We start from the raw sequence: 70,000 nt of genomic DNA, 5'->3' as shown, positions 1-70,000 counted from the left end.
TGATGGAGTCTGGAGACGCTGTGATACCTGGGAATGAACGAGGGATAAGACCATAAACAACAATAAAGGAAACACAATGGATTACCATTTAACTCATGACCACTCTTCCTTTTCTCCACTCCCCTTAATGTAGTAAACTCCCCCCCCCCCTCCTCTCTCACCGTCCTGAGGGGGAGTACCTGGACTCAGAAGCAGGGGGCGCTCAGGAGTGGCTTCTCTCCTAAACTCTCCACCCAGCTGACAGACAAGAAGAGGAACAAGAGATTAAAGACAAGATGTGTCAATAGAACACACACACACACACACACACACACACACACACACACACACACACACACACACACACACACACACACACACACATACACACACACACACACACACACACACACACACACACACACACACACACACACACACACACACACACACACACACAGTCTGATGTACCTGTATTAGTGTGTTGGGGCTGGGCATGGTGTACCCAGAATGTATTTCTCCAAAGAAGGGGTTCGCGGCCCACTCACTTTCCTCCAGGAGAGACAACACGTCAGGGAGAGAAAGGGCGTGTCTAAGTAAGAGAGAGCGAGAGATCCTAATTCATGGCAGCCATTTGTGTCAGTGCACTCGCCAGACGCCTCTCTCTCCACCAGGAAGAACATGAGACTTGAGAAACTGGCTTTGTTGTACCCACCTATCAGACTCATCCACGTCGATCTTCTGGACGGTTCTGGTCTTGGCTAGTCTGTCCAGAATGTGCTGGATCTCCTCTGGAAACACACACACTATAGGTCAGAGGTCATAACTGTTCTGTCACACTACAGGTCCGAGGTCATAACTCTTCTGTCAAACTACAGGTCAGAGGTCATAACTCTCCTGTCACCCAACAGGTCCGAGGTCATAACTCTCCTGTCACACTACAGGTTTGAGGTCATAACTCTCCTGTCACCCTACAGGTCCGAGGTCATAACTCTCCTGTCACCCTACAGGTCCGAGGTCATAACTCTCCTGTCACCCTACAGGTCCGAGGTCATAACTCTCCTGTCACCCTACAGGTCCGAGGTCATAACTCTCCTGTCACCCTACAGGTCCGAGGTCATAACTCTCCTGTCACCCTACAGGTCCGAGGTCATAACTCTCCTGTCACCCTACAGGTCCGAGGTCATAACCCTTCTGTCCCCCTACAGGTCAGAGGTCACAACTCTCCTGTCACCCTACAGGTCCGAGGTCATAACTCTTCTGTCACCCTACAGGTCAGAGGTCATAACTCTCCTGTCACACTACAGGTTTGAGGTCATAACTCTCCTGTCACACTACAGGTCCGAGGTCATAACTCTCCTGTCACCCTACAGGTCCGAGGTCATAACTCTCCTGTCACCCTACAGGTCCGAGGTCATAACTCTCCTGTCACCCTACAGGTCCGAGGTCATAACTCTCCTGTCACCCTACAGGTCCGAGGTCATAACCCTTCTGTCCCCCTACAGGTCAGAGGTCACAACTCTCCTGTCACCCTACAGGTCCGAGGTCATAACTCTTCTGTCACCCTACAGGTCAGAGGTCATAACTCTCCTGTCACACTACAGGTCCGAGGTCATAACTCTTCTGTCACCCTACAGGTCAGAGGTCATAACTCTCCTGTCACACTACAGGTCCGAGGTCATAACTCTCCTGTCACCCTACAGGTCCGAGGTCATAACCCTTCTGTCCCCCTACAGGTCCGAGGTCATAACTCTCCTGTCACCCTACAGGTCCGAGGTCATAACTCTTCTGTCACCCTACAGGTCCGAGGTCATAACTCTACTGTCACACTACTGTCTTTTCCACACCTTCTATTCTTCCCTACATGTATAATCCCTCTCTCCAACCTTCTCTTTTCCTACTCACTTCCCTTTCCCCTCCCTCTTACCCAGGAGCATCCCACACTGGCGGTGGTAGACGATGATGACACCATATTGGAGCTGGGAGGAGAGGTAGAGGGAGAAACGGGGGCGGGGCAATCCCGGCAGAGGGGGCGGGACTCGCACCAGCACATAGTCCATGATGTCATTACTGTAGATGCACAACAAATGGGAAATGGCATGATGGCATCAGTGTATACTGCTATAGCACAGGGCTCAGAAAGGAATGATTAAAAACAAAATGTAACCGTAGCCTATATTTATATACAGTGGGGCAAAAAAGTATTTAGTCCGCCACCAATTGTGCAAGTTCTCCCACTTAAAAAGATGAGAGAGGCCTGTAATTTTCATCATAGGTACACTTCAACTATGACAGACAAAATGAGAAAAAAAAAATCCAGAAAATCACATTGTAGGATTTTTTATTAATTTATTAGCAAATTATGGTGGAAAATAAGTATTTGGTCAATAACAAAAGCTTATCTCAATACTTTGTTATATACCCTTTGTTGGCAATGACAGAGGTCAAACGTTTTCTGTAAGTCTTCACAAGGTTTTCACACACTGTTGCTGGTATTTTGGCCCATTCCTCCATGCAGATCTCCTCTAGAGCAGTGATGTTTTGGGGCTGTTGCTGGGCAACACGGACTTTTAACTCCCTCCAAAGATTTTCTATGGGGTTGAGATCTGAAGACTGGCTAGGCCACTCCAGGACCTTGAAATGCTTCTTACGAAGCCACTCCTTCGTTGCCCGCGGTGTGTTTGGGATCATTGTCATGCTGAAAGACCCAGCCACGTTTCATCTTCAATACCCTTGCTGATGGAAGGAGGTTTTCACTCAAAATCTCACGATACATGGCCCCATTCATTCTTTCCTTTACACGGATCAGTCGTCCTGGTCCCTTTGCAGAAAAACAGCCCCAAAGCATGATGTTTCCACCCCCATGCTTCACAGTAGGTATGGGGTTCTTTGGATGCAACTCAGCATTCTTTGTCCTCCAAACACGACGAGTTGAGTTTTTACCAAAAAGTTATATTTTGGTTTCATCTGACCATATGACATTCTCCCAATCTTCTTCTGGATCATCCAAATGCTCTCTAGCAAACTTCAGACGGGCCTGGACATGTACTGGCTTAAGCAGGGGGACACGTCTGGCACTGCAGGATTTGAGTCCCTGGCGGCGTAGTGTGTTACTGATGGTAGGCTTTGTTACTTTGGTCCCAGCTCTCTGCAGGTCATTCACTAGGTCCCCCCGTGTGGTTCTGGGATTTTTGCTCACCGTTCTTGTGATCATTTTGACCCCACGGGGTGAGATCTTGCGTGGAGCCCCAGATCGAGGGAGATTATCAGTAGTCTTGTATGTCTTCCATTTCCTAATAATTGCTCCCACAGTTGATTTCTTCAAACCAAGCTGCTTACCTATTGCAGATTCAGTCTTCCCAGCCTGGTGCAGGTCTACAATTTTGTTTCTGGTGTCCTTTGACAGCTCTTTGGTCTTGGCCATAGTGGAGTTTGGAGTGTGACTGTTTGAGGTTGTGGACAGGTGTCTTTTATACTGATAACAAGTTCAAACAGGTGCCATTAATACAGGTAACGAGTGGAGGACAGAGGAGCCTCTTAAAGAAGAAGTTACAGGTCTTCATGTGAGAGACAGAAATCTTGCTTGTTTGTAGGTGACCAAATACTTATTTTCCACCATAATTTGCAAATAAATTCATTAAAAAATTCATTAAAAATCCTACAATGTGATTTTCTGGATTTTTCCCCCTCATTTTGTCTGTCATAGTTGAAGTGTACCTATGATGAAAATTACAGGCCTCTCATCTTTTTAAGTGGGAGAACTTGCACAATTGGTGGCTGACTAAATACTTTTTTGCCTCACTGTATGTTTTCAATTGTAGAACACTAATGATAGCTTTACACGAAAGCAAACGTTTTTCAATGACAAACAGGTAAAGGCAAACCCTCTCTTACCATGTTCGTTGGACATTGACTTTCAGGAAATCTTTTCGTGGGATCTTTATCCCTTTGGTGGCAGCCAACCTAAAATCACCACACAACAGATGGACATTCCCATCATTACAGACAAATGGATAACAGCAATCAGATAGCTGGCCTGCCTTGCTTCTACTCTGTTTCACTGCACTGATATGGAAAAAACACTGGAAGCGGTATGATTGGACAATAATGTCGACCGGAAACCTCTGAAGGGCTCTGATTGGACAAAAGTTGCAGAGCGAGCGCTAGCGGACTGCGAGGCTGGCGTGGAAATCAAACTTCTCTTTCAAGCTTTCAGACTGAAAATCTCTCCCTTCTTCTCTAATAATTTCCGAGACGTTTAAACGTTTTTCATTTTATGCGTCTCAGTTTAATTCTAGAGCGGCATTCATTGATGTGTATCTGTTGTCAATGAGAAGAGCACAAATGTTTTCTTTATGTTTCCTATGTGTTTACCTGGTCTATCATTGTTATGTCTGGTTGTTGCACCTGTTCTCCTTTACATGACCCCAGACACTATCAGCTAGATTTAACAAAATTAGAAATATCAGAAAACCATTTTAGATAAATAGGATAGGCCTAACTAATATTATAATAGTGTTGCATTATTATAATATAGTTATGCAAGGTAGGCCTACTACATTCGTCTTTCATGAAGTAGTCTAGGCTGATTTAGCTATTGATCATACACTAGGCTAGGTAGGCATGATAAGCAGGTAATAGTCTAAATAGGCAATGCAGTGGAGCTCGTGTAGGATTATGAAAAAGTTACAAAAACATAATGAGAATCGAATGATCTATTATCCCCATACGTCATTAAAATTGCTCCTTCATCCAAATGAAACGGTTCTAGCCGACATATCAAATATCAACCGCCATCTTATAGCAACTTGGCCTACTCACCATATTGTGGAGAAGCACCCTGTGTGACGATTCAAAACGCTTGGGGAGAAAAACATGACTTGTTCCTTACAAATTAACGAGCTAAATAAATCTAACTTTTAATTGAAATATTGAATTTAAACCGTTAGGCCTATGTCTAAAATAGCATTTCTCGTACCGACTGACCTGACCAAGTGGATTTAGGAAAATAATGTATCTGATGCATATACACTATCACAACTGCCAATGAGAATCGCTGCAAAGAACTGACAGAAATTGGGCGTGTTCGTTTTGCATGGCCCGGTATCCTGGGTTGGCGGATTTTGCATATTTTAGACAATTTTAGACAATCCATTGGTCCTAAAGTGAAATATCCTATCACCAAGTGCACCGGGCCATGCAAAACGAATACGCCCTTTTACAGACACGGTTTACCATCGTCTGGCTCTTAACCAATAGACTGGTCGGACACCTGTTGACCTATTGAAGTGATGGGCATAGGGGAATCAATCACATTTTACTCATCAGAAAATCTTCTTGATCTTTTAATAACTGAAAATCATTTTTTGAGCATTATCTCATTCAACGATGGTAAGCAGCATTTTTTTTTCACTTGTCAATGAATGCTGACCCAGTCATCTATAGGCCTAGATCTAGGTGACCAAAAACAAAAAATGCAATAAACTGAAAATAGACCTAAGACCATGACAAGCCTATTATAATACATTCTCATTAAAACAAATGATCATGATCTTGAATTTTGTTAAATAGAAAGCTTAATCATGGTCTTTGAAACCCATCAGAAATGTTTTAACGATTTATAAACTACCATGGACTACAGTGGAGGCTGGTTGGACGAGCTTTAGGAGGACGGGCTCATTGTAATGTCTGGAATGGAATTTATGGAACAGTATCAAACATATGAATCCACACGTTCCATTTATTCCATTCCAGCCATTGCAATGAGCCCGTCCTCCTATAGCTTCTCCCACCAGCCTCCTCTGATGAGCTATATCTGAAGAGTTTGTCACGTTAACGTGCTAGTCGGAATAGGAAACTCTGACATTTCCGACTTGCTAACTGGTTGTAGTTATACACATGCCGCGTTCAACCAGTTAGCAAGACGGAAATGTCAGTTTCCTAGTTCCGACTAACACATGAATACGCCATAAATCCCCCCAAAATTTACATCCGAGTTTTTTTTATCAGAAATTATTGCTTATGGGTGGGTACCTTCATGGGTGTGTAAAATATAAATGTTCTAAGATTTTAGATGTGTATGAAAATGAGTTTTTTTGCAAAACGCTACATATCCATTGTTTAGCTGTAATGAAATGTTTGAATCCTGCATTTTTTTAAATTACATTTTATTTAACCTTTATTTAACCAGGCAAAGCCCATTGAGACCAATAGTCTCTTTTTCAAGGGAGACCTGGCCAAGAATGCAGCAACAATCCATACATTGCAGAATTAAAACATACAACAATACAATACAATTCAACAACATGTGTACACAGGCAGGGACGTTCCACTCAGCGCCCCTTCGATCTGACATAGAGCAAGTCTTATCTTAAGCCACTCCCATGCGAAACGCAGGAGAAAAACTCCAGTTTTGGGGCAGAAAAGGGGTGATTAGGCAGCTGTGTGTGAAAATCTTCACTGTTGAATCGTCCAGTTGGAAAATGTAACCCACATGGCTGTCACTCATATCTATCACACCATTAAAATAATCAGGTGCATCACGAAGAATGGCATCAATGGTTTTGTCATTGTGACCCAGACATGAAGGACACAATACACATAGTATTGGTCTGGGAAATAGGGCTGGGCTATATGGCCAAAATATTATATCACGATATTTTTTTTAAATTGGACGGTATGATGGTATTTGACGGTATTTTTAGTTTTTGAATAATAAAAGTTCTACATTAGCTTTATGAGTAGTGAGTGTTCCTAGGGTGGCAACACATACATTCTAAGTGATTTCAATGAGTCTTTCTCCATTCTGATTGTTTTATACTGTTCAATTCAACTTCAACCAAAACAAATTTCAGCACTTTTATAATTTCTGCATTTCCTGCACTCAATTGCAGTAGTGGAAAAAGTTCCCAATTGTCATACTTGAGTCAAAGTAAAGATAGGTTTTAATAGAAAATGACTCAAGTAAAAGTGAAAGTCACCCAGTCAAATACTACTTGAGTAAAAGTCTAAAAGTATTTGGTTTGAAATATACTTAAGTATCAAATGTACATGTAATTAATAAAATGTACTTATTAAGTATCAAAAGTAAAAGTATAAATAATTTCGAATTCCTTATATTAAGCAAACTAGATGGCACCATTTTCTTGTTTTTCTTTCAAATTTATGGGTAGCCAGGGGCACACAAATTTAACGAGTTCAAAATGTAACGAGTACTTTTAGGTGTCAGGGAAAATGTATGGAGTAAAAAGTAGTCTTTTCTTTAGGAATGTAGTGAAGTAAAAGTAAAAGTTGTAAAAAATAAAAATAGAAAAAGTAAAGTACAGATACAAAAAAAAACGACTTAATCATTGAGATCATTTCCACACTGCCACGTAGGGCTGCACGATATGAGCAAATAATCTAGGACTTATTTTTATTGTGGCAATTGCGATTTGACTTGCGAATTAGAGCAAAACTGTTGGAATCATGGAAATAGAATGACTATTTTAATTCTATAGTTAGAATATAATAGTGGGCACTTTGAATACAGTGTTGTTTGAGATGAAAACTAATTAAAATGCCAGGGAGGAGTTATTGTGACAGGGTAAGTGCTGAAGTGCACTAAAGTGCTGATAAGTGTTTCCTAGTGGACCGTATATAAACTTTGGCTACATTGCATGTTTTCTTTTAGCTACTTCATGTAGCTTACATATTCTTTCTTTGCATAATTCCTCTTTGATTTAGAAGATATTGTTGCACAAACAAAATGCTGATTTAGGTCTACACCATCACTGGTATTATCAGGCTGTAATAGCTACCTACGTTTTCTCTTAGTACATTCATTTGCTAGCTAGCTATTAGCATTAGCGGCTAACAATTAGCGTTTCACAAGATTTAGGGTAACTTGCTAAGAAAATACAAACTTGTTGTATGCTGATGTAAGAAACACAAACTAATATTGTCATCAACATTGTTGCATGTGCTGCACTGATAATGCAGACTGAACGCAAGTGTCTCGTGGTTGAAGAACGTCAAATGCGCTCCTTGAGTGACAGGGGGCGTGGCTAGGTCTGTGTGGAAAGTGACACAGAGAGAAAGAGCGGAGAGAGATGACTCAAGTAGCGAAGTAAACTATATACATTGACATTACACCTGGCGTATCATATTTAACAAACCAAACATTCAAATACCGGTATAGAAGGTAAAGTAAAAACCCAACCAGTCCCTGCATTAATAGCGGTATATCATAAAATACGGTATATTACGCCCAGCCCTGCTAGGAAACATGTTTTCTGTGGTTTGACTCTCTTGAGGTTTCTTCTTACTCGTAGTGTCCACAGAACAAGCCTAAGACTTACTTATACTCGGGCAGACCTACCCGGAAATACGTTTTTCCTGTTCATTCTACAAGGGCTCACAAGCTCACTACAAAACTTAACAACTGTTTGAACTGTACAAAAGTTCAAACTAAGACCACCCCGGAAATTACTTTTCACTTCAAACCATATTTTACTTCAAACACATTTTTAAAGTTCAACAAGTTCAAACTCCTAATGTATATGTGCCTCACTCTCAAATAAATAAGTAGTACTGGTTTTAAGAGGTCAACAAGTACAAACTCCAAACACATTTTTACTTCTAAAAAACATTTGCTCTATCAAATCAAATTGTATTAGTCACATGCGCCGAATACAACATCTGTAGACCTTCCAGTGAAATGCTTACTTACGAGCCCCTAACCGACAGTGCAGTTTCAAAAAATATGGATAAGAATAAGAGATAAAAGTAACAAGTAATTAAAGAGGAGCAGTAAACAGTAAAAAAATATATATATATACAGGGGGGTGCGGTACAGAGTCAATGTGGAGGCAATATACAGGGGGGTGTGGTACAGAGTCAATGTGGAGGCTATATACAGGGGGGTGCGGTACAGAGTCAATGTGGAGGCTATATACAGGGGGGTGCGGTACAGAGTCAATGTGGAGGCTATATACAGGGGGGTGCGGTACAGAGTCAATGTGGAGGCTATATACAGGGGGGTGCCGGTACAGAGTGAGTGTGCGGGGGCACCGGTTAGTTGAGGTAGTAGGTAAATGTAGGTAGAGTTAATTAAAGTGACTATGCATAGATGACACCAGAGAGTAGCAGTGGTGTAGAGAGGGGAGGGGGGGGCAATGTGAATAGTCTGGGTAGCCATTTGACTAGATGTTCAGGAGTCATGGCTTGGGGGTAGAAGCTGTTTAGAAGCCTCTTGGACCTAGACTTGGCGCTCCGGTACCGCTTGCCGTGTGGTAGCAGAGAGAACAGTCTATGACTAGGGTGGCTGGAGTCTTTGACAGTTTTCAGGCCCTTCCTCTGACACCGCCTGGTATAGAGGTCCTAGATGGCAGGAAGCTTGGCCCCAGTGATGTACTGGGCCGTTCGCACTACCCTCTGTAGTGCCTTGCGGTCGGAGCCCGAGCAGTTGCCATACCAGGCAGTGATGCATCCAGTCAGGATGCTCTCGATGGTGCAGCTGTAGAACCTTTTGAGGGTCTGAGGAACCATGCCAAATCTTTTCAGTCTCCTGAGGGGGATTTAGGGTTTGTCATGCCCACTTCACAACTGTCATGGTGTGCTTGGACCATGTTAATTTGTTGGTGATGTGGACACCAAGGAACTTGAGGCTCTCAACCTGCTCCACTACAGCCCCATCGATGAGAATGGGGGCGTGCTCGGTCCTCTTTTTCCTGTAGTCCACAATCATCTCCTTTGTCTTGATCACGTTGAGGGAGAGGTTGTTGTCCTGGCACCACACGGACAGGTCTCTGACCTCCTCCCTATAGGCTGTCTCGTTGTTGTCGGTGATCAGGCCTACCACTGTTGTGTCATCGTCAAATTTAATGATGGGGTTGGAGTCGTGCCTGGCCGTGCAGTCATGAGTGAACAGGGAGTACAGGAGGGGGCTGAGCACGCACCATTGAGAGGCCCCTGTGTTAAGAATCAGCTTGGCGATGTGTTGTTACCTAACCTTACCACCTGGGGTAAGGTTACCTAATGACACAGTAAATATCCTGAGAACATCCAGAGATCAACCAAAGGACACAGAAAAACACATACATCACTTTTTGACAGCAACCGTCTACTATATTCTCTCTCTTGTATTGAATCTGTCACACCCTGACCTTAGAGATCCTTTTTATGTCTCTATTTGGTTTGGTCAGGGTGTGATTTGGGGTTGGTATTCTATGTTCTTTCGTTCTATTATTTTTATTTCTATGTTTTGGCCGGGTAGGGTTCTCAATCAGGGACAGCTGTCTATCGTTGTCTCTGATTGAGAACCATACTTAGGTAGCCTTTTTTCCCACCTGTCTTCGTGGGAAGTTGACTTTGTTTGTGACACATAGCCTTAAGCTTTACGGTTTGTTTTGTAGTGTTTATTGTTTTGTTCGGTGTCATCACATAATAAATAAAGGGAAAATGTACGCTACCACGCTGCACCTTGGTCCACTTCATTCAACGGCCGTGACAGAATCATAAAAAAAATTATAATAATATTGATGTCACAAATGTATGCTTTTTACATTTCTTCATAAAGTCTACAAGTCTCTGCTAGGTAAAGCACCGCCTTATCTCAGCTCACTGTTCACCATAGCAACACCCACCCGTAGCACGCGCTGCAGAAGGTATATCTCACTGGTCACCCCCAAAGCCAATTCCTGTTTTGGCCGCCTTTCCTTCCAGTTCTCTGCTGCCAATGACTGGAACGAACTGCAAAAATCACTGACGCTGGAGACCCATATCTTCCTCACTAGCTTAAGCACCAGCTGTCAGAGCAGCTCACAGATCACTGCACCTGTACATACACCATCTGTAAACAGCCAATCCAACTACCTCATCCCCATACTGTACTTATTTATTTATCTTGCTTCTTTGCACCCCAGTATGTCTACTTGCACATTAATCTTCTGCACATCTACCATTCCAGTATCTAATTGGTATATTGTAATTACTTCGCCACCATGACCTATTTATTGCCTTACCTCCCTTATCTTACCTCATTTGCACATGCTGTATATATATTTCTATTTTTTCTACTGTATTATTGACTGTATGTCTGTTTATTCCATGTGTAACTCTGTGTTGTTGTATGTGTCGAACTGCTGTGCTTTATCTTGGCCAGGTCGCAGTTGTGAATGAGAACTTGTTCTCAACTAGCCTACCTGGTTAAATAAAGGTGAAATAAATAAATAAAATAAAATAAAAATATATATGTATTTGTTACATTTGACTGTGTAAAACCAGTACTACTTATTTCTATGAGAATGAGGTGGATATACAGTACTGTATAGCATTTAGCAAAAAAACAATTACTTGCCTCTCTCAAATGAAACCATCAAGTGATAGATTTTAAACAATTACATGTCTGTCATTGAACAACCCCATGCCCCGATAAGAGAGTGAAAAAACACACCAACCTCTTGCATAATCTCTTTAAACAATAAAAGCTGATTTACCAACATTTCCTAAAATGGATATATAGCGTTTAGTAATAAAACTCTTAATCTCATCATGCTCACTCATTATGTTTCTACCTCTACCTGCATGTGGTGCTTAGAAGCAACCTGGGTCTAGCCCTGACATCTGGCCTGAGCTGAAGCGGCTGAGAGACATGGCGGTGAAACAGAGAGTGGAGCTGGGAAACATGGCGGCCAGAGTGACAGCTAATGAGAGCCACGTGGAGGATCACTGGAGAGTGAAAATACAGGTAATGCATTATTTGCAGTACTGAAAAGGATCTAGTTACTATAAATGGATTTGTATCAGATCAAAATCTGTACACATTTTCCTTAGAATTCCAGTCCAAGCAGCAGAACTGTCAATCATGGGGGTAAGAGTGACAGCCAGTGAGAGAGAGGTGGAGGGGCTGAAGAGAGAGAAAACAGGTGATATTAATTTGAATTTCAGTGTATGTTTGCAGTGGATTGGATTGCACATGTTTTATTCAGTATGGATTAAAAAGCCTCTCTTCATGTTATTGCAATTTTGGAGGCCAGACTGAGTGCCAGTGAGAGGCCAGGTGGAGGAGCTGAAAGGAGAGGTGGAGGAGCTGCAGAAAGAGGTGGTGAACCAGAGAGTGGAACTGAGTGTCACTAAGACTGAACTGCACTTCCACAAGAACAAGGTGGAGGAACTGGAGAGAGAAAATGCAGGTAACCTGAGACATCTGTAACTTATGTTATTTGATTACTGTAATTAACAAATAACTAAGTGGTGTTTTTTCATCAACAGTTTATTTGTATCTTTTTACATCATTCTAGGAATGGAGGCCAGAGTGACAGCCAGTGAGAGCCAGGTGGAGGAGCTGAAGACAGAGAATGCACGTACTCTAGAGATAGGAAAATATCAAACTGGTCTCATAGACTACAATCGTGGCCAAAAGTTTTGAGAATGACACAAATATTACTTTCCACAAAGTTTGCTGCTTCAGTGTCTTTAGATATTTTTGTCAGATGTTACTATGGAATACTGAAGTATAATTACAAGCATTTCATAAGTGTCAAAGGCTTTTGTTGACAATTACATGAAATTGATGCAAAGAGTCAATATTTGCAGTGTTGACCTTTCTTTTTCAAGGCCCCTGCAATCCACCCTGGCATGCTGTCAATTAACTTCTGGGCCACATCCTGACTGATGGCAGCTCATTCTTGCATAATCAATGCTTGGAGTTTGTCAGAATTTGTGGGTTTTTGTTTGTCCACCCGCCTCTTGAGGATTGACCACAAGTTCTCAGTGGGATTAAGGTCTGGGGAGTTTCCTGGTCATGGACCCAAAATATCGATGTTTTGTTCCCCGAGCCACTTAGTTATCACTGTTGCCTTATGGCAAGGTGCTCCATCATGCTGGAAAAGGCATTGTTCATCACCAAACTGTTCCTGGATGGTTGGGAGAAGTTGCCCTCGGAGGATGTGTTGGTACCATTCTTTATTCATGGCTGTGTTCTTAGGCAAAATTGTGAGTGAGCCCACACCCTTGGCTGAGAAGCAACCCCACACATGAATGGTATCAGGATGCTTTACTGTTGGCATGACACAGGACTGATGGTAGCGCTCACCTTGTCTTCTCCGGACAAGCTTTTTTCCGGATGCCCCAAACAATCAGAAAGGGGATTCATCAGAGAAAATAACTTTACCCCAGTCCTCAGCAGTCCAATCCCTGTACCTTTTGCAGAATATCAGTCTGTCCCTGATGTTTTTCCTGGAGAGAAGTGGCTTCTTTGCTGCCCTTCTTGACACCAGGCCATCTTCCAAAAGTCTTCGCCTCACTGTGCGTGCAGATACACTCACACCTGCCTGCTGCCATTCCTGAGCAAGCTCTGTACTGGTGGTGCCCTGATCCCGCAGCTGAATCAACTTTAGGAGACGGTCCTGGCGCTTTCTGGACTTTCTTGGGCGCCCTGAAGCCTTCGTCACAACAATTGAACCACTCTCCTTGAAGTTCTTGATGATCCGATAAATGGTTGATTTAGGTGCAATCTTACTGGCAGCAATATCCTTGCCTGTGAAGCCCTTTTTGTGCAAAGCAATGATGACGGCATGTGTTTCCTTGCAGGTAACATGGTTGACAGAGGAAGAACAATGATTCCAAGCACCACCCTCCTTTTGAAGCTTCCAGTCTGTTATTCGAATTCAATCAGCATGACAGAGTGATCTCCAGCCTTGTCCTCGTCAGCACTTACACGTGTTAACGAGAGAATCACTGACATGATGTCAGCTGGTCCTTTTGTGGCAGAGCTGAAATGCAGCGGAAATGTTTTTGGGGGATTCAGTTAATTTGCATGGCAAAGAGGGACTTTGCAATTAATTGCAATTCATCTGATCACTCTTTATAACATTCTGGAGTATATGCAAATTGCCATCATACAAACTGAAGCAGCAGACTTTGTGAAAATTAATATTTGTGTCATTCTCAAAACTTTTGGCCACGACTGTAGATGCAACACAGTAAATGTAAATCTGGGACACTCAAATTAGTATATGTTACGTTTGGTATGGTTACATAAGATAGGTTACTTAAGGCAACAACTGTAAGGTTTCGGTTTGAATCCCATCACGGACAACTTTAGCATTTTAGCTAATTAGCAACTTTGCAACTACTTACTACTTTGTAGCTACTTTGCAACTACTTAGCATGTTAGCCAAATCTTCCCCTAATCCTAACCTTTTTAGCTAATCCCACCTCTAACCCTAACCCATCTCCTAACCTTAACCATAAACGTAACCCGTAAACCTAACCCCTAGAGCTAGCTAATGTTAGCTTTAGCCACCTACCCACCTAGCTAACGTTAGCAACAACAAATTGGAATTAGTAACATTTCATAAGTTTTACAATTTCGTATGTTTTGCAAATTTGTGACAAATTGTATGATTTGCAATTCGGAACATATTGTATGATTTGCAATTCGGAACATATTGTATGATTTGCAATTCGGAACATATTGTATGAATTGCAATTTGGAACATATCTTACGGATTGTAATTCATAACATATATGAAATGGATGATGGATTAACACATATCATATTAAATGGAGCGTTTCGGATATACGTACAGAATAATACAAAGTGCTCCGAGACCACGCCGGAAAATATCTACAGAATTGTGTTTTCATTATTCTCTATCAGATTGAACACTGTATATATTTCCTGTAATTCTAGTCCAAGCAGAACTGTCAGCCATGGGGGCCAGAGTGACAGCCAGTGAGACAGAGGTGGAGGATCTGAAGACAGATAATGCAGGTAATGGAGGCTGTTCAATTGATCCCACTGATTACAACAATTTGGATCATTTGTTTTTTTATTCAGTATGGATCAGAAAGTATTTTCATATGATTTTGTCTTTAGAGGATAGAGTGACAGCCAGTTGAAGGAGCTGAATAGAATATATATATTATTTAGCATATTACATTATTACGGCACTCCTGTGTTCAGACAGACCAAAAGTAGCATTCCATGCTGGTTTAGAAAGAACAATGGGATCTTTTTCTGATAGTGAAATAGCTCTGGACTGCACTAATGTCACCACAAATACAGCCCTGTTACAGGTACTGCTTACACACCTGTACATGCATTAACTCACATGTCCACATTGGGTAGCTACAGACATCCACCCAGATGTTCCTCTCACAACCTGTCATTAAACATGATGTAAAATTACTCACCTCTTCTCTTCTTTTGATGTTTGTAGATTATAAAAGTATAGAGTAGGCTACAGAAAACAACAAAATCAAGACCAGATTGATTGAACTTTATTAGTGTGTGCACTTTCCTTGTATATTCAGGTCATCTGAAGTACATACATGAAATGAATAAATACATGAACACAATAACAAACATGCATAAAAACAAACAAAGTGAGTCAGTATTGAATAGGTGCTAGGTTCATTAACATACAGTAAATATGCAATAAAACAGAAGCAGTCATTGAGCAATGGAAATGATTTGAAGTGAGGAGTGATAAGATCAGCATGTTAGGAGCAGGGAGTTTAGTCTCAGTCTGATATCTGTCTCAGCTCAGATCATCTCAATGTCAGTCTCCCTGGCAGGGTTCTTCTTGTGGTACTCCGAGATGCGGCTCTCCATGACCGGACGGAAGTGGCAAACCAGACCCTAAACAAGGAAGAGAAGGGTGGAGTGACGGAGGAGGAGGAGGGAGAGGAGGTCAGGGTGTTACTTCAACAGTTTCTCCAACTCCAATAGTCTCACCTAGCTATCCTTTGATCCCAGTAGTCTTACCTGTCTAACCTCTGACCCCAGTAGTCTCACCTGTTCCTAACTAACCTGACCCTAGTAGTCTCACTTGTTTCTATCTAACCTCTGACCCAAGTAGTCACAGGCCATGCAGCCCCATCCCCCAGTAGTCTCACCTGTACAGGCCATGCAGCCCCGTCCCCCAGTAGTCTCACCTGTACAGACCATGCGGCTCCGTCCCCCAGTAGTCTCACCTGTACAGGCCATGCAGCTCCGTCCCCCAGTAGTCTCACCTGTACAGGCCATGCAGCCCCGTCCCCCAGTAGTCTCACCTGTACAGGCCATGCGGCTCCGTCCCCCAGTAGTCTCACCTGTACAGGCCATGCAGCTCCGTCCCCCAGTAGTCTCACCTGTACAGGCCATGCGGCTCCGTCCCCCAGTAGTCTCACCTGTACAGGCCATGCGGCTCCGTCCCCCAGTAGTCTCACCTGTACAGGCCATGCAGCTCCGTCCCCCAGTAGTCTCACCTGTACAGGCCATGCAGCCCCGTCCCCCAGTAGTCTCACCTGTACAGGCCATGCGGCTCCGTCCCCCAGTAGTCTCACCTGTACAGGCCATGCAGCCCCGTCCCCCAGTAGTCTCACCTGTACAGGCCATGCAGCCCCGTCCCCCAGTAGTCTCACCTGTACAGGCCATGCGGCTCCGTCCCCCAGTAGTCTCACCTGTACAGGCCATGCAGCTCCGTCCCCCAGTAGTCTCACCTGTACAGGCCATGCAGCTCCATCCCCCAGTAGTCTCACCTGTACAGGGCATGCGGCTCCGTCCCCCAGTAGTCTCACCTGTACAGGCCATGCAGCTCCGTCCCCCAGTAGTCTCACCTGTACAGGCCATGCGGCTCCGTCCCCCAGTAGTCTCACCTGTACAGGCCATGCAGCCCCGTCCCCCAGTAGTCTCACCTGTACAGGCCATGCAGCTCCATCCCCCAGTAGTCTCACCTGTACAGGCCATGCAGCTCCGTCCCCCAGTAGTCTCACCTGTACAGGCCATGCGGCTCCATCCCCCAGTAGTCTCACCTGTACAGGCCATGCAGCTCCGTCCCCCAGTAGTCTCATCTGTATAGGCCATGCAGCTCCGTCCCCCAGTAGTCTCACCTGTACAGGCCATGCGGCTCCGTCCCCCAGTAGTCTCACCTGTACAGGCCATGCGGCTCCGTCCCCCAGTAGTCTCACCTGTACAGGCCATGCAGCTCCGTCCCCCAGTAGTCTCACCTGTACAGGCCATGCAGCCCCGTCCCCCAGTAGTCTCACCTGTACAGGCCATGCGGCTCCGTCCCCCAGTAGTCTCACCTGTACAGGCCATGCAGCCCCGTCCCCCAGTAGTCTCACCTGTACAGGCCATGCAGCCCCGTCCCCCAGTAGTCTCACCTGTACAGGCCATGCGGCTCCGTCCCCCAGTAGTCTCACCTGTACAGGCCATGCAGCTCCGTCCCCCAGTAGTCTCACCTGTACAGGCCATGCAGCTCCATCCCCCAGTAGTCTCACCTGTACAGGGCATGCGGCTCCGTCCCCCAGTAGTCTCACCTGTACAGGCCATGCAGCTCCGTCCCCCAGTAGTCTCACCTGTACAGGCCATGCGGCTCCGTCCCCCAGTAGTCTCACCTGTACAGGCCATGCAGCCCCGTCCCCCAGTAGTCTCACCTGTACAGGCCATGCAGCTCCATCCCCCAGTAGTCTCACCTGTACAGGCCATGCAGCTCCGTCCCCCAGTAGTCTCATCTGTATAGGCCATGCAGCTCCGTCCCCCAGTAGTCTCACCTGTACAGGCCATGCAGCTCCGTCCCCCAGTAGTCTCACCTGTACAGGCCATGCAGCTCCGTCCCCCAGTAGTCTCACCTGTACAGGCCATGCAGCTCCGTCCCCCAGTAGTCTCACCTGTACAGGCCATGCAGCCCCGTCCCCCAGGGCACAGATGGTATGGCCCTCGATCTGTTTACTCAGCTCCCAGATCATATCAATCTCTGAGTTGGCTGCGTCGCCACGCACAAACCGCCACATCATCTTATCCATCCAGTCCACTCCTGGTGGGGGGCGCGGGGGGGTAGAACGAAATAGGGAGAGAGAGAGATGAGATCAACTTATCCACCCAGTCATTTTTGTGGCACTCAGATATCAGATTATCAGAAGTGGGATGGGGTTTTATGTTGGAGCAATAAGCTATGTCGGAGCAAAACCTGTGGACATTCAATTATCAAGACTGAGTGTATAGTTCCTTACCTTCCCTGCAGGGGGTGCACTGGCCTCAGCTCTCATGTTTATAGAACTCAACCAGACGGGCGATGGCTCTGATTACATCAGTCTGGAGGAATAGATGAAACTATTTGTTTAGTTTGATTTGTCTTAAATATAATGTTCATCAATATAAAGTAAATAGAGTGTGTGAGTGCGTTCTTACAGATTTGTCGATGACGATGGCGGTGCCCAGAGCGGACTCTGCGCGGACGAGGTCATCAAAATCCATCATGACATCATCACACACAGAGCGAGGGATAATGGGTGTGGAGGAGCCTCCAGGGATCACTCCCAGTAGGTTGTCCCAGCCGCCTCTCACACTTCCTGAACCAATCAGAGACGAGGGAAGGGTCAGGCGCACAAATATCAGAAGCACCAATAATATACACACTCATACACAAACCCACTCTGGGATACACACACAGTAACACAAATACAGACAGTACTAGAAAACTTGTCACACTAACACTTGCACGAACACACACACCTGCGTGTCTGTCTATGAGTTCTCTGAGAGGAATGGACATCTCTTCCTCTACTGTGCACGGAGTGTTTACGTGACCAGAGATGTTGAACAGCTTTGTCCCAGCATTCCTCTCTCTCCCGAAGCTCGCAAACCACGCTCCACCTCGACGACAGATAGCAGGCGCCACGGCAACCGTCTCCACATTAGCAACTGTTGTTGGGCATCCGAACACCCCTGGAGACCCAAAGACAAGGTGGTACATTGAGAGAAAGTCAATAAGAAGAGCATTTATTTTCACAGTATAATCTACAGAAACTGTCAGAAATGCAATGTACACTTCCCTTACGGAAAAAAACACATGAACCAAGTTAATGTGATAACGTGACAACATGTAAAGCAACATGTGATAACATGAAACTACACATTTTCCACATGTGAAATCATGTGGTTTTTCCATTAGGGTTTTGGTAGACTATATTATCATTATTTTGGAAGTTTCTTTTTTGGCGAGATTAAGGTCAATCCAAAGGTGGTAGGTAATTTCCTCACCTATGTCAGCGGGGAAGGGTGGTTTGAGTCTGGGTTTCCCCTGCTTGCCCTCCAGGGACTCGATGAGGGCCGTCTCCTCCCCACAGATGTAGGCTCCCGCCCCCCGCATCACAAACACATCAAAGTCGTACCCAGAGCCACACGCGTTCTTGCCAATCAACCCTGCTGCATACGCCTCGTTTATCGCCACCTGGTGGACAGGACAGGACATACTGTAAGTGTGTGTGTGTGCTCATTTGTGGAGGAGACAGGAGAGGACAGGACTCCAACCAGTCTAAGCAGGTAGTCTGACCTGTGTATTGGTTAACTCGTTGTAGGACTCTGACCTGTGTATTGGAGAACTCGTTGTAGAACTCTGACCTGTGTATTGGAGGACTCGTTGTAGAACTCTGACCTGTGTAATGGAGGACTCGTTGTAGGACTCTGACCTGTGTATTGGAGAACTCGTTGTAAAACTCTGACCTGTGTATTGGAGAACTCGTTGTAAAACTCTGACCTGTGTATTGGAGGACTCGTTGTAGGACTCTGACCTGTGTATTGGAGGACTCGTTGTAGGACTCTGACCTGTGTATTGGAGGACTCGTTGTAGGACTCTGACCTGTGTATTGGAGGACTCGTTGTAGGACTCTGACCTGTGTATTGGAGGACTCGTTGTAGGACTCTGACCTGTGTATTGGAGGACTCGTTGTAGGACTCTGACCTGTGTATTGGAGGACTCGTTGTAGGACTCTGACCTGTGTATTGGAGGACTCGTTGTAGGACTCTGACCTGTGTATTGGAGGACTCGTTGTAGGACTCTGACCTGTGTATTGGAGGACTCGTTGTAGGACTCTGACCTGTGTACTGGAGGACTCGTTGTAGGACTCTGACCTGTGTACTGGAGGACTCGTTGTAGAACTCTGACCTGTGTATTGGAGGACTCGTTGTAGGACTCTGACCTGTGTACTGGAGGACTCGTTGTAGAACTCTGACCTGTGTACTGGAGGACTCGTTGTAGGACTCTGACCTGTGTATTGGAGGACTCGTTGTAGGACTCTGACCTGTGTATTGGAGGACTCGTTGTAGAACTCTGATCTGTGTATTGGAGGACTCGTTGTAGGACTCTGACCTGTGTATTGGAGGACTCGTTGTAGGACTCTGACCTGTGTATTGGATGACTCGTTGTAGAACTCTGACCTGTGTATTGGAGGACTCGTTGTAGGACTCTGACCTGTGTATTGGAGGACTCGTTGTAGGACTCTGACCTGTGTATTGGAGGACTCGTTGTAGGACTCTGACCTGTGTATTGGAGGACTCGTTGTAGGACTCTGACCTGTGTATTGGAGGACTCGTTGTAGGACTCTGACCTGTGTGTTGGAGGACTCGTTGTAGAACTCTGACCTGTGTATTGGAGGACTCGTTGTAGAACTCTGACCTGTGTATTGGAGGACTCGTTGTAGGACTCTGACCTGTGTATTGGAGGACTCGTTGTAGGACTCTGACCTGTGTATTGGAGGACTCGTTGTAGGACTCTGACCTGTGTATTGGATGACTCGTTGTAGGACTCTGACCTGTGTATTGGAGGACTCGTTGTAGAACTCTGACCTGTGTATTGGAGGACTCGTTGTAGGACTCTGACCTGTGTATTGGAGGACTCGTTGTAGGACTCTGACCTGTGTATTGGAGGACTCGTTGTAGGACTCTGACCTGTGTATTGGAGGACTCGTTGTAGAACTCTGACCTGTGTATTGGAGGACTCGTTGTAGGACTCTGACCTGTGTATTGGAGGACTCGTTGTAGGACTCTGACCTGTGTATTGGAGGACTCGTTGTAGGACTCTGACCTGTGTATTGGAGGACTCGTTGTAGAACTCTGACCTGTGTATTGGAGGACTCGTTGTAGGACTCTGACCTGTGTATTGGAGGACTCGTTGTAGGACTCTGACCTGTGTATTGGAGGACTCGTTGTAGGACTCTGACCTGTGTATTGGAGGACTCGTTGTAGGACTCTGACCTGTGTATTGGAGGACTCGTTGTAGGACTCTGACCTGTGTATTGGAGGACTCGTTGTAGAACTCTGACCTGTGTATTGGAGGACTCGTTGTAGGACTCTGACCTGTGTATTGGAGGACTCGTTGTAGGACTCTGACCTGTGTATTGGAGGACTCGTTGTAGAACTCTGATCTGTGTATTGGAGGACTCGTTGTAGAACTCTCCTCTGATGTAGATGTAAGCGGCGTGGGCTCCCATGGCCCTCCCAGCCACCAGGCAGCCCTCCACCAGCTTGTGAGGGTCGTGACGCATGATCTCTCTGTCCTTACACGTCCCTGGCTCTCCTTCATCTGCATTCACTACCAGGTACTTAGGTCTGAGATACACAGATACTGTATGTTACACACCAGTGGAGGCTCCTCAGGGGAGGAAGGAGAGGACCATCGTCCTCAGTGAATTTCAGAAAAATGTAAATAGTTAGACATTTAAAAAGTTGTCCTTTTTAGATACAACTATACTAAATATATTCACCTCACCAAATAATTGATTAAAACACAATGTTTTGCAATGAAGGTCTACTGTAGCCTCAAGAGTACTCTGTAGAGTAGAGCCAAAGGCATACCTGGAGGACAGCTAGTTTCTGTCATCCTCTGGGCACATTGACTTCAATACAAAATCTAGGAGGCTCGTGGTTCTCACCCCCTTCCATAGACTTACACAGTAATTATGACAACTTCCGGAGGATGTCCTCCAACCTATAAGAGCTCTTGCAGCATGAATTGACATGTTGTCCACCCAATCAAAGGATCAGAGAATGAATCTAGTACTGAAAGCATAAACTACACCTACACACCCACACATAATCTCTCTCTTTCGTACCTGCCGTCGCTGGGTTTGTTCATGAAGCCCCACTTCATGCCGGTGGGGAAGCCAGCTCCTCCTCTCCCTCTCAGACCAGACACCTTGACCTCATTCAGGATCCAGTCTATCCCCTTCAGGAGGATCTCTTTAGTCTTATACCAGTCCCCCCGACGCAAAGCACCCTTCAGACTGGGGACACAATGGGAAATATAGATCCTGTTTTAAATAGACCCCTATCACCTAATAATTCCTATGTACCTGATGTATGTATTGTTTTCACATATCATGTATTCTCGGGTAGGTTGAGGGAAGGGGACAAAGAGAAAAGGACACTTTATGGATGGTGAAGAAGAGGGCAAGAGTGTGTATGTGCATAGATGTGATGGTATCCAGAGTGTGTATGTACACAGTGATGTTAAGTTTGGGATGTTACTACCTCCAGTCATGGCGGCCATACAAGTTTGTGAAAATCCGGTCTTGATCACTCAAGGGCCCAAATTTAGTCTTCTTTGGATTCTCCTAGCAACCCAGATAAACACACAGACATATACTAATTTATGTAACGATAATAGGCTAGATGGAGACCTAGGCAGCTGTAGCCTAGTCTCGAAAACAGAAATTGTTTAAACTACACTAGGTTACCTGAAGGCTACCTGTTGCTTTGCTGCGGTGCCGTAGCGCTGGGCCAGATGAGGCGAGACGCACTGCTGCGCCGCGGCCGAGTGCGCACCTGTGCTCCCTAGCATCCGGCGTAGCGTCAGCATCCTGGAACAGAGAACGAAGGGAACTTTGTTTTGGAGCAAACTAGCTAGTCCAGTTAGCCAGCTACAGAGTTATTGCCCTAGTGCTCATTTAACAATCTATACTTGAATAAAGTTGTAAGATATCTTAAGCAGCAAATGGCATCTTATTATATGTACATTTGGCAAAAAAAAAGAAAAAAAAGCGCACTTGCTGTTGCTGGTCCAGATAAATTAGCCTAGTTGAGCTAATTTAGCTGCTATTTTGTGCTGCTAAGAATGTTCTAGCGCACTAATCTCCATTCACCTTCCTGACGCTGCCATTAGATGACCAATTATGTTGTTGATAACCTGCAAGGTTTCCCTCTTTGGGTTGTTGCTTCACTCCTTGACTTGTTCACTGCTGTCTCAAAAATGACATAACACTCACACGTTCAGTTTAGTTAGCAGTGCAGTCGGTTGTTGGCCAGGCTAGCTAGTTGGGTTAGCGAACTCAACTAGTGCTGCTAATTGGATTATGACGTTCCGTCTGCCTGCGACAACCCAAAGCCACCGGTGTCGAGGCTGGTTGACATTCCTCCCTGCATCATTGGCAGAAGTGAATCTGGGTACAGTGTGTGAAAGACGGCAGCTGAGAAGTTAGGCCTACTCAGTACATACACTTTTGTTGTGAATAATAATCTACTATAATTTAATACTTTTTTGCTGTGGGAAATCTATTGCATTGGGAATTTGAATTAGGTATTGGATGAATAAATGCACTAAATAAACGTTCAGAGACCAAATGACAGATCAAAGTTACAACTCATTTTCTACAATGTAATATAGTAGGAAACAGGCTGTAGACTAACAGGCTGTAGACATTAGGCCTACCTAGGCTACCATCTATGGATATGGAACCATGCATTAGTGTCAAACAAATAAATAACAAACAGACAGAGATAGATATCTTTGTTTATTTATTTGTTTTCTTTACATTATCTGAAACAAATGATGGGGAAATTAATTCATATCTCTGACAGAAGGTCCACTAAAAACGGAAAGACAAAAATGTATCCCTGATAGTGGGGTCTCTATTCAAAACAGACCCCAGATCCCTTCACCAAAGCCAAATAAAACGACATAAAGTTCCATAGAAACACCACGCTTCACAGCTGGCATAATGTTTCCCTCTCATTCACTCACCAAGCTCTCTAAATGCTGGTAGCAACACCCCTCAGCACAAAAAACCTTTCAGCACAATGTGTGTGACTGGCTGGTTTCAATTGATGTACACCACATTGTACATGTTTTACCATACAAATGGATATCTACTATTTCTCGATTAGCTTTTATCCTATTTCCTCATAGTCATGTGGTACAAGGTGTTATATTGGAACCGTACTTTTGAGTGAAAGGTGTCACTACCTCTTCAGACACATGTATGAACATACATAGGCTACATATATACACAGCATATCTCCCCCACAATTTTGCATAATTACTTAGTGCATTGCTCAAGATTTCCTGAGAATAGTTGGAGCACAAAAACAAAACAAAAGTCCAAGGCAGCTTCACCCCTTTACATAGCAATCTCTTATTATTATTATTATTATTACACTATGCAGTAGAAAGAATATAGACTAATGTTATTGTCAAGAATTGAAGGAACAATATATTGATATCTTCTCTTACAATCATAAACGATACTGAGTGACGTCATGGAATGGATAAGGAGGTGAAACAAAAAAACATAAAAGCTCTCAATATTTTAGTGCAAATAAATCAGAAACAAGGAAAGTTCTTCTACATAGCGTGGAATGGATAGCACACACAGGTCCAGTCTGCTAGAGCTACATAAGCTTCAGGCTAGAGTTACAGCCCTCGTAAATAGTTGTAAATAAAGAACATAACTCACTATCACCTAAAGAGTGACAGACTTTGAAGAAATAGTTGATTATCTGTAAGCAAAGTAGCCTTACTCCTGCAATGGGCCACCCAAGATGGCCGCTGGTCTCCTAGAGACAGGCCCCCTAAGGGCCTATCTGTGACTTATACACACAGCTTTGACAGATTACACAATAACATACAGTACATGTTGAATCAACAACACAGTTCTCTCCCTAAGTGCAGTTGATGCTTATCTCTTTAACTGAAAGTGTGAAACGGCTACGGGTGGTGCGACAGTTGTCTTGTGCTCTAAAGAGAGAGAGAAAGGCTCGGTCTGTCTCTTTTCCCTCTCTCTTTTCTGATCCCTTCTTTCTACCCCAGAGGATGGAATGTGCCAGTATTATTGCAGTACCTTTTCAGGGTGTGATGTGTTGTGCAAAACAAATGCAAAAGGAGAAAGAATAGCCAACAGAGGACCTATCACCCAACATGGCACTGGGTGTACGGGTCTTTGTTAGCCGTCACTTTAAGCACAATGCAGTTTCTCTTAAGACTCAAAAGGAAGCAGGTACGAAGCACTTCAACTGTGCTAGAAGGGGACCGAGCCGAGTGGTATTGCGGGTCACTGTGTCAAACCCAGGGTCAGGTCACTGTGGACACCCTGGGTCAGGTCACTGTGGACACCCTGGGTCAGGTCACTGTGGACACCCTGGGTCAGGTCACTGTGGACACCCTGGGTCAGGTCACACACACAGTTTCAACTGGAAAGCCACAATAAATAACAATAAATAAATAAATAAATACAGAGCAATCAAGAGATCAAGGTCTCTCCCTCACTCCCTCCTTTTCTCTCCCTCACTCCTTCCCTCTTGGTCTCTCCTTTTCTCTCGCTCTTTTTGCAATCAACAAAAAACAAGGAGTGCATGATCAGAAGACATTCTAAAGAAGGAAACTTTGAAAAGGAATTGTCCCCTGTCGATGTCAAAAAGTAAACGCTAAAGCAACAAACACACACCTCTCATTAACAATCATCCAATGACCCTGCAGATGTAGTCTAGTTTTGGTCAGGCATTTTTCACAGAGCACTAGAGCTCCACAGAGAATCTAACCTATGGAAGCAGTCTCCAACCCTTCTATCACTCTGCAGCGGAGAACCGGGCAAATGAAGACAGGTCTTTTAACCAAACCTTGGCTCTAAAATCCCAGGATACCTTTAGAGCCATCCCACTGGGCACAGACATCAATTCAATGTCTATTCCACGTTGGTTTAATGTAATTTTATTGAAATGACGTGGAACCAACAATGATTCAACCAGTGCGTGCCCATTGGGATCTCAATCTATAGCTCTGGTGCTCCTGTGCTTGATCAAACTGATTGATTAGGAAGAAATAAACTGAAATCTTTGGTATCATCAGTGCCTCATAAAAGGGCATGAAAATCTTCTTACAACAGACAGCAAAATAATAAGCCTTAAAATAAGAGTGTTACTGTTAGATAATGGCTATCTTCAATAGGAAACCTGTGTGACTTGTTGCCCTTGGCGACTAGCTCCACCAATAACCACTAGAGGGTAGTACAGTACACCCAAAGTGAAACAGCAGATTCCACACCTACTACTATACTTACCTAACTTAGCAGGCGTAAAACAAACGCCTGAGTGGGTCGGAAGGAACCGGAAGCTACCGGTTTTCAGGCTTTGTGTCTTCTCTGCTTTTCCACTGAAAACCGGATGATTCCGGTTTCTTACTACCCCGCTGAGAGTGCTAGTATAGTGACAAGAAGAGTGATAGGGTTTAGTAGGCCCAGATGGATGTTGTACATACGTTGTTTGAACTTCAATAACATTTGATCGTTATATTACTCTAACAGAACTCTGCTCAAAAATACATGCTTTGTTTTATCTTCTTTTTTACATCTGGACACCTCATGTTTCTCAGCTCCTGACTTCAGTTTGCATAGTGCGAGAAAAGAACCCCATATCCCCATCAGCACATCTATGCGCAAAACATTCCCTCAATAAAGCCCCTTTTTATGTACAGCTAATAAGAATAACCACAGCATGAAATAAAATAGAAATAATGGAAAATATAAATAAAAGACAACTGAAATAAAAACAGAGAGCCATGGAACAACAATAACAAAATCAGAAAACCCGTTTTCCATTATTCTTTTTGTATCGTTTAGTCTTTCTCTATCGTTTAGTCTTTCTCTAAGCGCTTTGTAAGAAGGAGCAGGTCCAGTCACTTGAGTGAGATCCCCATCCATACTGTGGGTGCCACACACACACACACACACACACACACACACACACACACACACACACACACACACACACACACACACACACACACACACACACACACACACACACACACACACACACACTTATGCATATGCAAATGCATATACGCGCACACAAACACATGCACACGCATACACATCCATGCACGCTCTTCTCTTCCTCTCTTCTCACTCGTCTTCCTCATCCTCCTCTGCCTCCCCCTCCACCCCTCTCACCCCCAGCTCCAGGCCTCTCCACAGCAGACCAGGGTAAGGTAACCTGTGAGGCCCTAGGAGGGCTATAGCTTGCTCCCTGTCAGCCTCCTCCTGGAACACCATTTGACCTCCAGCCCCAGCCTCAGCCCCATCCCCTAGGCCAACCATTCCAACACGGGGGTGGAATGCTGAGGCGTGGGGCTGCAGGGCCAGATTCTCCAGCGGGTCGAGTTGGTCTGGAGAATACCCTCTTCCTCCTCCTCTAGCCCTTCTGCCCTCTTCCCCGTGGTCAGCCCCAGGCCCGCGCCTCGGCCGTGCCCGGGTACGGACCTCCAGGCAGCTGAGGCCCTTGCGGTGGCGCTGGAGGTGGTCCTCGCGGGCGAAGGCCTTGTGGCAGAGCGGGCACTCGAAGGGGCGTGCCCCACTATGGAGAGACAGGTGGTTCTTCAGGTCGTAGGAATGCAGGAAGCGGGCGGGGCAGTGGGGGCAAGGGTACGGACGCTCCCCTGTGTGTTTACGCATGTGGATCTTCAACTTGTCATTCCTGAGAGAGAAAGGAAAGAGGATAATGGCTCAGCATCATATGTAGAACAATGCTAGCCCTGTAATCTGTTATAGATAATAGTGTTAAAACACACAGGTACATACCTGGTGATAATAGTGTTAAAACACACAGGTACATACCTGGTGATAATAGTGTTAAAACACACAGGTACATACCTGGTGATAATAGTGTTAAAACACACAGGTACATACCTGGTGATAATAGTGTTAAAACACACAGGTACATACCTGGTGATAATAGTGTTAAAACACACAGGTACATACCTGGTGATAATAGTGTTAAAACACACAGGTACATACCTGGTGATAATAGTGTTAAAACACACAGGTACATACCTGGTGATAATAGTGTTAAAACACACAGGTACATACCTGGTGATAATAGTGTTAAAACACACAGGTACATACCTGGTGATAATAGTGTTAAAACACACAGGTACATACCTGGTGATAATAGTGTTAAAACACACAGGTACATACCTGGTGATAATAGTGTTAAAACACACAGGTACATACCTGGTGATAATAGTGTTAAAACACACAGGTACATACCTGGTGATAATAGTGTTAAAACACACAGGTACATACCTGGTGATAATAGTGTTAAAACACACAGGTACATACCTGGTGATAATAGTGTTAAAACACACAGGTACATACCTGGTAAAGCGGACCCCGCAGGTAGAGCACTCGAATGGTTTCTCCCCGGTGTGTGTTCTCATGTGTCTGGGCAGCTTCCCTGCTCCGTGGATGATCTTCTGACAGACAGGACACTGCTGGGGGGTCTGAGACTTCCTCTTCCTACCCCCTCCTCCTGCCCCCGTGGCCACCCCTTGCTCTGCCAGGGGGGCGGAAGTAAAGCTGGGCACCCCATCGTTCCCCACTCCCTCCATCTCCTCCTCGTCTTCTGACAGCCTGTCGTCTGAGAGGGGGAGAGGGGGGTGGGGGGCGAGGAGTTGCTCCTGAGGCCAGTGCACCCCTCCGTTGACTGCTGTACTCCCTCTCCCTGCATCCCTGCCCTGCTTCCGCTCCCCGTTCTGTCCCGTGGTGGGGGGATGTTCATCCTGCTCAGGGCTGGGGGGTCGGGTGGAGGGATGAGAGTGGGCCCCGTCTTGAACAGGTGAGGGGTGTGGAGGAGGAGTGGAGGGGTGCTGGTGTGTGTTGATGTTCGGGCGATGAGGCAGTGGTTGGTGGTGCAATGACTCCACCTTGGTGACTCTCCGTCTGTCTATCTTCCTCCGGGAGCCTTTCTTCATCCCCCTCTCCACCCTTCTCTCCCTCTCCGCCTGTACCCTCTCCTCCCCCGTCTCCCACTCCACCTCTCCCGCCGTCTCCCCCAGTATGTCTCTACAGGCATCAACCACACACTGGATCCCCAGTAACTGAGCTCCTCTCAACACGTCTCTCATGCCAGAGCTGCGGATGGTCAGGGTGGCCGTGTAGGCAAACTCCAGCAGGGCATCCAGGGCATCGGGCGCTACACAGTCCAGCTGGCACACACTGAACCCTCCTCCTCCCCCCGCCTCACCCCCTGCCTCGGCCCCCTCCTCCGCCCCAAACAGCCCGCGGAAGTAGAGGCTGACGGCAGCCATGACGGAGCGGTGGGTGGGGTAGCGGGCACCCCGCGAGGTCAGGGTGAGGTCACAGAGTAGCCCCGCCCTGCGCTGGGCGTTAAGCCGGAACAGGATCTCGCTGCTGTGCTCTGGGAAGGGGATCCCGATCAGACCGTCCTCTCCTGGAGACATCGCCACCTGCAGGAGGGAACAGTTGGTTAGAATAACACAGACATTGAAGTTCAGGCTGAATCAAAATAATTCGGTGGCCACAGATGGGTTTTTTTACATGAAAAGAAAAAGAATCAGACAAAGTTTTTTTTACATTTCTTCTGGTGTGGTGAATGTCAAGCAATGACATCAGAACAATATTGTGTATGCTTTTGATATAGATCACATTTCATGGCTTTGAATACCAGGAAACAAATGCTGACATACCTAGAATACCTCAGTGCATGGACGCGTCCTTTGTCAAGTAAAACTGTGTTAGTTAATGCAGTCACAGTACAGAGATATTTTGGTTGATACTGTAGCCTTTCATTACTAGCGTGACTTCCACAAGGAGCTCTCCTTCACGTGAGGGACCATATTAAACAAGAGCTTACTGCTACCCCTCCTTCAATCACTCCTCCCTTCCACCTCGAACTTCCACCCTCTCAACCCCAGATTACGACATCAGGAAAAAGTGATTTTGGCAGAGGGGGTGGGAAGGGGGGACAACTGGGAGGATCAGAGGGGGTAGAGGAGAAGGGGATGCCAGAGAGAGAGTGTGTGTGTGTGTGTGTGTGTGTGTGTGTGTGTGTGTGTGTGTGTATGTGTGTGTGTGTGTGACAGTGCTTGATAGTATTAGCTCCTTGATTAAAAAGAGAGAGAGACGAAGGAAAGGAAGAGACAGAAAGAGGAAGGAGAAAGAGAGGAGTCAGACTGTACTGGGGACGACGTCCACACACACAAGGTGCTAGAGCTTTTGCATATGTCACATCGTCAAAGGAAGATTCAAGTTATATGGATGCATTTCAAGTCAGGATTCTGCTCACTGAGTCTAACCTTAACAGTGAGTGGTATGGTATTTCCTGAAACAAAACTTTTACTTTAGGAAAGTCAAAAAAGAGAAGGGTTAATGTTGGGTAAAACAAGACGTGTCTAGAAGTGTTTATGTGAGGATAACAGAAGCTTGTTCTTCTCCTCCCTTCTTTTCAAGACCTCATCACCCACTCCGTGTCCTTCCTTTCACACATGCCCTCCAGGGGAGGTGTATAATGGAGGAAGAGAGTGAGAGAGTGTGAAACAGAGAGAGCATTTAGGCCTACAGCGGAAGTTTGTGTCTTACTCCATTTTACTAATCTATAGACTACTTTCTAGGTAGGTTACCAGGTCTATAGAAGTCTATACTGTCTATGTATCTATATGATGAGGTTTATTTATAACACCCAAGGGCTCTCCTCTCCTGTTCCCCTGGCTCTTACCTAACCCCCTCTCCTGTTCACCTGGCTCTCACCTAACCCCCTCTCCTGTTCCCCTGGCTCTTACCTAACCCCCTCTCCTGTTCACCTGGCTCTCACCTAACCCCCTCTCCTGTTCCACAGTACCACTCACACCTGAGCAGACTACATTTTCCACAAACAACACTAACTCCCCCCTCCTCCCCCACCTTTGTCTCCCTTCCATAGCAACCACCAACAGCCCCCTAACCATCCTATAATACTGTCCACATAGCACCCTGGAGGGGCTCTCCTCGACGACAGTACATTCTGTTTCACCTGACTAACCTGCTCCAAGACACACCCCATTAAATACACACACACGTTGCGTGTCTCTCTCTTGGCTCCCCGAGTCCCCATTGTTCAGTTTGTGGTCTGTTGATCTTCATGCAATGTCAAAAACACACACACCCCACCCATACAGTCCACACTAACGTTCATATCATCGCTCTTCAACAGAAACCCCAATCCCACCTGTACCAACAGAACCTTACCCAGACTTAACCCTCCCAAACTCAACCCATCAGCTGAGTCTGAACCCAAAAGGCACCCCTACCTTTCCTGCCTTCATGGCTGATAGAGGGACCGTCGACTGGAGGCGATGCTGTGTCTGTGTCATGGCATAAGTGTTTTTGTACTTCAGTCTTCCTCGCTCTTACTTGCTTCTTCCTTTCTATATTACAGCCTTCTATTCTCCCTCTCTCTCCTTAAACCTTTAACTCTCGAAGTTCAGAGAAGTTGGGGTTACGCGTTCATCCTTGGGGATTTCTACCTCTTTCTCTCTCTCGCTCGCTCTCTCTCTTCCTGTTTTATGAAAAGAAGGTGTTTGGCGGCGGAGAGAGAGATTGAGAGATACCCCTCCCCCCTTCTCGCCCACGCGCCCCTCTCTCTAAAATACAGCGGGTCCATTTTCTGAAACGAGCGATTGTAAGTTTCCGAAATACACAACTTCCTGGCCTGCCCCTCCCCGACCACAGATCTGACCTCTGACCTTGGCTGATGGACAGGTAGGAGGGATGTTTGTCCATCTGTCTAGACAGGTGGTGGGAACTTGGGTACAATAGTCTAAAGTGGCTTCTTCTCCTCGAAGAAAGAAGAGGAAGGAAGCCATGCGGGACTATTGAGACGCAGCCCGTGGTCTCATCGTTCAGCCATCAGCCACTTACGCACACAATTAAGGATCTCTATGCACCTACATTACTGATGAGGGACCTTGAACGAAGCACAAAAATACCCTACAACATTGTCAAATATGTGCAAATTTAGCCAACTCAACCAACATCAAAATTGTCAAAGAAGAAGTAACGTAAGAACCAAAATGATATTGGTGCTGTGAGTCATAACAGACCCAGCCACAGACGTCAAGGTAGGTATTAGATGAAACAACCAACCAACATGCCATATTACAGACGGTCTGTGATGATGATAAAGTCACATTAGAACAACCCATAAGGCAACTCTGACTGACTCTGTGAAGTCTTCTCCAAATGGAAGATTGTTCACTAAAACAACTCTTAACATGTAACATTCTCGGTTTGATGCATCAAGCTATCGATGCTGGCATGGGTTTGTGCCACCGCCGCTCTCAGAGCAGGTAGGAAGTGATTTCAGGGAGATTTGTTCGAGGTGTCTCCTACGCTCGTAAGCACATCTAAAACAACGCCCTGGAAAAAGCTGTAGACGAGGAGGACATCGACGGTGCTGCCAGAAAGGTCAAAATCCCCACCGAAAACACTGTGTGTGTGTGTGTGTGTGTGTGTGTGTGTGTGTGTGTGTGTGTGTGTGAACCTGTCATGAGGCACAAAACAATAAGCCAATAGAAAAGACGACTGTCCCAGCTGAGACGAGGTTTTTTTAAGAGAAAACTCAATGTTAACAGAATCCACCTCCTAGAAATCAGAGGAGATAAAAAGAGAGATTAAGTTGGTGAAAAGAGAAAAAGAGTGAGAGATAAAGGCATATGAAGAGCATACTAGTGTTTAGTTTCCGGCGTAAAATTGAAAAAAGCTGTAAGGGGTGGTTTTCCATTCCTCAGAAGGGGGATGTAAGTGTTGTTCGGAAGGGTATACGTGTTGTTCGGAAAAAGGGAAGAGATTCCTGTTAATCGAACAACTGTGAGTCACTTAATAACGAGACACCCTGAAATACACACACACACACACAATTGCACACAGTTAAAAAGTAGGAATGATCTTTGTTTGACGGTAAGACATAACGGTAAGACATTTTCTCTTTCTCTGTCTTCTCTCTTTCTCCCCTCGTCCCCTGTCCTTTCTCGCTCTCTCTTAGTCACCCTGTTTCTAGTTTCTAGTTGTTCAGCAGCCCCTGTTCTAACAGTCAGGGACAGACGTCTCTGGCTGCTGATCCCTCTAACATATAGCACTATAGATTACACAGCCACCTAAACATACACTGACGTGTGTTTAATAAACACCTTCAATGAGAACAAATCATTTGAAACACAGCTCCTTTTCCCACAAGAATGGAAGGTAAAAACGAAGAAACAACAAGCCGAGTGGAAAGTATGTGGAAAAACATGTCAGACTGTTATGTTGAAAAAAACATAACGGTACACCACTTTACAAAACACTTAGTGGAAATGTGAAAGACATTAGGAAGCAGTGAAGACAAACGAATGTGACAAATCAATATAATAGTAACTAAAACCCATATTAAGAATTATCGTTGAAATATGCTGTACAATTGGTATAAACTGTAGGCTATATTACACTGAAAGACTCACTCCTCATGCTTCAAGTGAATTAAAACCAACAAATTAAACCAAAACTATAACAATGGAACCAGTTGAAAACTGTTTATGCAGTAAATAAGTTAGTTTTATTTTCAAAAAATAAAACACTTTGTCATCCCCTTTTCTTTAATGATTGGTGGCCAACTTATCTCTCCGTTTCAGAGCGGATTCTCAACTCCCACTCCTCTGTCGACAGTTGACTACCTTTCCTCCCCTCCGACAATACGGCTTCCTCTTCCCTCGCTTTCGTTATGTACGTCACTCACTCTCTAAAAGCTCTTAGAATGGTTCATTGCCCCATTCTAACTCAAAAGGTATTGGATGAATATAGATATTTCTGGACAGGAAATAACAACACTTTAAATGGGGTCCTGATAGAATGAATAAGTAAAAAACTATTGGACCATCAAAATAATGGTTAAACGTATTGTCCTTTTGACTGCAACTTGAACGGAGTTCACCAAGTGAGAGATCAATAGTAGTTGACACAAACAAGACATTAGACTGTTATTACACTGGTGCTTATTTTCCCTTACAGCCTGTAACTTCTCCCAGTCCACATCAGTTTTATCAGCTCTGCTCGGCTCTGAACGGCTCAGGGGGAAAATATGACTCTATTCACAGAAATGTGTTTAAATGAATTCTGATGCCAGACGCTTTCTGTGTGTGTGTGTGTTCATTCATAATATGTTTAAATGCGTGTCACTCGCAGTGTTTTTAGCAAACTTCTAATGCTCTAATGTATTTCACATCCACGTTTCACAGGCCCTAACAATCCACAGCTTACCAGAAATACTGTACAAATATAAAATGCAATGTAAGTTTACAAAATATAGCTACTTCTTCATTTAGTTTAATTTAGAAAATAACAAAAAAATAATAATTGAAGGCTTAAATAAATTACTATAAGGAAAACAAGGAAACAAAGTTTTTGGAAATAATTACACAATGTACGAACATAAACTCAATAAACTAGGATATTTGTAAACAACATTTGTAACCCTGAAAAATGTATTTAAATTGTGTGTGATAAAATATTACTTTTTTTTGTTCTGATACAATAAAACGATTTATGAATTTCTTAATATGTTATAAAGATTATTATGCAAAGCTAAAGAGAGGGGTGGGTGGCAGTGAAATGTATTATTCCATGATGGCTGAATAAACACACACAACAGACCTACGGAGATGTGTCATACACACAACATGAAAAATACTCATGGGAGGATAACACACCAGGTCATTTCAGTCCATCAGAACTACACAAACCAAACGAGAACTCAATTAAACCAAGAATAAGTCTAAATATGTATAATTTACATGAGACAACCAGAACAGCACAGGTGGAACCAAACAACTGCTGTTCCCAAACAAAACACAACACAGCAAGGCCTGAGAGAAGGAAATTAGGAGTCATGATTCTCTGTTCATACCGTTTCTCCTCCTCCACGTGCTCCTCTTGCTCTCAGTGCTTCTCTTTCTCCTTCTCTCACACACTCGTTTTAGCCTCTCTCCCCTCTTAAACATAGGAGGCTGGGAGAGAGGTGTTGGGTTAGGTGCATCTTCTCAAGAGGAGGTGTGAAATAGGGGATGATGAGAAGAGTTCCTGCCCACACAGAACCTTATTCAGCCCAACACAAGTTGGCAACACTTTATGTACCGCCTGTATGTAATGAATTATGAATAGATTAACAGGCATTCATAAAGCAGCTATAAAGCATTCACAAGATGTCATGAAGGCTTATTGCAAGTATGCATTGTTATTAAATGTGAGACACATCCCCATTCTCCATCTCTTCCTCCATCATCATCTTCATCATTTACAGTATATCTTGACCCTGCACCGTTTCTGAAGTATAATAAAACCCAGACCCTCTCCACTCCCTCCACTGATAACTCTCCCTAAACCGGCTATTTGCATCTTACAAAGAGATATAAAAACAGACCCAGCCAGAGAGAATTTGAATCTTCATTTGAATTCGTTAAAAGGCTGGATAACGAGAATAAAGACAACATTATGGTAATTACCGGTACATCCATTTCCTCCAAGACGTGGCTAAAGCAATTCTATAAAGATGAAAACTATGTGATTATATAGGGAATAATAATTGCACTCAACCTCAACCATGCAATAAAGACCTGCCAGGATGGAGCACATTCTTTATAGTGGCAAAGTGCATTTGAGTAACAAAAACACACAAATCATATCCAGGAAAAGGTTCCAATCTTACGATCCTTTTGTACCTGCATCCAGCCCCTCTGCTTAGCTAAACTGGGGCAGTGTGTGTGTGTGTGTGTGTGTGTGTTGAGGTCTTAGTTCCAAGAACACATTACATTATTCATTTGGCTGGCAGAGCAGTACAGAGCGGAGGCCCCTAACCCAGCCCTCCCATGCCCCACCACACCGAGGACATTTTGCATGTTATCCCAATTTACCGATGGGAATCAAGGGTTTTATTCAGGAGGGACGAACGGTACAGAACCTTCACATAGAAATGTATTGTATAGAGCAGACACGCCTCTCTGCCAAAAACAGGATTGAGGAGAGAAGAGAGAGAAAAAAAGAGAGAGAAATGTGAGGTTGGAAAGAGGAAAGGGGGTCTGAGATTTGAGGGGAGATCAAGGAGATGAGAAGAACACGGCTGAGGTTTGTTTGACTTCAAAATAGACGTGTTCCTAGAGAACATACCAGGAAAGCAGAGAGTGGGAGAGGAGAGGTGGTAAAAGACTGTCAGACAACGAGTGAGTGAGGGGTGGGGGTAAAAAAAGATGTAAAGATAGGTATAGAATGAGGTAGGGTGGGGGTAAATCTCACAGGGATATCAAGCCTTTACCAACAACCTGTGTCAGAGAGAAGAAATAAGAGAAGAGTTCTGTTACAAAGAGAGGGGAGAGGAGGGGGAGAATGGGGGACAGAAAGGCAGAGAGGTAAGAGGGAGTGGAACAGTGACGTGAACAGAGGTTAGAGAAACAGAGAGAATGTTAGAAGAGAGAAAGAAAGGGGAAGGGAGCGAGAGACTGTGACAGGAAGTAGCTGCAGTGAGTCCTTGCAGGTGTGTGTGTGTGTCTGCAGATGTCTGAGGGGAGATGTGGTAGCAATCGCTATCATTAGCAATCAGTGAAAGGGAGTTTCACAAAGATGGGGAACACACACACACAGGCCTGAGAAAGGATTATTTGTGTTCGTGTGTGTGTCAATGCATATGTGCGTGTGCGTGTGTGTGTGTGTGTGTGTGTGTGCGTGCGTGCATGGGAGGGCTTTACTAGTTCTAACACATGCTGACAAAGTGGTTTCACACCTTCTATCTGTATCTGGTCAGCAGTTTCCAACCCCCAAGACTACATGTGTGAACAGCGGAGTGTGTGAATGAGTGGTCCATTTATGTGCAGAACTTGTGTGAGTTTGTGTGTTTTTACAAAAAGGTGAAAAAAGCTTGTGTGTCTTTCAGTGTGATAGTGTGTGTGTCTGTGTGTGACTTGTGTATTTGATGCACTGTCTGTGTGTCTGCTTGCTGGGTGAAGTTGCCACATCATTAGGGAGGGTCTCGACAGCTGTTCCTCTGTCTTACACATTACCTCCCTTTTCAGAGAATGATGTCGCAAAACACACGCTAGGACGGGGATACACACACACACAGACACACACACACACACCCATACACAGAGATACATGCTCATAGACACCCTTACAAACACACACGGACACATACACACCCACACGCACATAGACACAAACCCCTACAAACACACACTAGGACGGACACACACACACACACAGACACACACCCATACACAGAGATACATGCTCATAGACACCCCTACAAACACACACGGACACATACACACCCACAGACAGACACACACGCACATAGACACAAACCCCTACAAACACACACACACACACACCGATGTCGCAAAACTAACTGATCCTGATCGGCTTCCTCTTCCTCTGCAGTGAGGACTGACAACCACGAGGTGAGATGGAGAGATAAATGGATGACAAAACAGACAGAAAAGTAAAGGAGGAACAACCATGTCAGCTATTAGAAAGAGACCGTATATAACTGATACGGTATATGCCTACAGGAAGAAAGAGAGGGAGACTATATGCGGTAGGGGACAGGGAGAAAGAGAGATATTGATAGCGGTAGGGGACAGGGAGAAAGAGAGATATTGATAGCGGTAGGGGACAGGGAGAAAGAGAGATATTGATAGCGGTAGGGGACAGGGAGAAAGAGAGATATTGATAGTGGTAGGGGACAGGGAGAAAGAGAGATATTGATAGTGGTAGGGAACAGGGAAATGGAAACTAGAGTATAAAAAAACAATGACAGTTAGTCTGATATCCTCTCCAGACCATGTCAACATGTGACGAACAGTGTGTGTTTACTTTAACAGTCCCAATCAGAGGTTGTAAAGCTCAAAAGGCGGAACACTTCATTGACATCATCAGGACGATACTGTAGTAGTGTTTTCTGGGCTTTGTCAACAGGGGGGAGAGCGGTTGCTTTTACTGTAATTCGTGGCTGAAAGGGTTGATACATAGAATATGCAGTTATTTCAGCTGTCTTTCGAGAAACACAACAGAATGTCTGCCTTACTGTCACTGGTCTGAACACCCACCCATCTCTCGTCCAATTACAGCAGTACAGCACTTTGACAAAAGATTCAAACGTTGACGGGGAAAATTCTACTGGTGCTTAGCGAATTAGAGCTCATCGAATACCGCACTCTCAATGTCTGGAATACTGCCTTCTCATGGTACTGTACTTACAACAGCTACAACATCAAGCTGTCATTTCTCATCAAAATTGATCTAAAAGGTTAGGGGTCATTTTCACAACAAGATACAGGAGATGATTCTCTGCGGTGTGTGTCATTGTCTCGCTTTCCCTGAACCGCTGGCTCACTGTACCTGTTTATGAGCAACGCCCCCTCACTATCTACACCAACATTTACACCATCACCAGAAAAACAAATCATGTTCTCTGTCACTACTATTTAACACTCTTTTCATCTTTAAGGGGTGTCTGTCTTTACAGGAAGTAAAGTATTGCCACTTCCTGCTCTTCCATCCCCCCTGGCAGTAGGCGGGTGGTGTGAGCTGGTAGGCTGGCAGGCCGGTGGTCGAGAGAGAGATAGGGCTGTGAAACACAACAGAAACTGGAGACTGAAAAAGGAGAAACGCCATATGCACTACTTCCTCTAGTGAGACAGATCTACTGGAGGCAAACTAGGCTGTGGGGTACATGAACATTCAGTAAAGTACCTTAGTCAGTGGCACAGCATCTCGACATTATGGTTCAGGCCTACATGAAGTGTATTGGTTCAAATGTTTTTACTGCCCTTATATGGTAATAACCAAACAGAACATGTCCCTGACTCTGACCATTGTGTGTGAATGCAATAATGGATAATATGCAGAAACTCTATGATGACGCTAAGAGAGTAGTCTAAAAGTTCAACCCTTCTAAGAGTGGGAAAATGAGGGAATATGGAAAGGGAGTATGGATGGATGAAGGAGCTGAGCAGATAAAGGAGGACTGAATGGGTGGTGTAGGGGAACAGGGAGAGGTATGAAGGGATGATGGGGGGATGAGAGGAAGATACATTTGATATGAAGGAGTAAAGGTATAGAAGGAAAGGGAGGGAGGAAGCTCTTAAATCTGCTGATGCTGAGTAAAGAGGGGGACTTTGTCCTCCCCCTCTCTCCCCCTGTCTTGTCCTCCCACTCAGCCTACTGTATGTATCTGAAACTGAAACCCCTATTGTGAACAGGGGGAATTTATATACGGGGCCACATGCCCTAATTCATATACTTACTGGAATTGGGTGACTGCCTGCGTGTGTGTGTGTGTGTCTTATCTTAAATGTTCCTCTTTCCTTTAAAGACCACTCACTGTTGTTACACCCCCCCCCCCCCCCACACACACACACACACACCACCCTACTATAACACACACACACACACTGGTCACACTTCTGCACGGCCCCAATCACATGATCTGTCACTGGCTCGCTCGCTCGCAAACACACACACACCCACCCACACACTAACTCTAAGTACAGCGTTTGCTAAATGACTTTATGTAAATGTAGCCATTGCTGATCCTTGGATTTGCGTGTTCAAGTGAACTGTATTCCAAACACTGAGTCCAAAACCCTGGCTGAGTATCAGTGAAAGAAGACAGAGTGAGACACAATATACTGTACAGTACACGTCAACTCTGGGGGGTTCCTTCCTGACACATACTGGACTGTACCAAAATCAGTATCTTATGGGGGTGCCCTCATTCAACACATTTTAACATGTATGGAGGTTCACAGATGTTTTTTATGAGAGTGGCCTACAGCACCCCAGGGCAGCCATGTAATATAATCTCTAGTTTCTATACCTATAGTAGGACAGGCGCTGTCAACGACTGGGACAATAATACTTTCTTTAGTTCAATGCACTTATTGTGCAACACTCTCAACATTCCACACCCCTTACCTCCAGTCCATAAACTCAGAGGAGGACGGGTCCCTGCTCTCTTCCTCCCTCTCTATTTTCCACTTCTTCCTGTTTCTGTTCTTCTCCAGCAGAGCCAAAAGGTTTCCAGGGATACAAAGCTGAGGGGATGAGATGTTTGGATAGTTAGATGATTTGGATTTGAACAAACTTTATTGATCCCAGAGGACTGACAGATTGACACCAAGATACACATAAAGTGCCTTCAGAAAGTATTCAACCCCCTTGACTTTTTCCACATTTTTTTGTTACAGCCTGAATTTTAAATGGATTAAATTGAGATTTTGAGTCACTAATCTACACACAATATCCTAGAATGTCAAAGGGGAATTTAGATTGACATTTTTATAAATTAATAAATGTCTTGAGTCAATAAGTATTCAACCCCTTTGTTATGGCAAGTCAAAATAGGTTAATGAGTACAAACTTGCTTAACAAATCACATAATAAATTGCAGCGACCCACTCTGTGTGCAATAGTAGTGGTTAACGTGATATGAATGACCACCCCATCTCTGTACCCCAGACATAGAATTATCTGTAAGGTCCCATAGTCGAGTAGTGAATTTCTAACACATACTGTACAGTGCATTCTGAAAGTATTCAGACTCCTTCACTTTTTCTACATTTTGTTACGTTACAACCTTATTCTAAAATTGATTAAATATTGTTTTTCCTTCATCAATCTACCCACAATAGCCCATAATGACAAAGTGAAAAATGTTTTTTTGATTATTTTGCTAATTTATAAAAAAAATTAAAACAGAAATACCTTATTTACACAAGTACTCAGACCCTTTGCTATAAGACTTAAAATTGAGCTCAGGTGCATCCTGTTCAAATGATAATTATTGAGATGTTTCTACAACTTGATTTGTCACCTGTGGTAAATTCAATTGATTGGACATGATTTGTAAAGGCACACACACCTGTCTATATAAGGTTCCACAGTTGACAGTGCATGTCAGAGCAAAAACCAAGCCATGAGGTCGAAGGAATTGTCCGTAGAGCTCCGAGACAGAGTTATGTTTAGGCACAGATCTGGGGAAGGGTACCAAAATGTTTCTGCAGCATTGAAGGTCCCCGAAAACACAGAGTCCTCCATCATGCTTAAATGGAAGAAGTTTGGAACCACCAAGACTCTTCCTATAACTGGCTGCCCTGCCAAACTGAGCAATCGGGGGAGAAGGACCTTGGTCAGGGAGGTAACCAAGAACCCGATGGTCACTCTGACAGCGCTCCAGAGTTCCTCTGTGAAGATGAGAGAACCTTCCAGAAGGACAACGATCTCTGCAGCACTCCACCAATCAGGCCTTTATGGTAGAGTGGCCAGATGAAAGCCACTCCTCAGTAAAAGGCACATGACAGCATGCATGGAGTTTGCCAAAAAGCACCAAAAGGACTCTCACACCATGAGAAACAAGATTCTCTAGTCTGATGAAACCAAGATTGAAGTCTTTGGCCTGAATGCCAAGTGTCACATCTGGAGGAAACATGGCACCATCCCTACAATGAAGCATGGTGGTGGCAGAATCATGCTTTGTTGATGTTTTTCAGCGGCAGGGACTGGGAGACTAGTCAGGATTGAGGGAAAGATGAACGGAGCAAAGTACAGAGATCCTTGATGAAAACCTGCCCCAGAGTGCTCCGAACCTCAGACTGGGGCGAAGGTTCACCTTCTAACAGGACAACGACCCTAAACACACAGCCAAGACAATGCAGGGGTGGCTTCGGGACAAGTCTCGGAATGTCCTTGAGTGGCCCAGCCAGAGGCCGGACTTGAACCCGATTGAACATCTCTGAAGAGACCTGAAAATAGCTGTGCAGCGACGCTCCCCATCCAACATGACAGAGCTTGAGAGGATCTGCAGAGAAGAATAGGAGTAACTCCACAAATACAGGTGTGTCAAGCTTGTAGCGTTATATCCAAGACAATTGGTGGTGCTTCAACAAAGTACTGAGTAAAGGGTCTGAATATTTATGTAAATGTTATATTTCTAAAAACCTGTTTTGGCTTTGTCGTTATGTGGAATTGTGTGTGGATTGATGAGAGAAAAAAAATGTTTTCATCCATTTTAGAATTAGGCTGTAAAGTAACAAAATGTGAAAAAAGTGAAGGGGTCTGAATGCTTTCTGAATGCACTGTATTCAACCACAAAGACCAGGGAGGTTTTCCAATGCCTCGCAAAGCAGGGTGCCGATTGGTAAATGGGTAAAAAGAATTAAGAGCAGACATTGAATATCCCTTTGAGCATTGTGAAGTTATGAATTACACTTTGGATGGTATATCAATACACCTGGTCACTACAAAGATACAGGCATCCTTCCTAACTTAGTTGCTGGAAAGGAAGGAAACTGCTCAGGGATTTCACCATGAGACCAGTGGTGACAATAAAACAGTTAGAGTTTAATGGCTGTGATAGGAGAAACCAGAGTATGGATCAACAGCATTGTAGTTACTCCACAATACTAACCTAATTGGCAGAGTGAAAATAAGGTAGCCTGTACAGAATTAAAATATTCTGTACAGGCATCCTGTTTGCAAAAAGGCACTAAAGTAATACTGCAAAAAATGTGGCAAAGCAACTCATGTTTAGGGCAAATCCAACACATTACTGAGTACCATTCTCCATATTTTCAAGTATAATGGTGACTGCATCTTGTTATGGGTATGCTTGTAATCGTTAAGGACTGGGGAGTTTTTCAGGATAAAAAAATTAATGGAATGGAGCTAAGCACAGGTAAAATCCTAGAGGAAAACCTGGTTCAGTCTGCTTTCCACCAGACATTGGGAGATGAATTCCCCTTTCAGCAGGACAATGGTTGAATCTGTGTTTGAAATTCACCGCTCGACTAAGGGACCTTGCAGATAATTGTATGTGTGGGATACAGAGATGAGGCAGTCGTTCAAAAATCATGTTACACTATTATTGCACAGAGAGTGTGTCCATGCAACTTATTATGTGACTTGTTAAGCAAATTTGGACTCCTGGCTTGCCATAACAAAGGGGTTGAATACTTACTGACTCAAGACATTTCAGCTTTTCATTTGTAATTAATTTGTAAAAATGTCAAAAAACCTAATTCCACTTTGACATTATAGGGTATTGTCTGCAGATCAGTGACCAAAAAATCTCAATTTAATCCATTTTAAATTTCAGGCTATTAACACAACAAAATGTGGGAATTTTTCTTCCACTTGGACATCAGAGTATTTTGTTTAGATCATTGACAAAAAAATAAAAATAAAAATCCATTTCAATCCCACTTTGATGCAACGAAACTTTGGAACAGTCAAGGGGTTGAATACTTTCTCTAGGCACAGTATACAGTATTTAATATCTGCTACGTGAGAGGCAGAGAGACACACGGAAGTAAAGGGGCCAAATATTGAGGGAATAAGGTGAAGGAAAAGAGTGAAGGAAGGAAAGGAGAGACAAACAGGAGATCAAAAGATAAAGGAGAAGTGATATAAAGAGTGAATAAAAAGAAAGAAAATGAACAACCTAAACACACAGTGTGTCAGATGACGTGTTAGACATGGTGAGGGCTTCAGGGAGGAGAACAGAGAGACAAGGTGGGGCGGAGAAAGACCACTTCCCACTTCACCATGCCTCAGAGCAGAAGTGGCCTACACTAACAATGAACAGGGCTGGGAAACAGGCACAGCACACACCTGTGTAGGACCACAGACATCCTCAGACACACTCCACTATCCCATACTCAGTGGCAAGAGCAGAGACTATACCCATTATCTGTCATAATTGAGAAGGTGCATGTAAATGTCATTTGGTGTTTGTGAGTGTGAACATGTGTGTGGATGGGAGAGAGAGGGGCCATGAGAACAGTCCAATCTAGTAAATGACAGGAGTAATTAAGTTACCATGACACCAGAAGGAGAGATGAGAAGAGAGGGAGGGGTAGATCAGTTACCACTAAGCCAAAGACAGTCTACACAGACTTTCCAGGTCTCCCAACTGTCATTTAGTTGCTAATAAGACTGCTTCAATTCAGACAAGTGGCAATTAGGGTTGACAGTGCAGAACAATGTTTCTGCTTCTCACTCTATTCTCTTCCATCTCTCACACTAAATAGTGGAATTATTCACGGAGTTGGGGTTGGTGACAAATCTAATCTGCATCGCAGACGTCAACAATACCTATTTGTCAAGATCACACACGGAAACCCACTGTACAAATATTAGCCTACATACTCTTACAGGGCAAATATATTCCTTATTCCTTCCAAGTGCACTGAAGTTTAGGTCCAGACCCAACACTGTTTGGAGAACTATTGTGTGAAAACCACAAAATTAATATTGTAGACCAGAAACCCTTCAGTGGATTGGACTAATAACATGGTGCCCATAAAGTTGTAAATCAAACAACAAACTCAGACAGAGGACCAAACCCAAGCCAGTTTGGCAGGTTCAGCAGGTCCGTCTGTACCACAAGAGGGGCGAGTCAGCAACCCACACACACACACACACACACACACACACACACACACACACACACACACTACACTAATGCAGTCACACACACGACAGCCTCCCACCATCCATAGCCTAAGTTTTATACATTTAAAAGCCCTCATCCATCCAGCATTAATATACATTTCAAGACCTTTACATCAGCAACAGAGCTATAGAATTTAAGATAAAGGATATGTCAAAGTGTGGTGACAACAGCATAGCCTACTGAAAGGGTCTTGGAATAATAGAATTCGTGGCCAAAGTTGCCCTGTGGTAGAGCACATGGCTTGTTGCCTACAGAGACCGGCGATGTGCGTGAGAACAGGTTAGGTTTTGGATGTCAGCCGGTGTTCGCTGCTATAATTAGAAGCCACGCCTCCAGAAGTGTACCCGTCGACCCTGCTTGTTCACCTGGCCACATCCACACAGGTAGCAACACACAACAACTAACCTGAGATCACATAAATATTCTCTGCTAATGTAATTTAAATAGTATGCGTTCTTGTGTCAAAATAAGCCTCTAGGAAAAGAGAGCGCGAAAATCATAGGGAGAAATTGTCGACACGTCACACGGGAGTTACCGAATACCCATGACGTAGTCCTCCCGTAACCCCGGTTAGGACCGAGGGGAGGGGGGGTTCAGGGGCGGTTGTTATAGAAAATGGGAAAGACGAGCGTAAAATCCTAACTTTAAGAATTCCATAATATCCCCCCAAAACAGAGAGCGAGTGAGGGAGCGGGTTTACCTGTGCGCCGGTGTCACCTATGTTATCTCGTCGCGTCCCACCTGACCGGCTTCTGTACTTCCTGGATTCACTCCCACCACCACCACTCCCACCCCTCTCGCTCCCCGGGGTTCACCGCTCTCTCGGCACTGTCCAAAATCTCACACCAGTCCCTCTGACGAACCACGTATCGCCCGGGAGTTCTCTGTAATATCCGCCTCTTCTTGTCTCTCTGCCGGCGTTTATACCCCCCTGCCTTGGCTCTCTCTTTGCAGACCGCGGGCTCGCTGGGCTGTTCTCCCCCCTCTCTGACTCCGCTGGCCCATTCCAACTCCAGGCAGCTCCTCCTTGAACCAGGAAGCGGCTTGCCCTACTTTACACCCCGCCGCGGATTGGCTCTGGCGGGGCTGGAGAGGGACCGCTGGGGTGGGCAGGGCACAGGGGGTCGGCCACTGTGCGATAGGCCAGCGGCAGTGTCTGTCGTAGCGAGGTGGGAGGGAAGGAGGGCCGAGGTGGGCATGTTGTTATAGAGACTCGCGGGGCAGGTCGAAGGTCTGAGGGATCACAGCGGGGCTAATAGGTGGGCATAGAGAGGGAGATAATCGTTTGAGGGCATATGCGTGTGCCAGCTGCAGCGGACATTTCCACTTGAAATAGATCGCCTTATTTAAACGCGCTATTTATGGTGCTCATGCTGTTTATCTGCCTCTGTCTGGCTGTTACTGTACATCTCTCCCTCTCTCCCTCTCTCTCTCTCCCGTCTCTCTCCATCTCTCTCTGTGCGCGCCTTAAGCCATTCATTTGCAAATGAAGCCATGGCGACCAAGACAAGAGGTGACCATAGAGACAGAGAAACCAGCAGGTGCACATACAGTAGATATGTAGGCTACTACTCAGCCTCAGTCACAAGTCACATCCCCTGCCATATCCCCTGCCCCTACCGACAGCTATGACAAAGCAGCAGTCTCATGGTGGCTTGCTGAGTGTTAAAATAACTACAATCTCCTTATAATAACTCTTAGAGACTTCACCCCAAATTCTGAGAAGACTAGAAGCAGTACAGGCTACATTCTATTGAAACAGCTGGGGGACTTTCATGTAAGAATAATATCTCACTGTGTGTGTGTGTGTGTGTGTGTGCTTGTGATCTTGTGATATACTGAAGGCAATTCAAAATCCAATTTTTGGTAAAGAGGACATTTTCTACTGTAAGTGATTCACTGTTTCCAGTGCAGAGAGAGACTGGTGTGTATGACAACACAGGGCTGATGCAAGAATCTTGAGACACACTAGAGAGAGAATGAGGTTAGAGTCACACGCACGGCGAACACACCCCTCCCCTCGTAACAGACTACACACACATCAGCTTCCTGTTTGAAGTGGTAACTACACAGCAGAAGGAATCACCTTATCCTTTCTAAGTTTTGCATCTTGTGCTCTTTGCTCCTGCATACACCCCCCCCCCCCCCCTTCTCTCAAACACCTCCCCTGTGTGTGTGTGTGAGAGAGGAGAGAGATGGTAGATTTTGAAGTGATGGGAAGTCTAAATATAACATCTTGTGGTTTACCCACCCAGCCCACCCAGCCCACCTTCCCCTTGCCGCCCCCTAACCTTAAATCTGTGCTCAATCTGCGGTCTGGCTACCTATCTGGCTGCTGTTGTGTGTGGTGTGTGTGACGTGTGTGTTACTGCAATTCACACTACCCAATGGGCAAAAACTGGTTGAAACGTTGTTTCCACGTCATTTCAACGTGGAAAACTAATTGGCTTAACAAAAAATCATCAACGTAAAGGCATTTTCTATTTTTTCATCCAGTTTATAACCTAAATCCAATGACATGGTGCATTTTCTTTGTTGATTTCACATTGAATTCACGTTAGTTGACAACTCAACCAAATGTAAATCAATATTAGAAGTTGAACTGACGTCTGTGCACAGTGGGTAACCTTGTTGTTCACCTACAAAGTTAAAATATTGTTTTATTTTCCCCCAAAATCTCACTGAATTCAATTTCATTGAGCAAAGAATCAAATTAAGGATTTCCTTGCAGTTCAAATGCACTGACAGTAGTGGAACTAATGCACACCCTCACACAGTTGGTCCAGTAGTCAAGAGGAGTGTGTGACCCACCTGGGTGTGCTGAATCCAAGCCTACCCTTATAGACTTAATAACCTGTTACATGATGGAGGATCAGAGTTTCCACTGTCACCTCACTCTCTGCAGGGAGACACACACACACTGCAAATACACACACAATCCTTAACACACTGAAATTTATACTGACTAAATAATTGCAATCCATTTCTCTTTCTGTCCATGTCCTGCAAGCCTTAGGTGATCTAAGACATTTCTGTGATTCCAGTGCCGAGGCCCCAGAATAGGACTTCCCCGCAGGTCCTCTAGTTCAGAGCCAGAGTGACAGGCAGCAATTACAGTCCTATTTATTCTCTACTAATCCTGTGGTCTGACACTGCTGTTAACCTCTTACATGCTGCTACACACTCCACATCTTTCCACATATACAACATCTCTTCACATCTCTCCACATATACAACATCTCTTCACATCTCTCAAAATATACATCTATCCAAATATCTTAAGATATAAATCTCTCAAAATATACAACATCTCTCCACATCTCTCCAAAATATACAACATGTCTCCACATATACAACATCTCTACACATCTCTACACATCTCTCCAAATATACAACATCTCTCCACATCTCTCAAAATATACATCTCTCCACATATACAACATCTCTCCACATCTCTCCCACATATACAACATCTCTCCACAAAAACAATATCTCTTCACATCTCTCCACATATACAACATCTCTCCACATATACAACATCTCTCCACATCTTTCCACATATACAGTGGGGAGAACAAGTATTTGATACACTGCCGATTTTGCAGGTTTTCCTACTTACAAAGCATGTAGAGGTCTGTCATTTTTATCATAGGTACACTTCAACTGTGAGAGACGGACAAAAATCCAGAAAATCACATTGTATGATTTTTAAGTAATTAATTTGCATTTTATTGCATGACATAAGTATTTGATTACCTACCAACCAGTAAGAATTCCGGCTCTCACAGGCCTGTTAGTTTTTCTTTAAGAAGCCCTCCTGTTCTCCACTCATTACCTGTATTAACTGCACCTGTTTGAACTCGTTACCTGTATAAAAGACACCTGTCCACACACTCAATCAAACAGACTCCAACCTCTCCACAATGGCCAAGACAAGAGAGCTATGTAAGGACATCAGGGATAAAATTGTAGACCTGCACAAGGCTGGAATGGGCTACAGGACAATAGGCAAGCAGCTTGGTGAGAAGGCAACAACTGTTGGCGCAATTATTAGAAAATGGAAGAAGTCAGTGCTAGCTGCGCCACCAGAGTCTCTGGGTTCGCGCCCAGGCTCTGTCGCAGCCGGCCGCGACCGGGAGGTCCGTGGGGCGACGCACAATTGGCTTAGCGTCGTCCGGGTTAGGGAGGGTTTGGCTGGTAGGGATATCCTTGTCTCATCGCGCACCAGCGCCTCCTGTGGCGGGCCGGGGGCAGTGCGCGCTAACCAAGGCAGCCAGGTGCACGGTGTTTCCTCCGACACATTGGTGCGGCTGGCTTCCGGGTTGGAGGCGCGCTGTGTTAAGAAGCAGTGCGGCTTGGTTGGGTTGTGCTTCGGAGGACGCATGGCTTTCGACCTTCGTCTCTCCCGAGCCCGTACGGGAGTTGTAGCGATGAGACAAGATAGTAATTACTAGCGATTGGATACCACGAAAATTGGGGAGAAAAGGGGATAAAAAAAAAAAAAAAAAAAAAAAAAATTAAAAAATGGAAGAAGTTCAAGATGACGGTCAATCACCCTCGGTCTGGGGCTCCATGGAAGATCTCACCTCGTGGGGCATCAATGATCATGAGGAAGGTGAGGGATCAGCCCATAACTACACGGCAGGACCTGGTCAATGACCTGAAGAGAGCTGGGACCACAGTCTCAAAGAAAACCATTAGTAACACGCTACGCCGTCATGGATTAAAGTCCTGCAGCGCACGCAAGGTCCCCCTGCTCAAGCCAGCGCATGTCCAGGCCCGTCTGAAGTTTGCCAATGACCATCTGGATGATCCAGAGGAGGAATGGGAGAAGGTCATGTGGTCTGATGAGACAAAAATAGAGCTTTTTGGTCTAAACTCCACTCGCCGTGTTTGGAGGAAGAAGAAGGATGAGTACAACCCCAAGAACACCATCCCAACCGTGAAGCATGGAGGTGGAAACATCATTCTTTGGGGATGCTTTTCTGCAAAGGGGACAGGACGACTGCACCGTATTGACGGGAGGATGGATGGGGCCATGTATCGCGAGATCTTGGCCAACAACCTCCTTCCCTCAGTAAGAGCATTGAAGATGGGTCGTGACTGGGTCTTCCAGCATGACAACGACCCGAAACACACAGCCAGGGCAACTAAGGAGTGGCTCCGTAAGAAGCATCTCAAGGTCCTGGAGTGGCCTAGCCAGTCTCCAGACCTGAACCCAATAGAAAATCTTTGGAGGGAGCTGAAAGTCCGTATTGCCCAGCGACAGCCCCGAAACCTGAAGGACCTGGAGAAGGTCTGTATGGAGGAGTGGGCCAAAATCCCTGCTGCAGTGTGTGCAAACCTGGTCAAGAACTACAGGAAACGTGTGATCTCTGTAATTGCAAACAAAGGTTTCTGTACCAAATATTAATTTCTGCTTTTCTGATGTATCAAATACTTATGTCATGCAATAAAATGCAAATTAATTACTTAAAAATCATACAATGTGATTTTCTGGATTTTTGTTTTAGATTCCGTCTCTCACAGTTGAAGTGTACCTATGATAAAAATGACAGACCTCTACATGCTTTGTAAGTAGGAAAACCTGCAAAATCGGCAGTGTATCAAATACTTGTTCTCCCCACTGTACAACATCTCTTCACATCTCACCACATATACAACATCTCTTCACATCTCTCCACATATACAACACCTCTTCACATATCTCCACATATACAACATCTCTCCACATATACATTTACATTTACATTTAAGTCATTTAGCAGACGCTCTTATCCAGAGCGACTTACAAGTACATACATTCATACTTTTTTTTTTTTTTTTTTTTTGTAGTCTTCACATCTCTCCACATATACATCTCTCCAAATATATAACATCTCTCCACATATACAACATCTCTCCAAATATACATCTCTCCACATATACTACATCTCTCCAAATATACATCTCTCCAAATATACAACATCTCTCCACATATACAACATCTCTTCACATCTCTCCACATATACAACATCTCTTCACATCTTTCCACATATACAACATCTCTCCACATATACAACATCTCTTCACATCTTTCCACATATACAACATCTCTTCACATCTCTCCACATATACAACATCTCTCCACATATACAACATCTCTCCACATATACAACATCTCTCCACATATACAACATCTCTTCACATCTCGTCACATATACAACATCTCTTCACATCTCGTCACATATACAACATCTCTTCACATCTCTCCACATATACAACATCTCTTCACATCTCATCACATATACAACATGTCTCCACATCTCTCCAAATATACAACATCTCTTCACAGCTCTCTTATCTCATCTCAATTTAAGGGTCTGTCAGACCTCACCATGGTGAAGGTAATACAAGGTGTAACATTAACTATGTGGCTATCCTAAGCTGCTACCTTTTCCTGGAATGCAGACAGGAGTCTGGTTTAGGTGCTGAGCCCCATCTAGTGGTCAATGTGTAGATGACAGCTTGGTACTTACAAGCGTTCACTGCTTAATGTGTCTGAAGGGTAGACCTACATCTCTCACAAGAGTATAGCTATACAGTCTCTTGTTATAGGTTTAAAGTATATAGATCTTTAATCTCTAGATTTAAATCCAAAGGTATGAACCAAGTTTTTTTCTATTCTGTATATAGTATTTGTTGTCTGCTAAGTAAATGTCTGAGAACAGCCTCAGAGTCCCTTTAGAATAGAGTAGAATGTACACAGTAAGTCTCTATACATCCCTCTAACAATCATGCATATCTCCAAAGATCATGATTGTTCCCTTCAGTACAATATTTAATTTCAGGCCTTAATGCAAATCACTCTGAGTGTAAATCCAACATTCTAATGCCTCACAATCCTCCAAAGGTGAAAAATAAATCAATCACCGCCAAACACAACATAGTGTGGAAATGAGACTCTTGAACCCCCTTGAACACAGATTAGATTTTTATTTTTTATTTATTTATTTCACCTTTATTTAACCAGGTAGGCAAGTTGAGAACACGTTCTCATTTACAACTGCGACCTGGCCAAGATAAAGCAAAGCAGTTCGACACATACAACAACACAGAGTTATACATGGAGTAAAACAAACATACAGTCAATAATACAGTAGAAGAATAAGTCTATATACAATGTGAGCAAGTGAGGTGAGATAAGGGAGGTGAAGGCAAAAAAAAGGCCATGGTGGCGAAGTAAATACAATATAGCAAGTAAAACACTGGAATGGTTGATTTGCAGTGGAAGAATGTGCAAAGTAGAGATAGACATAATGGGGTGCAAAGGAACAAAATAAATAAATAAATACAGTAGCGAAGTAAATACAATATAGCAAGTAAAACACTGGAATGGTTGATTTGCAGTGGAAGAATGTGCAAAGTAGAGAGACATAATGGGGTGCAAAGGAACAAAATAAATAAATAAATACAGTAGGGAAAGAGGTAGTTGTTTGGGCTAAATTATAGATGGGCTATGTACAGGTGTAGTAATCTATGAGCTGCTCTGACAGCTGGTGCTTAAAGCTAGTGGGGGAGATAAGTGTTTCCAGTTTCAGAGATTTTTGTAGTTCGTTCCAGTCATTGGCAGCAGAGAACTGGAAGGAGAGGCGGCCAAAGGAAGAGTTGGTTTTGGGGGTGACCAGAGAGATATACCTGCTGGAGCGCGTGCTACAGGTGGGTGCTGCTATGGTGACCAGCGAGCTGAGATAAGGGGGGACTTTACCTAGCAGGGTCTTGTAGATGACCTGGAGCCAGTGGGTTTGGCGACGAGTATGAAGCGAGGGCCAGCCAACAAGAGTGTACAGGTCGCAGTGGTGGGTAGTATATGGGGCTTTGGTGACAAAACGGATGGCACTGTGATAGACTGCATCCAATTTATTGAGTAGGGTATTGGAGGCTATTTTTTAAATGACATCACCGAAGTCGAGGATTGGTAGGATGGTCAGTTTTACAAGGGTATGTTTGGCAGCATGAGTGAAGGATGCTTTGTTGCGGAATAGGAAGCCAATTCTAGATTTAACTTTGGATTGGAGATGTTTGATGTGAGTCTGGAAGGAGAGTTTACAGTCTAACCAGACACCTAGGTATTTGTAGTTGTCCACATATTCTAAGTCAGAGCCTTCCAGAGTAGTGATGTTGGACAGGCGGGCAGGTGCAGGCAGCGATCGGTTGAAGAGCATGCATTTAGCTTTACTTGTATTTAAGAGCAATTGGAGGCCACGGAAGGAGAGTTGTATGGCATTGAAGCTCGCCTGGAGGGTAGTTAACACAGTGTCCAAAGAAGGGCCAGAAGTATACCGAATGGTGTCGTCTGCGTAGAGGTGGATCAGAGACTCACCAGCAGCAAGAGCGACATCATTGATGTATACAGAGAAGAGAGTCGGTCCAAGAATTGAACCCTGTGGCACCCCCATAGAGAGAGTGAGGGAGAGAGAAAGTCAGGAGGGTCAGGCTGTGTATTAGACATGGTATAATCCTTCCCTGTGCAGGAGGATATTGATTTAGTTAAGAGTCGAGAGCAACAGTGATCCCAGCGTTCCCATCCACAGGCGTCACCTTGGATATGAGTCTGCTTCACCTCTGGAGGTGTTCAGGATTACCGGGCAGGACACACAAACACACATATACACACACGCGCACAAGCACACATACACACACACACTCTCTCTCTCTTTTCTCAATGACACCAAAGACAAACGGACTTTCTAAATGTGCTTTATTCTAGCTATCATCAAAAACATTCTTACTGTCACCATCATCATGGTCATCCTCATCATAATCAATAACATCATCATCAATAACATCATCATCATCAATAACATCATCATCATCATCATCATCATCAATAACATCATCATGGTTATCCTCATCATCATCAATAACATCATCATCAACAACTATCATTTCATTGATTTTGCTCAAAAGCTAAAGCTGTAATCACAAATAAAACATTTGGTCCTTAAATATAATCTAGGCAACATGGTATCAAGGGTTGAAAGAGGAATGCTCTGTTGCTACCCACAGAAAACATCAAACAGCACTAGACATGACACCAGGACAAGGGAGGGAAGAAAGGAGGGGGAGGGAGGGATGGATGGATGGAGGGAATGATAGAGAGAGATGGAGAGATACAGTAGAGAGAGGGAAAAGTCAGAGATGGAGAGAGGTAGAGAGCATCTGTGAATGTCTCTGGAACAGTAGTTAACTACAAAAGCTCTGTGAAAGATGAAATGAGGATCAGACAGACGGAGATGAAAGACAGGATGAAAGCAGACAGGAGCCAGAGGAGGTGAGGAACGAGGAGAAAGGAGGGAATAGAGAGAGAGGCATGCATTTACAGGAAGCTAGGCGGAACAAATAAACCCACATCCACAGTTTACGAGGGAGCAGTATTAAGTGTTGCACCAAAAAACACAATTCAGTTCCAGAAGTTGTGTGAACATATTGGACCGAAGCTAAACACCACACAACTTAGACAACAAAACTACAAGTGGATCAATCGCTCCTATAGTTACTGATCAATATGATGATTAACTTTACAGTGATTAGTAATCTCATACTATGATTAATCATATAATGACAAAATATTACACTTTGGTGAAGAGCGAGAGGCAAAAGGGAGGTGGAGCTGGAAATCAGGAAGTGCCTATCTTATTGGTCGCCTTAGAATTGACCAACTAACCCTCCTCCAATCAGCAGCAAGATGCAACGAACCCATTGCTATCTTTGTCGTCATCATCCTGGTCTTTTCTGACAGCTGTATCGTCCCTCCCACTGTGTGCTGCCATTATCTTTCCACTTCATCTCTCTTGCTTGCTCCAACAATCACTGACACAGATATGTAGCTATATGTTTGGACTTCAAATAAAAACTGTGATTCTACTCTAGCCTGCCCTAGTCACCAGAGCCATAGATATACAGAGTCTGCCGAACTCGGTTTGAATCTAGAATTTTAGCATGAGATGTTGGCAACAACAGTTAAAACCTAGTCGCAAGTCATGGACTGTTTGGAGGATAGTTTGTTGAACTCAAATCTGCAGTACCCTATTCCCTACAGTGTGCTACTTTAATTGGGGCATGGGGTGTTTTGTGACACAACCTACACAGTATATCTGGCCCGAAAAGTCCATCCTCCAATCAGATCATTTCCTCCAGGACCATCACATGTTGGCAGGCAGTTTTTCTCTCAGTCCCTATTAGTCTTTCCCTGTCTGAGGCAGCTAAGGGTCCTTTTTGCCCCCCTTGGGGGAGGCGGAGGGGGCAGAGGTGGCTGGGGGGAAAGAGCTTTGAGGGAGGGAGGTGGCTGGGCCTGGGACCAACTGAGTGTGTGGAAGGGTGGTAGTGGAGGTTTGGACAGGTGTTACGGCTGTGGTCAGCTTTGGAGCATGACTGGTGTAAGGGGTACAGGTAGGTGTGGGGACAGGACCTAAAGGTTGGCTCTGTTTTGGGGTATGGGTTGATGCAGGTTTGGGGGTGGAGGAGTGTTTTGGGGTATGGATAGGTACAGGTGGGATTGTGGGGGTAACAGAACATTTAGAAGTGGGTTTTGGGGCAGGGGTTTGGACTACGGTTTGGGCTGCTGGGGTCTGTTTTGGGGTGTGGGCTGAGCCTTTTGTTGGGGCTTGAATTGCAGCATCGGAGGCGATGGGTACAGAAGTAAGAGAATGCTTAGATGTGGGTGTTGGGGTTTGGGTGGAGGTTTGAACAGGGGCTATATGTGGGGTATGTTTGGCAGTATGGGTAGGGGGAGGTTTGGGGGTTGGAGTTGAGGTTGGGGCCTGAGTTTTAGAACTGGTAGGTGTTGGGGTTAGAGTTTGGCTTTGCATAAGGGCAGGTGAAGGGATAGAGATAGGAGTGGGAGCTTTACTGGAAGAAGGGGTGGGAATCAAGGTTGAGGTTGGAGCTAGGGTGGGAGTGGAGGCTGGGGTGGGAGTGGAGGCTGGGGTGGGGGTGGAGGCTGGGGTGGGAGTGGAGGCTGGGGTGGGGGTGGAGGCTGGGGTGGGAGTGGAGGCTGGGGTGGGAGTGGAGGCTGGGGTGGGGATGGAGGCTGGGGTGGGAGTGGAGGCTGGGGTGGGAGTGGAGGCTGGGGTGGGGGTGGAGGCTGGGGTGGGGGTTGCAGTCAGGGTTTGGCTCTGAGTGGGAACAGGAGTAGAAATAGGAGTAGAGGGACGATTGGAGAGTTGAGAGAGGGTAGGGGTAGGGGTACGAGTCTGGATAGGGGAAAATGCTTTAGAGGGGTTAGGGGTGAGCCCAGATAGAGGGTAAGGGGAGGGGGGTGTAGGGGAGGGCTTTATTAGGGGGCTCTGAAGAAGAGTGGGAGAGGAAGGTGGGGAAGAGGAGGGGGGAGAGGGGGATGCGAGAGAGGACTTGCGCCCATGGGTTTGTGGAAGTGAGAGAGGGGCACTGACAGAGGAGGGAGGGAGAGTGGAGGAAGGAGAGGGGGAAGAAGAGCACGGGGGAGGTGTAGGGATGGGTTTGGACCGAGGGGTTGAGGTGAGGGGGAAAGAGGTGGTTACAGAGGAGGGAGGGGGAGTGGAGGAGGGAGAGGGGGAAGAAGAGCACGGGGGAGGTGTAGGGATGGGTTTGGAGCGAGAAGTTAAGGAGAGTGGAGTAGTTCCGAAAGAGGGAGGGATGGAGCAGGGGGGAGGAGAGGAGGAGCGAGATGGGGGTGTAGGGGTGGGTTTGGGGCGAGGGGTCAGTGGCAGGGCTGGGATGAGGGAGAAAGGAGTGGGAGCAGGGGAGGGGGTGGCAGAGGAGAGAGGGGTTTGTTTGCGGGAGGAAGTGTAGGAGGCCAGGGGAGAAGCTGATGTGGGTGTGGCTGCAGGTACAGCGACGGGATGTGTGTGTGTGGCTGTGTGTGTGTGTGCAGGGCAGTGTGTAGAGGCAGGATCAGGGAGGGGCTGTATAGAGCCCAGGTTCTGTGCTTGTATCTGTGCATTGAAGGGGGGCATCTGTAACCGTTGTGCTGGGACTTGTACTGGTAGGGGAGTAGTCAACACCCCCACACTGCCACCCCTGGCTAGCTGCGTCCCAGCCAGGAACGAGGCTGGCAGCAGGTTACCTCCAGAGGTCTTCCGCTGGAGAGGGGGGTGAGGCTGCATGCTTGCCCAGGATCGATGAGGCAGGGTGGGCTGCGAGGCGGAGAGGAGCCTGGCCTCCTGGGTGAGCCTCCCGAGTGCAGGCAGGCCCTGGTTGCTGCTGCCTCCGTGACGCAATAGCGCCTCCTTGGCCGCATGCTGGCCAGCCATGGAACTGCAAGTGTCTGACATGACACTGGTGGCTGCAGTTGGATTCACGTGGTAGAACAGATGGGGTGTGGTGGCCCCTCCTACCTTGGGGATTCCTGGGGTTCCACCCATCACTGAAGAGTGTTCCGGGTGGAGGCGGAGACTGTAGTGCAGGGTCTTTCCTAATTGGACCGACGTGGAGACAGAGGAGGCCGGTGTGGGTGGGGTTTGAGCAACAGGGGGTGATATCACACCTCCCGGGGGGGCCATGGGGAAGGGCGAGGTGGAGGGGAAGGCAGGAAACCCCACTCTAGGGGACAGGCCCCCCATCCCTCCTACCCCCATCATCCCAATGAGGGAACTCACAGAGGGGCGCAGGGGCTGCAGGACAGGGGGCCGCGGGGGGGAGAGGGGGAAGGAGACGGAGGGCGATGGAGAGATGGAGGGGAGGAATATAGCGCCCCCTAGCGCATGTTGCTGCTGTAGCTGATGTTGAAGCTGCTGTTGCTGCTGCTGCTGGTGCATGAGGGCGATGGCCACGTTAGTCGTAGCGGCCTCCGTCTGGAGCGGAGCGTGGATCAGTGGAGCCCAGATCAGTGGGTGGGGCCTAGGAGAGACCGTACCACTTCCTCCAGTGGCCCCTCCCCTTCCTGCAGCGGCGATGGCCTCCTGCATGGCTGGCATGCTGTCATGTTTAACGGTCTGCTGAACCAGCATGCTGTCACAGGAGCCCAGCCCCCCCATGGCTAGCCCCGCCCCCCCTCCTCCTTGACCCCCACGCCCCAAACCGCTGCCCCCCGCCATGGAACCCCCCTGGGACGGCTTTCTCATCAGGATAGAGTTCTTCCTACCTGCAGAGGAGAACAAAGAAGAGAGAAGAGATTAGAATGAAACGATCAAAACAGAAACAAACTGATTGGGCGGATGGTTACTGTTCCTGTCTGACACAAATGGTGGAAAACAAGAGCAAGAAGAAAGTGGTAGAAACTAAAGTGAGGATCCAACAACACAGTTGTAACGAGGCTGACAGGGCTGAGTGGCTGATTTAAAGATCACAAACAGAACCAGGTATCTGCTCTAGCAGCTCTCCACGTTTTTCTAGCAGTTTCTCAATTCAATTCAATTCAAAGGGCTTTATTGGCATGGGAAACATATTTTAACAGTACGTAATAAACAAAAGTGAAATAAACAATACAAATCAACAGTAAACATTACACTCACTAAAGTTCCAAAAGAATAAAGACGTTTCAAATGTCATATTATGTGGAAATAGTTAAAGTACAAAAGGGAAAATAGTTTATCTCTCCTTTAACCTGCCTTGAAGGGCTTCTGCAACAGAAAGGTCATTTACAAAGCACTTTAGAAATAAATTCTGAATTGATTTAAAAAATACTATTCACTGGCAAGATCTTTGCACAAAGCGCTATAGAAATGAAACTGAATTGAAAACTGAGTCATTGCAAGTAATGGACCGATTGGCAGGTGCTTGAGCCAATCGGGAAAGGCTTAGTACCGATGCGGTCCAACCGGTCGACGGCCACCGTCTCGAAGGCCCGCCTCATCATGGGGTGTTCCTCCAGGACCTCGTTGAAGCTGTCCACACTGAGGGAGTAGAGACGACAGTACGTATCCGCTCTGACGCTCGCCGTCCTCCGGCCCCGAGTCAACAGACAGATCTCTGAGAGAGAGTGAGAGAGAGAGAGAGAGGGAGATGGACAGAGAGAGAGGAGGAAGGGCAGGTGTGGATAAACAGGGAGAAGGGAAGAGGGGTGAGAGAGAGAGAGAGAGGGAGATGGACAGAGAGAGAGGAGAAAGGGCAGGTGTGGATAAACAGGGAAAAGGGAAGAGGGGTGAGAGAGAGAGAGAGAGAGAGAGAGGGAGATGGACAGAGAGAGAGGAGGAAGGGCAGGTGTGGATAAAGAGGGAGAAGGGAAGAGGGAGATGGACAGAGAGAGAGGAGGAAGGGCAGGTGTGGATAAAGAGGGAGAAGGGAAGAGGGAGATGGACAGAGAGAGAGGAGGAAGGGCAGGTGTGGATAAAGAGGGAGAAGGGAAGAGGGAGATGGACAGAGAGAGAGGAGGAAGGGCAGGTGTGGATAAACAGGGAGAAGGGAAGAGGGAGATGGACAGAGAGAGAGGAGGAAGGGCAGGTGTGGATAAACAGGGAGAAGGGAAGAGGGAGATGGACAGAGAGAGAGGAGGAAGGGCAGGTGTGGATAAACAGGGAGAAGGGAAGAGGGAGATGGACAGAGAGAGAGGAGGAAGGGCAGGTGTGGATAAACAGGGAGAAGGGAAGAGGGAGATGGACAGAGAGAGAGGAGGAAGGGCAGGTGTGGATAAACAGGGAGAAGGGAAGAGGGAGATGGACAGAGAGAGAGGAGGAAGGGCAGGTGTGGATAAACAGGGAGAAGGGAAGAGGGAGATGGACAGAGAGAGAGGAGGAAGGGCAGGTGTGGATAAACAGGGAGAAGGGAAGAGGGAGATGGACAGAGAGAGAGGAGGAAGGGCAGGTGTGGATAAACAGGGAGAAGGGAAGAGGGGTGAGAGAGAGAGAGAGAGGGAGATGGACAGAGAGAGAGGAGGAAGGGCAGGTGTGGATAAAGAGGGAGAAGGGAAGAGGGGTGAGAGAGAGAGAGAGAGGGAGATGGACAGAGAGAGAGGAGGAAGGGCAGGTGTGGATAAAGAGGGAGAAGGGAAGAGGGGTGAGAGAGAGAGAGAGAGAGGGAGATGGACAGAGAGAGAGGAGGAAGGGCAGGTGTGGATAAAGAGGGAGAAGGGAAGAGGGAGATGGACAGAGAGAGAGGAGGAAGGGCAGGTGTGGATAAAGAGGGAGAAGGGAAGAGGGGTGAGAGAGAGAGAGAGAGAGGGAGATGGACAGAGAGAGAGGAGGAAGGGCAGGTGTGGATAAAGAGGGAGAAGGGAAGAGGGGTGAGAGAGAGAGAGAGAGGGAGATGGACAGAGAGAGAGGAGGAAGGGCAGGTGTGGATAAAGAGGGAGAAGGGAAGAGGGGTGAGAGAGAGAGAGAGAGGGAGATGGACAGAGAGAGAGGAGGAAGGGCAGGTGTGGATAAAGAGGGAGAAGGGAAGAGGGAGATGGACAGAGAGAGAGGAGGAAGGGCAGGTGTGGATAAACAGGGAGAAGGGAAGAGGGAGATGGACAGAGAGAGAGGAGGAAGGGCAGGTGTGGATAAACAGGGAGAAGGGAAGAGGGAGATGGACAGAGAGAGAGGAGGAAGGGCAGGTGTGGATAAAGAGGGAGAAGGGAAGAGGGGTGAGAGAGAGAGAGAGAGAGGGAGATGGACAGAGAGAGAGGAGGAAGGGCAGGTGTGGATAAAGAGGGAGAAGGGAAGAGGGAGATGGACAGAGAGAGAGGAGGAAGGGCAGGTGTGGATAAAGAGGGAGAAGGGAAGAGGGGTGAGAGAGAGAGAGAGAGGGAGATGGACAGAGAGAGAGGAGGAAGGGCAGGTGTGGATAAAGAGGGAGAAGGGAAGAGGGGTGAGAGAGAGAGAGAGAGAGGGAGATGGACAGAGAGAGAGGAGGAAGGGCAGGTGTGGATAAAGAGGGAGAAGGGAAGAGGGAGATGGACAGAGAGAGAGGAGGAAGGGCAGGTGTGGATAAAGAGGGAGAAGGGAAGAGGGGTGAGAGAGAGAGAGAGAGAGGGAGATGGACAGAGAGAGAGGAGGAAGGGCAGGTGTGGATAAAGAGGGAGAAGGGAAGAGGGGTGAGAGAGAGAGAGAGAGGGAGATGGACAGAGAGAGAGGAGGAAGGGCAGGTGTGGATAAAGAGGGAGAAGGGAAGAGGGGTGAGAGAGAGAGAGAGAGGGAGATGGACAGAGAGAGAGGAGGAAGGGCAGGTGTGGATAAAGAGGGAGAAGGGAAGAGGGAGATGGACAGAGAGAGAGGAGGAAGGGCAGGTGTGGATAAACAGGGAGAAGGGAAGAGGGAGATGGACAGAGAGAGAGGAGGAAGGGCAGGTGTGGATAAACAGGGAGAAGGGAAGAGGGAGATGGACAGAGAGAGAGGAGGAAGGGCAGGTGTGGATAAAGAGGGAGAAGGGAAGAGGGGTGAGAGAGAGAGAGAGAGAGAGAGGGAGATGGACAGAGAGAGAGGAGGAAGGGCAGGTGTGGATAAAGAGGGAGAAGGGAAGAGGGAGATGGACAGAGAGAGAGGAGGAAGGGCAGGTGTGGATAAACAGGGAGAAGGGAAGAGGGGTGAGAGAGAGAGAGAGAGGGAGATGGACAGAGAGAGAGGAGGAAGGGCAGGTGTGGATAAAGAGGGAGAAGGGAAGAGGGGTGAAAGAGAGAGAGAGAGGGAGATGGACAGAGAGAGAGGAGGAAGGGCAGGTGTGGATAAAGAGGGAGAAGGGAAGAGGGGTGAGAGAGTGGAAAAAATAAGTATTGTTGAAGAAATTGAAGAACTGATTAATCTAACTCACAACCACACCTTTCCACTTCCCTTTTTCCTCACACCTCCCTCCCCCTTCTCCCTCCTCTCCTCACCCCCAAAGTAGGACCCGTCACTGAGTTTGGTCTCCCTGTTTCCGCGGGTGAGTATGCCGACTCGTCCGTGTTGAATGAAGTACATCTTGCGTCCCACTGTGCCCTCACGGATGATGAAGTCATTGGGCTGGAACACCTCGAAGCGAAGCTTGGTCAGCACTGCCGTCACAAAGTTAGGGTCCGCGTTAGCAAACAGCGGCATGTGAGCCACTAGGCTACGGCAGTTAAAGCTAACTATCGCCTGAGAGGGGGAGAAAGAGAGGGGAGGGAGGGGGGAGGAGTTGGGAAGTGAGTTAGAATGTACAAGAACTGAATTGTATCAGTATGTTTTAATTTTCTTTAATGTAAAATGTGTTTGGGGTACTTTGGATCGACTGGTTTGAGCAGGTGTTTTTTTTAGTTACGCTATAGCTAGCTTTCGTTACTTGTAACTGTGCGTGTGCCTGTATCCATGGCTCGTGCGTGTGTGTGTGTGCGTGCCTCGTGCGTGTGTGTGTTACCTCCTTTAGTGGTTCGCTGAGTTCACCCAGTATGTTCTCCTCGTCAAACATCTTGCCCTGGAAGCGATGCTCGTAGTACTCATGAATCCTCTGACGGACATCTGCAGGGAGCTTATGGAACGACATGTACTGCTCCACCTGCTTATACTGGAACACAATGTCAATACAACGGGAATACAACAATACAACGTCAATACAACGTCAATACAACGTCAATACAACGTCAATACAACGTCGATACAACGTCAATACAACGTCGATACAGCGTCAATACAAAGTCAATACAATATTAATACAACGTCAATACAACGTCAATACAAAGTTAATACAATGTTAATACAAGCACACACACACACACTATACTGCTTCACTACAGTATAATACACACTTGACTGGAGGAGCAGGAAGATTGTTTATGAGTGGAGTATGGTTCCTTTACCGTCTCCTGCCTTTGAGGAGTCATCAAATTAATTTGATGAATGGTAGGATAGAGAGAATAAGGGACAGAGGAATGGAGAGAGAGAGATGGAGGGAGGGAGGGATAGAGAGGGTCCTAATCTCTTACTTTCTCCTGGTACTGTCGTCGTGAGGAGTCCAGGGACTGTATGAGAGCGGTAGCATGGCCGATGAACATGGCATAGCAGGTGGCACCAATGATCATACTGAGCATGGTGAGCCACACGTCTGTCATGCCCTCTGGAGCCTGGGCACCGTAGCCAATACACAACATGTGGCTCATCGCCTTGAACAGGGCATAGGAGTACTGGATCCCCCACGTGTCATTCTGGATGGAGAGAGAGCCCACATGTTATTCTGGATGGAGAGAGAGATGGAGAGAGAGCCCACATGTCATTCTGGATGGAGAGAGAGATGGAGAGAGAGCCCACATGTCATTCTGGATGGAGAGAGAGATGGAGAGAGAGCCCACATGTTATTCTGGATGGAGAGAGAGATGGAGAGAGAGCCCACATGTCATTCTGGATGGAGAGAGAGATGGAGAGAGAGCCCACATGTCATTCTGGATGGAGAGAGAGATGGAGAGAGAGCCCACATGTCATTCTGGATGGAGAGAGAGATGGAGAGAGAGCCCACATGTCATTCTGGATGGAGAGAGAGATGGAGAGAGAGATGGAGAGAGAGCCCACATGTCATTCTGGATGGAGAGAGAGATGGAGAGAGAGCCCACATGTCATTCTGGATGGAGAGAGAGATGGAGAGAGAGCCCACATGTCATTCTGGATGGAGAGAGAGATGGAGAGAGAGATGGAGAGAGAGCCCACATGTCATTCTGGATGGAGAGAGAGATGGAGAGAGAGCCCACATGTCATTCTGGATGGAGAGAGAGATGGAGAGAGAGAGCCCACATGTCATTCTGGATGGAGAGAGAGATGGAGAGAGAGCCCACGTCATTATGGATGGAGAGAGAGATGGAGAGAGAGCCCACATGTCATTCTGGATGGAGAGAGAGATGGAGAGAGAGCCCACATGTCATTCTGGATGGAGAGAGAGATGGAGAGAGAGCCCACATGTCATTCTGGATGGAGAGAGAGATGGAGAGAGAGCCCACATGTCATTCTACAGAGGGAGTCCGAGAGGAAGAAGGAGAGGGAGAAGAAGGTGGAAGAGAGGGAGGGAGGGATGAGTGGTACAACACTAGTTAAGGTAATAGCTACAACCTAGGCTAAAACTGTGGCTGTAAAGTGCTGGGTAGAGTTGCTTATTGCTTTTCCACTTCCTGCTGTGTAAAACAGACTACTAACAGGCAAAAAGCTAGAGGAAAATAATAATAATAATAATAATAAAATGGCTCTAAAATATGTTATAAAGCCAGTGTGTGTTAGCCAATCATGCAATGAAGCATATTTATCTCAGGCTGAGTGTGTGTGTGACTGTGTTTGTGATTGCTTGTGTGTGTGTGTGTGTGTGTGTGAGGCCAATTATATCCTGTTCTGTTAAATGGTCCGGCGGGTGGCGCATGGCTTTCTCTGGGGGAAAACACTCAGCATCAGCTGGCCTAGCAACAGTCACCCGGCAACCACTGAGGAAACACTTCCGAGACAGGAGTCAGCGAAACACACAGCCGTGTGTGTGTGTGTTCATATCTCCATCTACTCCATCTGTAGGATGTTTAAGTTGGGAGATGTTTTATTGTGTTGGTATTCCCTTTTATTCCAACCAGAAATGCTGCTACATGAACCAATAAACTAACACAGAGAGCAAACAACATCCGACACGAGGATACACTCACACTCTCTCTCTCTCTCTCTCTCTCTCTCTCTCTCTCTCTCTGTCTACACACACACTCTCTCTCTCTCTCTGTCTACACACACACTCTCTCTCTCTCTCTCTCTCTGTCTACACACACACACTCTCTCTCTCTCTCTCTCTCTCTCTCTCTCTCTCTCTCTCTCTCTCTCTCTCTCTCTCTCTCTGTCTACACACACACACTCTCTCTCTCTCTGTCTACACACACTCTCTCTCTCTCTCTCTCTCTCTCTCTCTCTCTCTCTCTCTCTCTCTCTCTGTCTACACACACACTCTCTCTCTCTCTGTCTACACACACACTCGCTCTCTCTCTCTCTCGCTCTGGCTACACACACAATCGGTCCACTACCCCGTAATCAGTTCACACACAAACACAATATCAATAATGTCACACACTGTGCACACAAGCCCTCCATTTGTGAGCGGGTCAACATTTCTCTCCATGTCTCAGTACCCATGTAACAAACTCACCACCTTGTTGTTCTTGGAGACCCAAAAGACAGACAGACAGACAGACAGACAGACAGACAGACAGACAGACAGACAGACAGACAGACAGACAGACAGACAGACAGACAGACAGACAGGCAAAGAGAGTCAGACAGACTGGAAGACAGACAGGCAAAGAGAGTCAGACAGACTGGAAGACAGACAGACAGACAGACAGACAGACAGACAGACAGACAGACAGACAGACAGACAGACAGACAGACAGACAGACAGACAGACAGACAGACAGACAGACAGACAGACAGACAGACAGACAGACAGACAGACAGACAGTGTACCTCACCACCATGTTATTCTTGGAGACCCAGCAGTCCAGGGGGAAGTCCTGCAGCATGGGAACCAGGAACTGTAGACATCCGTCCCAGTGGCACAGCAGCAGCATCATGCCTATCAGGTTGACTATCCTCACCATGGCACTGGCCAGGTCATAGGTCATATGGAAGATCTGGAGGGGGAGAGTGTGACATCACTTTAGTTTATTGACGTCTTGCTCGGGCACCTTTTATGATAGTTGCCTCTTCCCCAATGAAGAGATAGATCAGCTGCCCCCCTAGCGGTCTCTCTTTCCCCTATACTACGCTGACCTCTCCTTTCCCCCTCTCAGCCTCTGCCTCTCTCATCTCACCTCCCTCTCTCCTCTCACCTCCCTCTCTCCCTCCTCTCTGGCATGTTCCACTGACTGCCCTCTAACCTCTCTCTGGAGGATGTAACCAGTGAGTTGTGACAGTGGTAGTAAGTCTCTCTTTCCCTCCCTCTCCTCCTTCTCTACCTCCTCTCCCCATCTTCCCAGCCTCTCACCTCCTCCCACTGGTGGATGTAGCGTATGAGTCGTGACAGGCGCAGCAGGCGTAGCAGGCTGAGGATCTTGGTGAAGCGTACGATGCGGAGGGCCCTGGCCGTCCTGTAAACCTCTGAGTCCAGCCGGGCCTCCAAGTCCACCATCAGGAAGATGTAGTCCACAGGGATGGACGACACAAAGTCCACCGCAAACCAGCTCTTTAGGTAGCGCTGACGGATAGCCCTGTGGTAGCATAGCATAATATAAAAGTCATTTCTATGGTCTCACAGTTAGCTTAGCATTCTGGTATTATTCCTATCCACAGTTAGCTTAGCACTGCATAGAACAACAGTTGATATTTATATGGTCTCACAGTTAGCTTAGCATAGCATAGACCAACATTGATTCCTATGGCCCCAGTAGTTATGGTACTTCAGAAGAAATAACAAACAACTCCATTTATTCCAATTCTGGAAGAACATCACATAGGGAAGCATTGCCTCCAGCTCTGTGTCACCTTCACACACACACACACACACACACACACACACACACACACACACACACACACACACACACACACACACACACACACACACACACACACACACACACACACACACACACACACACACACACACACACACTGACTTGGGGTCTAGCAGTATCTCGGTGCTGTCCTCCTTGACGATACCGGTCCTGAAGTTGAGGACCAGGTCAACCAGGAAGAGAGTATCAGAGACCACGTTGAAGATGATCCAGGGAGGAGTGTTCTCATCCTTAAAGAAGGTGATTCCTACTGGCAGGATGATCAGGTTCCCCATCATCAGACACAACATGATCAGATCCCAGTAGAACCTGGGAGAGGAGGGGAGGGGAGAGGTGGAGAGAGGGCGGTTCCCCATCATCAAACACAACATGATCAGATCCCAGTAGAACCTGGGAGAGGAGGGGAGGGGAGGGGAGAGGAGAGGGGGAGAGAGGGCGGTTCCCCATCATCAAACACAACATGATCAGATCCCAGTAGAACCTGGGAGAGGAGAGGAGGGGAGAGGGGGAGAGAGAGAGGTTTCCTATCATCAAACACAACATGATCAGATCCCAGTAGAACCTGGGAGAGGAGAGGAGGGGAGAGGGGGAGAGAGGGCGGTTCCCCATCATCAAACACAACATGATCAGATCCCAGTAGAACCTGGGAGAGGAGAGGAGGGGAGAAGGGGAGAGAGGGCGGTTCCCCATCATCAAACACAACATGATCAGTTCCCAGTAGAACCTGGGAGAGGAGAGAGGGGAGGGGAGAGGGGGAGAGAGAGGGGTTCCCTATCATCAATACCAATGACATATCCCAATTCAACTCATTCCCTGTACTATATTTTTCACCAAATATCACACCCCTCTCTTTCTCTTTCTCTTTTTCTGTGGGACTCCAGTTCTGGGATCATTAATGGAATGATCCAGATGAACTATGACAACTCTCACACACACACACCCGTCTCTCAGACAGTCTAGTTCCAGAGCCAGCGGTGGGTTTATAACCGTGATATTGAATAAAAGGATTAATAGAGAAACACTCTGGACAACTGCTGTGGGCGATCATGACGTCATCCTGACCTTGGAATATAGAGGTATGAGTTAGAAGGGAACAAATGAATAACATCACTTCCACATCACACTGTGGTAAGCACACACACTAGAGGACACTACTATCTCACCCCCTACACACTGCTCCAGCTAGTCTGGCAGAAGACACTACTATCTCACCCCCTACACACTGCTCCCGCTAGTCTGGCAGAAGACACCACTATCTCACCCCCTACACACTGCTCCGGCTAGTCTGGCAGAAGACACCACTATCTCACCCCCTACACACTGCTCAGGCTAGTCTGGCAGAAGACACCACTATCTCACCCCCTACACACTGCTCCGGCTAGTCTGGCAGAAGACACCACTATCTCACCCCCTACACACTGCTCCAGCTTGTCTGGCAGAAGACACCACTATCTCACCCCCTACACACTGCTCCAGCTAGTCTGGCAGAAGACACCACTATCTCACCCCCTACACACTGCTCCAGCTAGTCTGGCAGAAGACACCACTATCTCACCCCCTACACACTGCTCCGGCTAGTCTGGCAGAAGACACCACTATCTCACCCCCTACACACTGCTCCAGCTAGTCTGGCAGAAGACACCACTATCTCACCCCCTACACACTGCTCCAGCTAGTCTGGCAGAAGACACCACTATCTCACCCCCTACACACTGCTCCGGCTAGTCTGGCAGAAGACACCACTATCTCACCCCCTACACACTGCTCAGGCTAGTCTAGCAGAAGACACCACTATCTCACCCCCTACACACTGCTCCAGCTAGTCTGGCAGAAGACACCACTATCTCACCCCCTACACACTGCTCAGGCTAGTCTGGCAGAAGACACCACTATCTCACCCCCTACACACTGCTCCAGCTAGTCTGGCAGAAGACACCACTATCTCACCCCCTACACACTGCTCCGGCTAGTCTGGCAGAAGACACCACTATCTCACCCCCTACACACTGCTCCTGCTAGTCTGGCAGAAGACACCACTATCTCACCCCCTACACACTGCTCCAGCTAGTCTGGCAGAAGACACCACTATCTCACCCCCCTACACACTGCTCCAGCTAGTCTGGCAGAAGACACCACTATCTCACCCCCTACACACTGCTCAGGCTAGTCTGGCAGAAGACACCACTATCTCACCCCCTACACACTGCTCCAGCTAGTCTGGCAGAAGACACCACTATCTCACCCCCTACACACTGCTCCAGCTAGTCTGGCAGAAGACACCACTATCTCACCCCCTACACACTGCTCCAGCTAGTCTGGCAGAAGACACCACTATCTCACCCCCTACACACTGCTCCAGCTAGTCTGGCAGAAGACACTACTATCTCACCCCCTACACACTGCTCCCGCTAGTCTGGCAGAAGACACCACTATCTCACCTCCTACACACTGCTCCGGCTAGTCTGGCAGAAGACACCACTATCTCACCACCTACACACTGCTCCAGCTAGTCTGGCAGAAGACACTACTATCTCACCCCCTACACACTGCTCCAGCTAGTCTGGCAGAAGACGCCACTATCTCACCCCCTACACACTGCTCCCGCTAGTCTGGCAGAAGACACCACTATCTCACCCCCTACACACTGCTCCAGCTAGTCTGGCAGAAGACACTACTATCTCACCCCCTACACACTGCTCCAGCTAGTCTGGCAGAAGACACCACTATCTCACCCCCTACACACTGCTCAGGCTAGTCTGGCAAAAGACACCACTATCTCACCCCTACACACTGCTCCGGCTAGTCTGGCAGAAGACACCACTATCTCACCCCTACACACTGCTCCAGCTAGTCTGGCAGAAGACACCACTATCTCACCCCCTACACACTGCTCTGGCTAGTCTGGCAGAAGACACCACTATCTCACCCCCTACACACTGCTCAGGCTAGTCTGGCAGAAGACACCACTATCTCACCCCCTACACACTGCTCCCGCTAGTCTGGCAGAAGACACTACTATCTCACCCCCTACACACTGCTCAGGCTAGTCTGGCAGAAGACACCACTATCTCACCCCCTACACACTGCTCCCGCTAGTCTGGCAGAAGACACTACTATCTCACCACCCCTACACACTGCTCCAGCTAGTCTGGCAGAAGACACCACTATCTCACCCCCTACAACACTGCTCCCGCTAGTCTGGCAGAAAGACACTACTATCTCACCCCTACCACACATGTCTCAGGCTTAGTCTGGGACAGGACAGACCCCCACTATCTCACCCCCTACCACACTGCTCCGCTAGTCTGGCAAGAAAGACACTACTATCTCACCCCCTACACACTGCTCCCGCTAAGTCTGGCAGGAAAGGACACTACTATCTCAACCCCCCTACACACTGCTCGTCCCGCTAGTCCTGCTAGGAAGACACCACTATCTCACCCCCTATCACTACTGCTCCGGCTAGTACTGGCAGAAGACACTACTATCTCACCCCCCTACACACTGCTCCCGCTAGTCTGGCAGAAGACACCACTATCTCAGCCTCCTACACACTGCTCTGGCTAGTCGGCAGAAGGACACCACTATAGCCGCTAGTCTGCAGAAGACACCACTATCTCACACCATACACACTGCTCAGCTAGTCTGGCAGAAGACACCACTATCTCACCCCTACACACTGCTCCGGCTAGTCTGCAAGAAGACACCACTATCTCAACCCCCCCCTAACACACTGCTCCCGGCTAGTCTGGCCCAGAAGACACCACTATCTCACCCCCTAACACACTGCTCCGGCTAGTCTGGCAGAAGACACCACTATCTCACCCCCTACACAATGCTCCGGCTAGTCTGGCAGAAGACACCACTATCTCACCCCTACACACTGCTCCCGCTAGTCTGGCAGAAGAAGACACCACTATCTCACCCCCTACACACTGCTCAGACTAGCTGGAGAAGACACCACTATCTCACCCCCCTACACACTGCTCCGGTAGTCTGGCAGAAGACACCACTATCTCACCCCCTACACAACTGCTCAGGCTAGTCTGGCAGAAGACACCACTATCTCACCCCCTACACACTGCTCCAGCTAGTCTGGCAGAAGACACACCTATCTCACCCCCTACACCACTGCTCAGCTAGTCTGGCAGGAAGACACCACTATCTCACCCCCTACACACTGCTCAGGCTAGTCTGGCAGAAGACACCACTATCTCACCCCCTACACACTGCTCCAGCTAGTCTGGCAGAAGACACCACTATCTCACCCCCTACACACTGCTCCCGCTAGTCTGGCAGAAGACACTACTATCTCACCCCCTACACCTGCTACGGCTAGTCTG

The 70,000-nt window shown here is 46.4% G+C and overlaps 2 protein-coding genes and 1 pseudogene across 2 annotated transcripts; all 3 read right to left on the bottom strand.

The window, feature by feature from the left end:
* Positions 1-15,511: 15,511 nt before the first annotated feature.
* Positions 15,512-22,586, bottom strand: LOC120037514 (annotated as a pseudogene).
* Positions 22,587-25,053: 2,467 nt separating this feature from the next.
* LOC120037513 (zinc finger and BTB domain-containing protein 7B-like) lies at positions 25,054-45,073 on the bottom strand. Its single transcript, XM_038983546.1, has 5 exons — positions 45,009-45,073; positions 39,772-39,890; positions 28,153-29,243; positions 26,950-27,472; positions 25,054-25,164 (listed from the first exon to the last, which is right to left on the bottom strand). Exons 3-5 carry the CDS (start codon positions 29,235-29,237, stop codon positions 25,054-25,056), a joined length of 1,719 nt encoding a protein of 572 aa, XP_038839474.1. The 5' UTR covers positions 29,238-29,243; positions 39,772-39,890; positions 45,009-45,073.
* A 289-nt stretch (positions 45,074-45,362) lies between these two features.
* On the bottom strand, positions 45,363-66,912 carry LOC120037511 (potassium/sodium hyperpolarization-activated cyclic nucleotide-gated channel 3-like). The gene is made up of 9 exons (XM_038983542.1): positions 65,760-66,912; positions 65,129-65,351; positions 64,614-64,775; positions 62,121-62,339; positions 61,556-61,702; positions 61,056-61,296; positions 58,073-58,237; positions 55,200-57,410; positions 45,363-45,541 (listed from the first exon to the last, which is right to left on the bottom strand). Exons 1-9 carry the CDS (start codon positions 66,026-66,028, stop codon positions 45,363-45,365), a joined length of 3,816 nt encoding a protein of 1,271 aa, XP_038839470.1. The 5' UTR covers positions 66,029-66,912.
* Positions 66,913-70,000: the final 3,088 nt, after the last annotated feature.

Source organism: Salvelinus namaycush, unplaced genomic scaffold (assembly GCF_016432855.1).
Source record: "Salvelinus namaycush isolate Seneca unplaced genomic scaffold, SaNama_1.0 Scaffold174, whole genome shotgun sequence".
Taxonomy (NCBI): domain Eukaryota; kingdom Metazoa; phylum Chordata; class Actinopteri; order Salmoniformes; family Salmonidae; genus Salvelinus; species Salvelinus namaycush.
This window is presented reverse-complemented; position numbering and strand designations above follow the sequence as displayed.

Excerpts from the sequence above, each read along its gene's own strand:
- LOC120037513 (XM_038983546.1), bottom strand. The coding sequence starts at position 29,237 with ATGTCTCCAGGAGAGGACGGTCTGATCGGGATCCCCTTCCCAGAGCAC. Across the intron at positions 27,473-28,152 it reads TGCGGGGTCCGCTTTACCAG|GAATGACAAGTTGAAGATCC; the intron begins GTATGTACCTGT and ends TTTCTCTCTCAG. Across the intron at positions 25,165-26,949 it reads GGAGAGGCCTGGAGCTGGGG|GGTGTCCACAGTGACCTGAC; the intron begins GTGAGAGGGGTG and ends GACCTGACCCAG.
- LOC120037511 (XM_038983542.1), bottom strand. The coding sequence starts at position 66,028 with ATGTTGTGTTTGATGATGGGGAACCGCCCTCTCTCCACCTCTCCCCTC. Across the intron at positions 61,703-62,120 it reads GACGACAGTACCAGGAGAAA|TATAAGCAGGTGGAGCAGTA; the intron begins GTAAGAGATTAG and ends ATTGTGTTCCAG. Across the intron at positions 61,297-61,555 it reads TCAGCGAACCACTAAAGGAG|GCGATAGTTAGCTTTAACTG; the intron begins GTAACACACACA and ends TCCCCCTCTCAG.